The 54,364-nt window shown below is 39.3% G+C and overlaps 1 protein-coding gene across 1 annotated transcript; it reads right to left on the bottom strand.

Annotated features, from left to right (window-relative positions):
- Positions 1–22,294: 22,294 nt before the first annotated feature.
- Positions 22,295–42,771, bottom strand: LOC110678164. Its single transcript, XM_021850788.1, has 6 exons — positions 42,624–42,771; positions 24,082–24,150; positions 23,557–24,024; positions 23,176–23,493; positions 22,683–23,120; positions 22,295–22,624 (listed from the first exon to the last, which is right to left on the bottom strand). Exons 2-6 carry the CDS (start codon positions 24,146–24,148, stop codon positions 22,473–22,475), a joined length of 1,443 nt encoding a protein of 480 aa, XP_021706480.1. The 5' UTR covers positions 24,149–24,150; positions 42,624–42,771; the 3' UTR covers positions 22,295–22,472.
- Positions 42,772–54,364: the final 11,593 nt, after the last annotated feature.

Genomic DNA, 54,364 nt, shown 5'->3' with positions numbered 1-54,364 from the left:
TTATGTGTAGGGACAATAGATGTTTTTATACACACTTCACAATTTTTTACAAATGATTCGATGTCACTATTTATCCCAAACCAATAGAGGCTTCTTCTAGCTTGTTGCTTCATTTTCACTATTCCTAAGTGGTTTGAATGAAGTAATTGTAAACATTTTCTTTGTAGTGCAACTGGAATAATCACTCTGTCTTGGAAAAGGAGGCATCCTTCGATTTCCTCTAAATTTTGATGTTGTGAGTAGATATTTTTGAAACATTGATCAATTCTTTCTGGCCATCCATTTTTCATAAAGGCAACAATTTGTTGCAAAAAGAAATCCTTTTTTGATTCTTTAGCAATCGTTACATAATCCAATGGCAGCTCGCTAGAAAAATTTAGATGTTTTATATATTGCTTTTCCAAGCTTTTGGGGACTTCTATTTTCAAAGGAAAACGCGAGCAGAAATCAGCGTTAGCCATTTTGTTGGCTGGTCTGTATTCTATATTGTAATCATAAATAGCCAATTCCATAACGTAACGCTGAATTCTAGTCACTGAAATTGAATTTCGTCCTTCTTTTCCAAAAATTCCCAAAAGGGGTTTGTGATCCGTAAAAATAGTGAACTTTTGGCCAAACAAAAATTTGTGGAATTTTTTAACTGTTGATACCACTGCCAAAGCTTCCAAATGAAGTATGGGGTAGTTCCTTTGAGCATGATTGAGTGAGAATGACGTAAACCAAATTGGTTTTTCTACCCCTTCGATGACATGTGAAATGACTCCTCCGAGTCCATATGAGGACGCATCTGTACTAACCACAATTGGCTTTTTGGGATCATAAAACGTCAAAATATTTGCTTTCAGCAGTTTTTCTTTACAACCCTCAAATGCTTCATCGCATTTAAAATCCCAAAGAAATTTTACCTCTTTTTTCAATAACATATACAGTGGACTTAACGTTGAGGATAAATTTTGTAAAAATTTTCCGTAATAATTTACGAGTCCCAAAAATGCTTTCAATTCTGTTGTGTTCTTCGGTTTGTCAGCTGCTATGATTGTCGATACTTTTTCTGGATTAGGTAAAAGTCCATTGTCGGTTATAATGTGTCCTAGATATGGCAATTGAGTTACAAAAAACTTACATTTTTTTAAATTAACTTTGATATTTGCTTTAACTAATCTGTCTAATACCAATGTCAAACGTTTGTAGCAGTCTTCAAAATCCTTTCCTGCTATGAGGACATCGTCAAGATAAACATACACGTATTCGATATCTTGCAAAATAGTCTCCATCACCTGTTGAAAGATGGCTGCGCTAGAAGATGCGCCTTGTGGGAGCCTATTGTAAGTGAAGAGACCCTTAATTGTGTTAATGACAACAATTTTTCTTGAGTTTTCTGATAACTGCAACTGAGTATACGCCGTGGTTAAATCCAAAGAACAGAAAATCTTGCAACCAGCTAGTGATGCGAATAAATCTTGGGCAGTTGGCAATGGATACGTATTTGCAATCAAAACTTTATTTATAGATACCTTGCAATCTATTACTAATCTAATATCACCATCTTTTTTAATAATGACTACTGTTGGAGATGCCCACAAGCTAGTTTTAATAGGTGTTATAATATTGTCTTTCTCTAGTAAACCTAAATGATCCAATACTTTATCCTTCAGTCGATAAGGAACATCGTAGGGTTTACGAAAAATTGGGCGGTCTTCTTTTAATACCAATTCCGCTTCAAAGCCAACAATAGGAGATGAAAAATCTCTGTTGAAAATTTCACTATAGCGGCTTTTCATAACGCTTAATGCATTATCTATATTGTCCTGTACGCTGTGCACTGCTCCAAAACTGGTAGATTTGTCCATTTGCAAAAATTTTTCTCGCCAACCATTGTAAAATACATCCAACCAATCTCTTCCAATGAGAGCCGTAAACTTATGGTCTCCATCCAGAACAACTAATTCCAAATTAGAAGAATTACCGTTTAAACATACCGATATTAAAGCTTTTCCATAAATTTTCAAATTTGATCCGTTGATCACAATCAATTTTTTATGACTCTTTCTCACATTAATGCCACTAAATTTTTCCAAAAATTCTGTTTTACTAATGACAGACACTGCCGAACCACTATCTACTTCCATTAAACATACTCTTCCTTCTATTTTGACTTCGAGTAGACAAGGTTTGCTTACTTTTCTAATAGAAGAAATCATTAAACATGGATAGTCACCTTCTTCCTCACTTTCCGAATCATAATCTACACGAAGCCTTTTGAAATAGTCGTGGACTTCCTTAGGATTGGTTTCTGCTTTCACTGAGTTCACCGATTCGCCCTGATTATCTCTGTATTGGTAACAATTCTTTTGGATATGACCCCGCTTCCTACAAAAATGACAGACAAAATTGGCGTATCTACCTCGGCTCGAATTTCGTTGGCCCGACCTTGACCGTCCTTCAAACTTTCTAAAATTAGTTCGTAAATTTCTATTTCTGCTGAAATTTCTTTCTCTAGATCGACTACGATCCATTCTGTCTATCCTGGACTGTCTACCTCCGAGGCGGTGCTTGACAGAATTAACCCCTATTCCTGCTCCTGTCTCAGCAAAATAGAGAGTATTATTGTTCGCCATTTCAAAACCTTTAATAATCCTTTCAGCCGACCTTAAATTTAAATCTTCTTCGTTTAGTAAACGCTTTTGTAATTCCCTATTGTATACTCCGAACACTAATTGGTCTCGAATGGCGGAATCTCGAAATGCGCCAAAATCACAGGATTCTGCTAAATGCTTTACTGCTAATATATAATTCTCTCCACTCTCGCTTGGACTCTGTCTTCTACAACGAAACTTGTACCTCAACATTATCTCCGAGTCAATTTTGTCTAACCTTTCCTTTAATTTTTTTTGTGATTTCGGCGTAAGACAATGTTTTAAGGTCTGTAGCTGGGTACAGAAGCTTCAACTCCTCAAATACCGCCAATCCTGCACAACTCATAAATATATCTTTTTTACGATCTTCAGCAATGTTGTTTGACGAAAAAAAATATTCTATTAATTCCACATAATTTGAAAAACTAGTGCCGGGCACATACGGATCGATTGTGCCGATCAACGCCATTTTTGACTGCACCGAATCAATTGATAAAACTGTGCGCACCTGAATTAATAATAGAAAGTAAACCACGTACCTGTTTGATACTGCTAACGTCCTCAATCTTCGATGTTGTCCTCAGATGTTTCTTCCACCTCCAGATTAGTTTTACTTCAAGGCTCCCGCTATTCCCAACACTTCAACTCCGCCGTTCTTATTCCACTCACGAACCGTTTTTTCAGCAAGTAAAATCTGGCGTCGCTTTTCCGACCGGCTAGAAACCACAAATTAATGAAATTGTAATGGCCGCTTCAAAATTATTACACTCGGCGCTTTCTACCACTGTATTCGCCAGACAAGTATCCTCCTTGTGCGAATCACCACAGCTTGCAGGAGTTCGATTTGCACCTGGTCAAACAATATGTTCTCCGTATAGCAATTTTCCCCTTCACCGTTCCAACAGCCACCAAACAACAGCAACTTCACCAACTACCACTGAACTTTACTCCAGCCTTACGACACAACACTGCCAACTAATGCACACGAATCAATATCTCAACTTTTGCTTTCCCTCGTCGCCAACTGATATGTTCGGATTTCACCACTAAACAACACTAAAGTTATTAGCTTCTGGGATTCAACTGACTTCCACTGTCTTTATTGCTGAGCCTATTTATAGCTATCAAAACAATAACAAGTTACATAGATCAATGCCCTCTTTGTTTACTTATGTACCAGCATTACAAATGATGCATAAACTATAGACCGGCGCAATCGTCGGCTGTATTCACTTCCTTCAACAAACCCTGACGTTACAGCTACAAAGATGACTAGAGTCGGTTAAGACCAAATCGATCGTAGATGGATTTCTAGAAGAGGAAAAACATGTGGGGCTATCAGGGTATTTAATTGAGAAATATCCTGAAGAGCACTCATCAAATAAAATCCTGCCGTTGGAATTACTTTGAGAATTATTCCATGACCGATGTTTGGCATTAAAGTCACCAATGACAAAAATTTTGACTTATTGCGAGTCAATTTACGCAAGTCAGTTTGGAGCAAATTAACTTGCTGTCCAGAGCATTGAAAAGGCAAATAGGCAGCTATGAAAGTATACTTACCAAACTGTGTTTCAACAGAAACACCTAAAGTTTCAAAAACTTTAGTTTCAAATGACGAAAACAGTTGATGTTTGATACGCCTATGAATGATGATTGCAACTCCCCCACATGCCCCATCAAGTCGATCGTTACGATACACAAAAAAGTTAGGATCTCTTTTGAGTTTAGATCCAGGTTTTAAATACGTTTCGGTAATAACTGCTATATGCACGTTATTAACCGTAAGAAAATTAAACAGCTCATCCTCTTTACCATTCAGAGAACGAGCATTCCAATTTAAAATATTTAAATTATTATTTGGATCCATTAGAAAAACGTAATCCAATAACAATTTGATTTGTAAATTTTACACCTACTTGGACTGCTTCAGTCATAGTGGTGGCTTTGAACATTGCATCAATCATTAGAGTCAATTGTTCAGTTAGAAAATTAAAATCAGAGGCAGACATGTCATGTGATTTCCCATTAGAATTTCCGGTAGACGAAGATGCGGAGTTACCTGTGGCGGTAGGGTTTTTTTCCATTTGATTTGAAACAAGTAGAATGGGTACCCATGGATCGAACGGGGGAGGAGTTCGAATTTCCTGCTACGATATCGGCAAAGGATTTACCGTGGGTAGATACATTCGAAATTGAAAGATTCGAACGGCTACCCGACGGATTAAAATTTGTTTGTGAATGAGCATGATTATGATCTTCCTGGTGGGTATGATTCATGATCAAGCGATCGTTAACTGAAAAATGAGCATTGTTCGATACTCTCACAGGCAAATTCCGGAAACGACCGTTATCGTAACGGATATTATCTTTCATCTGCCTGGTACGAGCCTCAATGACCCTTTTGCGTGAAGGACAATTCCAAAAATTGGACTTATGGTTAGCCCCGCAATTACAGCATATGAATTTGGTGGTATTGTGCTCTGCAAGATAAATCCACGTAATGCGATTACCTGAAAATGTCGATATACCGTCGCAGTGATAATGAAAATCACCAAATGTTTCAGATTTAGCAAATTTGAAACATTTGTGTCCTTGAAGGACGAAAAACTCCAAGCCTACTTGAATTTTGACGTTGCGTTTGAATTGCGCGCATATCTTCTGCGCGTTACCGCCGCCGCTGGATGTGGATTTAATATAAGCGCCGCAATATCTTCCTTCACTGGACAGACGTCTTTGGCGTGAGAAGAACCTCCGCAAATCATGCATTTAGCATCCGTGCGACAATTTTTTGTACCATGACCCCACTTTTGGCACCGACGGCACTGAGTGCGGTTCTGGTAATTTCCTCCAGGTTTCTGGAAATGTTCCCATGTCACACGGACATCAAACAAAAGTTTTGCTTTTTCTAAAGCTTTAATATTATTTAGTTCTTTTTTGTTAAAGTGAACTAAATAAAATTCTTGAGAAAGCCCTTTCCGAACAATGCCAGATTGGGTTCTCTTTTTCATAATGATTACTTGAACTGGGGAAAATCCAAGTAAATCATTTATTCCATTTTTGATCTCTTCAGGTGACTTATAGTCACTTGAGAGACCTTTCAAGACAACTTTGAACAAACGTTCAGTTTTGTCGTCATAAGTAAAAAAAATGTGCTTCTTCTCTTCAAGATGTTTGAGAAGAAGTTCGCGATCTTTAAGAGTTTCCGGCAAAACGCGACAGTCTCCTTTCTTTGCGATTTGGAAGGAAACCTTGATTCACCTAATGGAGTTCAAGATCTCCTGCCTAAATCCCGCAAATTCGGAACAACTGACAACGATAGGCGGCACTCTTTGCTTCCTCACTTGAATCAAAGAGCCTGGGCTAGAGGCTGCTTCGATTTGGTGTTCGGAAAATTTGTCTAGTGCATCGAACTGATTGCTCATTTCAATACAATTATTCATTTCACCCTTGGAAGAAAGTTCGCATTCCGGAGAAACGTCCTTTCTTCCATTCTTGCCACGTTTAGTGACAGTTTTAAATCCCACTTTTTTGGAAGGAAGTTGTGAATTCAGAGATTCACCCTTCCTTTTATTTGTTGTTGCAACCATGTTTAGTGAATAAGAAGACGTGACCTTCGAGAGGTTTTTTCCCAAGACGGTGTCCAAGAAGGATTACCACCGTTAGCTTTCGCCAACGGGTCCAACGAAAAATCGAAGGCACGGGTCCAAACAAGGATCGTAAAGGGATCAATAGTAGAAAAATAGTACTGAAAAGTACTGTTTTAGTAGCACTGAAAAGTACTGTTTTGAATTTTAGCACTGAAAAGTACTGTTTTTGTAGCACTGAAAAGTACTGTTTTATTGCTTTAGGTAGTTTTTGAGAAAACTTCCAAGAGCAGAGAGAATTCGTGTACGCACAGCACGAAGGTACGATGCGCACTGCCGTTTGCCTTCTAAACGATCCAAACAGTCATCGATTAGGGAGATGGGGTAGCTATCACGGACGGTTATCTTATTTAACGATCGATAGTCCACGCACATACGTTTTTCTCCAGATTGTTTAGTTCTCAGGACAATGGGAAACGAGTACGGTGAACAACTTGGCCTTATTATATTCTCTGATAACAGTTGCTCGACAATACGATCAACTTCCTTTTTATCAGAATATGAAAGCCTACGCGGAGCAAAACTAACAGGTGTGTCTGATGTCAATTTTAGCTTCATTTCGTAATTATGCTCTTTAGCAGGGATATTCGAAATGTTTAAATAATCCTCATTGATTATAGCACGGATGGCGTTTTGGGTTTCTTTTCCCAAACAAGGGTTTATGTCGTAGCATTCAGGAGATTCACATTCAATAGCATAAACGTACCTGAACGGACTGGTCAGCAAGTTCGACAAATTCAGGGCCATTCTCAACAAACTGACTCAACTCATCATGGCAGCACTGAACATAGGAGGATGTACAATCAACATATTCTGCTTGGTAAGATCGAAACAAACAATGCAGTTCTTCTCCTGAAATTTTAATTTTATTTTTATCGGTGATTTAAATTGTTGGTTTTGTAACCATAGGTGAATCGGAAACATGAGTGTCAAACAAAATTATTCCAAACTTCTTCAAAAATTCGCGTCCAAGCAACAAAGGAAGAGAAATAAAATGATCAGGAACAACATATGTTTTCAATATGTGTGATCGATTACGGTACATTATTAGCACTGAAACAATGGGTGATATGAATAAAAAACTTTGAACTTTACTACATGTAACATCTACTCAAAAACAAAATCCACAAAGTTTACTACACTTTTGGTATGAATAAAAAACTTTTCGAACATGTAGTACTTACTACTTTCGAACATGAGCAGTGACTGAAGCTGCACGTTAAGAAATTTCCATTCAGAGTGCAGAGTGATTCTGCACGTAAAGAACAATCTATTCAGAGTGACGCCTAAAATTAATACAATCATGCATATGAAGAAAATGCATGGAATCTAATCGATTACGCGACAATTTGCACAAATCATGAAGGTGCTGTTATTTAACAAAATTTGTAGTGTAATTTTGCGATTAGTCTGGTATTCTCTTTATGTCTATGATTTTATGATGATGGTACATCAAAGAATTTTCTGGGTGGTTTTCGGCTTTCGCCAACGCCAGTGATTGATGATTTTTTAAATACTAGCTTAACATCTATGAAGAGATCTTGAGATTACAGCTATCAAATTTGGAACCACATATTTTCTAGCACCAGTACTGAGATTCTGGTGAAATTGCGGTAGAATTTTGATGCTCCCCGTGTGTTTTCTTAACAGCATTTTGAATTCCGGAAGTTCTCAGTGTTTCTGCGATATTCTCGTTATTTTGGTGGGGTTCCTTATAGTATCCTTGGTTGGAATGTCTAGAACTTAGAATGTCGAGATTTTTATGGGAATTGTAGTGATTCCATTGGTAGTCGTTAGAATTCAATGAGGATCTCCCCTAAAACACCAGGGTTCCCTTTGAAATTATCAAAATTCTTGTCGATTTCACAAAAAATCCCATTGAAATCTATAAAATATTTACCGACATTCAAATCGTTTATATTAAAGCTTTGCTTTGAAATTCCAACGGAACTGGAGATCAACGGAATCTTAAAGGTTTTTAAAATAATTACGGAGATTGATTTTCAGAATTACAAATATTCACACAATAATTCGCAGGAATCCCACCGCAATCTCATAGATTCTTACAGAAATACCGTCTCAAAGATACCCACAGAATTCCAAGAGATTAATATTCGGAATCCCATTCCCACCCCAATTCTAGAGTTTTTACCAGATTCCTAATATTTCCGCAATATTCCTAGAATGGTATTTAAACTTCCAGAATTATCATAAAAATCCGACATCCCTATCGGAATCCCAAAGTTCCTACAGGAATTCCGGAATTCAAAAGGAAATCTGAGATGTCAGAGTTTACAAGTAAAATTCCAAATTACATTATAAATATCTGAATTCCTACCGACATCCTAAAATTCCTAGAAAATAACATAATTATCGTAATGCCAGAATTAACACGGATATTACAAATTGCTACTGCCGGTAATCTTACCGGAATCTCAGCATTGGCGGGGCGAATGTTTTCGTAACCTCAGAATTCCTAAGCAAAACTCAAAATACCTTCCGAAATATCAAAACTCATATCGTTTTCCCATGATTTTTACTCAAAAGTAAATTATTCCATTCAATTCCGCAATCTCAAAGCATGTGTAGCAACCTCTGAAGCTAACTACCAGTAGCTTTGTAGTAAATGCTACCTTTATTCATAGCAATGCGTTGTTTGTAGTATGTTCGAAAGGTGTAGAAAGGAAAATGACACAAACATGTTCCACTCGTGTTCCACATATAGCGTTTACTACCGAGAATGTAGTAAACTCAACTTTACTACATTTTATTCATACGGCCCAATGCCATAAGAACATAACGGAAAGCCGCCCACACTCCTGTATCCAGAAAAAACTTCTTTCGTCGGAATCAAATTTTCGGGAACCGACGATCTTTGAATCAAATTAATCGGACTGCCCGTATCTAAAATATAAAGAAGAGTATCAAAGGGCTGCACATTTTCGTTAGATAAGAATGCAACACTTACCATGTTAATTTTCATAAAGAGCGACAGCCACATCATCTTCGGCAATGGATTCTTTTGGCTGACGGCGTACGAAATCAACCAGCGCTACTCGATCCTGGTTACGGGGTGCTGGCTTCGGACAATCCTTAAATTTGTGCTGCATGGAGCCGCATCGGAAGCACGAACCAATTTCACGACGTGGTTTGAGGCATTCAGCGGAAAGATGCCCTGTTCCGGAACAATTGTAGCATCGTTGAACGGAATCGGATGTTTTTGCCGGGGTTGTTGTAGTCTTGATGTTCTTCGCTCTGGCACTTGTTGGTGATGAAGACTAGGGTTGTCGCAAAATCCCAATTAATCGATTAGTTGGTAATCGATTACAGTCCAAGAGTGCCGATTATTGATAACGATTAATCGACTAGTATTTTTCGATTAATCGAATTAATCGAATTTTTTTCTGTAAATGTGAGTTCTTACTGCTATAAGGTACACCGGAGTAGGCTAAAACGGGTCGGGCAAAATGAAATAATATGTTTTAATCATGATGACAATAAGTGTAAGCAGGTTTTCCGTTCCTTAATGTTTGTTTTATTAGTAAGCACAATGTATCTGTAGTGAAATTTTACATTATTACGAAATTTTACATTTCATGTAACCCCAACCGTTTTAACTTGCCCGAAATTTATTGAGAATGACTCCCAATAGATAAATCCTTGTAAATACGGATCGACGTACACGATGAAATTCTTCTAAAATTTAATAAAACTAATCCATTTTTCGAAGCATGAAGCTGAGGTTCATGGCTTAGTAAATTATTTAAGTTATTTTTTAAAGTCAAGATGAATTCAGTGTGTTATTGAACCAATGGCCTACATTTATAATTCTGAATCTAATCCCTCCCTCTCCCATTTTTCATGATTTCTATTACATAAATGAAAAAAAACACATAAAACTGACCCATTTATGCAGAACATACATGAACGAGCTTTGTAGATTTTTTTTTTGTTTTGCTTCCCTTATTCCTGGAGAATATATTTTGTGTTATAATTTATTGTAATTTGGATGGAATAAGTTAAAGAATTTGTAAAACAATTCGTATTTATCAGAACCACTTGAACTTCTTTTAGAGTATTTTGAAGATTTTTTTTGCATTTCTTGTGGCATTACCACAAGTTTGACTTTTCGTATCACTGTATGCATTTTGTCATGATTTTCACTAGAAATTTCATATGAATATAAAAATAATTCCCAGTCATTTTTCTAAGGATGCCTCCAGAGAAACATCAAGGATTTTTTTCAGAAATTATTAGTAAATGAAAAACCAAATATAGTACAATACAATTTGATTCCACTAGAATTTGTATCCTTTGACAGGTACGCGTATTTCGACCTCAACTGTAAAGCCGTTATCAGTGTCGTGTACTAGGTTCGACTTGGAAATTATTAGATAATTTTTTAAAATAAATCTGGGGGTAAATTCTAAAGAAATTTTAAATGACGAAAACTAGACGTACGGTAATTAGGCACATAGAAGGGTACGAGGCAATCTTAACATGACATTTGTAAACACAGTTTTTGAGTAACTTTTTGTTATGCATAACAAATTTTAAATTTTTCCCTGCGTGCGACGCTTCGTGTTGGTATACTAGTTCGCTTTGAATTATTTGGAAAAAATATGCAATTATTTGAAGTGCATTTTTTTTTATACACGGGAAATGGTAGCTTGACAGTAGTTTAAAAATAAATTTCTTGATATGTTCAGGCAAAACAGCTGGAGAAATCTTCAAAGAAAATCCCTGAGGAAATGTTGGATGAATTTCTAGAATTCAGTTCTTTATGAATTCATTTGAAAAATTTCAATAATAAAATAAGGGTATAATAAATAATAAATAATAAAATAAACTTCAGGCAAAATTCACCAGAATTCAATTCTTGGAGTAAGACCTTGATATTTCCCCTTTTCCTCAGGAAACCTGGATATTTTTGTATGGTCCATTGTTAAGGTTAAAATTTCACATCATGCATTGAGGGCGAAATTGGCCAATGACTTTGAAACAATTGCAGCAGGAATTTTACCAGGGACTTTTTTAGGGATTCCACCAGGGATGCTACCGACAGGAATTCTTTTAGGGATTTCTCCCATACTATCACCATTATTCATGCTTCCAAAGATTCCAAACATATTTTTAAATTATTTCTAGATCACTTTCAAAGATTCCTCCATACATTCTACAAGGATTTGTTCCAAATATTTCTCCCAGGCTCCTTCAGGATTTTTACAGAAATTCCTCCCAGAATTTATCTCAAGATTTTTTAACAGAATTCCTTTGAAAAAAATCTTACAAGAATTCTTTCAGGGAGTTCTCTAGAAATTCTCATGAGATTCCTCCAGCAAAACTTCCAAAGAGCCCTCATTAAACCCCTCCAGAGATGCCTCCATGAATTCTTCAAGAAATTTCTTTTGGAAATATTACAGGGAATTATTCCAGATTTTACTTCCTTTTTCTCAGTAGATTTTTTCAGTTTTTTCCTTCGTGATTTTTTTTTTCAGAGAGTCCCCTAGGCATATTGTGTCAGCAGTTTCAAATTTTTGCCATAAAGAAATATTCAAATCGCTATAACTTTTTTGTTTCTCAAAATATTTGCACCACCACAAGTTTTCAAAAATCTCATCTATTTTAATAATCTGTATTTGTTTTGTTTTTAGGGGCCAGATAGCCGTAGCGGTAAACGCGCAGCTATTCAGCAAGACCCAGCTGAGGGTCGTGGGTTCGAATCCCACCGGTCGAGGAAATTTTCTCGACATCCCAGGGCATAGAGTATCTTCGTACCTGCCACACGATACACACATGCAAAAATGGTCAATTGGCATAGAAAGCTCTCAGTTAATAACTGTGGAAGTGCTTATAAGAACACTAAGCTGAGAAGCAGGCCTTGTCCCAGTTGGGACGTAACGCCAGAAAGAAGAAGATTTGTTTTGATCATTGGTCATCTGGATCCGGAGATATTTCAAAATTCATTGAGGGACCGACCCGTAACCATGATCCACGTTAATATCTCGTTACAGTTTTTTTCTCATGTTCGGTAATTGTCTTTTCATAACTATACTTTAACGAGAGTCTGTTGTGAAAAAATGAAACTAATCAGTGCAACCGTTTTTTGAATAATAAGCTTTTATGTTAATGGTATCACTCCGGCCGTTACAAGATCTTGAAAACTTGAAAAACATCGTATTGTAGTTTTTGGATTTCTCGAAGGGAACTCAACCGATTCGAATGATTTTTTCAGAGGAGCTCCTCATTACCTGACATTGTATAGCCCGCATTCAATTTTTTTTTATAAATGAACTAAAAACAAAATGGCAGCCTAAGAAATTTTATCTGTCGGACCCTCAAGGAATACCGGAATATATTCAAAACTAGATGGCCAATAGTCAATACTGAAACAGAATCCAAAAATAGTTTTTTTTTTTAGAACTTGTGAAAAAGAGGTGCAAAAATATTGAGAGACAAAAATGTTATCGCGATTTGAATATTGCTTTGTGGTGAAAAAATAAAACTGCCGGTAGAGGGCTTGAGAATTATGTTTGGAATTATTCGAGTCGTTTCTGTTATGATGCTACAGATTTTCTTGTTCAGATTTTACTATGAATTTCTTTTGGGATTCCTCTTAAAATTCCTGCAAGTTTTTAAATAATTCCATCTCCTTCTGAAATTTCTTCAGGGATGGCTCCAAGTATTTTGTTTGAAATTCCTCTAGGGTTTCGAGAATTCTTTTAGATTTTTTTTAGGGATTTCTCCAACCATTGCTTCAAAAATATCACTTGGCTTCTCCAAAGCATTTCCTGTGGTTCTATCAAGAGTTCCTCCAGGAATTTCTTCAAGAGTTAAAAAATACAGAGATTTTTCAAGAATTCCTCCAAAAAAATCCCACGATTTTCCTTTATAAATTTATCCAGCGCCTCTACGCCTTATTCTAGAAATTGTTTCAGATTTTTTCATGGGATTCTATCTTTCTTTACAGTCATTCCTCCTAAAATCGGACCCAACTTGTTTTTCAGGAATCCCTAATTTGTTCTTGAAAGATTTCCATGAAGTCTACTGATAATATTCCTCAACAAATCCGCCTAAGTGAAGAAAAGCCTGGATGAATCACGAAATAATTAAGGAAGGAATCCATGAAGGAATTTCTGAAGCAATCCCTGAAAAATATGAAGTAATCTCACATTTGAGCTTCATATTGAATTCCTACAGACATCTACAGGGATTACACAGCTATAAATATTCCTAGAGATTTGTATGGAAAAGTCGCCGCAGTGTGATTCCTGGAGCAATTTTTGGTTTTATCTATGGAAAGATCCATACAAGTTTATTAATCTAGGAATCCTGGATGAATTGCCGGAAGAATCACTCTGGAAATTTTTAATGCAATATTTGTTAAACATTCTGAAGAAATTTCTTTAGTCCTATCTGTACCGATTCCATGATCTTACAAGGGAAAGTCACGATGGTGTTACACGGGGTTTTCAACCAGACTATTTTTGTTAGATTCTACATGTCGAAATATGAAAAACCCCAAAGCCTTTCGGGTGATGGACCAGTGGTGTAGCCAGGAGGGGCTCTGAAAGGGTCTATTTTGTACGAATATAATATTATTGAATCAATTGAAAATTTGTCAAAAAGATTTTTCTCAGTATTTAGTACGATAGTAATGAACAGAATTGACATTTATAAATGTATATAATGTATTTTTATGCTATTGGCATAACTAACATGGAATATGAATACCAAAACAAATTTGGTTTTATTAGAATAGTAAACCAAGAGGAAACCCATCCTGATTGCGCCTATGGTATGGAAAAAATACATTTTAAACATACATTAATGTCAATTCTGTTCTCTATCATCACAATAAATACTAAAAAAATATTTTTGTCAAATTTACAATTAGCCTAATAATATAACGACGTACAAAATTGCACCTTTTAAAGCCCCTCCTGGCTACACCACTGGTCCATCACCCGAAAGGCTTTGGGGTTTTTCATATTTCTACATGTAGAATTTTACAAAAATAGTCCGGTTGAAAACCCCGTGTAACACCATCGTGACCTTCCCTTGTTAGTTATTGGTCACAGAATCTACGTTTTATTTTTACTTTTGTATAAAAAAATATAAACTAATCGTCGATGACTTGATGCTCTTATGAATCAAAACAAAAATGTGAGCCATACACGCTTATGACATTTTGACCATAGGTGTATGCCACTTCCTTGTGTACATGATCAATTTTACAAAAACTGTTCAGAACTCTATTCTAGGGTCTCATACCTTTTCATTAGAGTGAAAAAAAAACTAAATTTGGTTCAAAAATGGTATTTTGAGAGCGTTAAGAAATATTGTAGCTCCGCTCCCCGAGGTCACTGAAAGATTTTTGCAGCATGGATATGTTCGGTTTCAAAAGTTAGTTTCCTTAAGTAAGAAAAATTCATAACTATCTCTTTTCAGTGCCAATGTCCAAAAATTACCCCGATATACAAAAAAAGCAAAAAAATCTTTGAGAATTTTTGATAAATTAATTGTAAACAAAAATGTGGGAGAATCTCAAGAGATACGTTCGGCAGACCAAGAAAACGCTGAAAGTGGAGGAAGGAATCTTTCCAAAAGTGAATGAAGAAAATAAGCAAAATATTTTACGCTTCCCGTTGTAGCGTGGGCAACGACAAAATGATCCATGGCCAATTAATTGATAGACAATATACTGCTGTGAATCGCAAGTGAGTCCCATCCATCCCTCCAAACGAATACTAAAATAAATTCAGGAGATTGAAACATGTTTGGATATCAATGAAACTTTCACAATTTGCTTACCATTCTGATACCTTTTGAGATAAATGTTAAGATGCTCAAAACACCGTTAACTTTTGTATAAAACGTTACAAAACTATGTATAAACTGTAATGAGGTTACATTTCATTATGAGACAATTAGATTTGGTGTTTTTTTTTACAAATTTTACCGAAAAAATTATGTAGTCTCGTTAGTGTAGCTAAATGATCATAGGAATATATGTTGAAAAATTGTATAAACTAAAACAGGACAAAAATGCAGATGGGACCGCCTTGTTAATCACAGCAGTATAGGACTAAAGGACTGTGTTTATCGAAAACAATTCTCGCACCGATGATCTTGGAAAACGACAATTTGGAGTTAATGCACAGAAAATATCAAAATGAATAACTGCTAGACTGCCCATAACTGCAAAACAGTCACATTCGACATTTTTGACAAATTGGAGTTATTACCATGGAGAGTCATCAAATGACAAATACTTTCGATCAACTTACTGATTGATTGACTGATTGATTGATGTCTAAGTTGATCGAAAGTATTTGTCATTCGATGACTCTCTATGGTATTAACTCCAATTTGTCAAAAATGTCGAATGTGACTGTTTTGCAGTTATGGACAGTAGATAATTCGTGGTTTTATGATTGTCTGTGCGAAAAATTTCTCACACAACTGTACACAACACAGTGTTTTACAGGAAAACATCACCGTAGTTTGAATTTGCTAATTTATTTTGGAAAAATCGACAAATAATCGACGTCAGTTAATCGATTATTTCGATTATTGAGTGAGCTAGGTATCGATGAAAAATTAATCGATTAGTGAGTCGATTAATCGATTAATCGAAATAATCGATTAATTTGCGACAACCCTAATGAAGACGGAACGGAATTCATTTCACGAAGATGTGAGTAGCGTCGAGCCAGTTGCTTGAGTTGAGCGATGTTGTTGGCTGTATACAGCACAGCAATGTTAGCGGAATGGTCACGGAATCCATCGATGATTATCTGCACTGTCTGCGCTTCATCGATATTTGCTCTGGAAGCAATCTCCTGCATTTGCAGTATGTAGCCCATGACTGAAGTTTTCCCGGCTACAAACGTTGTCTTCCTCAACTTATCAATAACTTCGGCAACCGAAAATACGTGGCCGAAATTCTCCAAAAAGTGATCACGAAACTGCTTATACGTCTCCGATTTATCGATCCGCAAGTACCACTCGGCCTCGGTCCCCGGTTCCATCATTCGACGAATACACTTCAGCTTGAATAAGTCGTCTCCATTGATTGCGTCGCAAGCTCGCTCGAAATCTGTAATCCACTTGCTTGCATCGTAGGAATCACTGTTAGCGAACTTGGGCACGGAATGTTTGATGTCCTGGAAATCGGGTTGCTTGCTCATCGCTGCATCGGTTGCAGCCAGCTCTCGACGAAGTTCTGCAATTCTCTTCCGCTTTTCCAGAACACGGATTTCGGCGTCCAATTCTTCTTCCTCGTCGCTCGTAGTGGAATCCTCATCAATAGAATTATCTGGAATCTTTCCTTCACGTGGTTGACTTTCGTAGTTCGCAAATGGCGCACTGTTGCAGATGGAGGAAACTCAACATTGCGTTGTTTCAGCCATGCCATCAACTCGGATTAATTCATTCGATCAGCCATTTTCCGCTTACCGTTAAGATGATTATAGAACGAAGCCACACCTCAAATTTTCAAGAGCACAAGTCTTGAGAACCAAACAGCGCTTCCCATTGAAAATGTATGCCATTGGTCACCACCAGAAAGCAAGCAAGTTGATTTGATTTTCCACGCGATCTGTTGCCAGATTCTCCAGTCTTGTGCACTTGAAAATTCCAAGTTTGGCTTTGTTTTATAATCACCTTAAGTCACCAGTCACCGTGCGGCCTCCATTCACCGTGCACATGTACAAATTCTTACAGAATATTCATACAATTTTCACAAATTATTCTTTTATCAGCAAAATAAGATAAAACTGATGAAATGAAGTAGTTTTTGTCACAAAGCATGTAGCCAAAATCATGTGAGTTCTGTTTGATAATGAGATTTTCCAACACTCTTAGTAGAAACGCCAAAAAATCACGTTAGAGTACGTAATTTTTCAAAATTTCAACTAGTTTTTGCTGTGGATACTATTAGTAAGATGTATTTCATCGTATGAGCAATGAGATTTTATGCAAATTAGATTTTTTTTATTGTGTCTTAGTCGAAATCCAAATGCACGGTGAATGGACCCTCTTCAATATATATGGATCCTATTACCGTGCATTAGTGTAAAAGGCATGAAATTATTCGGTAATATTAGATTTATTGTTATATCGTGAGTAAACTACTTCATATTTAGTTTTTTAGTGAATATGGAATGGCTTTGACAATACAGTCAAACCTCCTATAACTATTTTGATGAAAAAATAATTATTTAGCCATTTTTTAAACTTTTTAAGGTTTTTATTGTAAATGTAGATTTGAATACTCTTAAAAATGAGTGCGCACACTACTAGCAACATAGTTGCTCCATCAACAACGTTTTTTTTTCAAGATATGAAATAAAATCACGACGAAAACTATTCGCACGGTGAATGGTGCACTAGTGTGTACGGTAAATGGTGACTTAGAACGGTACGAGGCGACCTTAGCATGACATTTTCAAACATAATTTTTGAGTAATTTTTTGTTATGCATCACTAGTTTTAGATTTTTCCCTGAATTATGATATAATTGAACGCTACGTAGTGGTATTCTAGTACGCTCCAAATAATTTGGAAAAGTTATATAATTTTTTGAAGTTCATTTTTTTCTTAAATGCACGGTGAATGGTAGCTTGACGGTACACACTTTTATGAAAATCGCGGTCGCTATCCCACTTCTGATGCTGTAGAAAAACTTCACAATGGACTGATTTTCGGCTTTTATTTTCTAAATCGACTGTTTGCCGCGCCGGTTAACGTTAAACTGCCTCGAGTGGCACATTTTCGTGCAATATATCCGTTCATTCGTTCTCATACACCCTCACACACACATATGTAGCATCGATTCAATAGCGGAAAAGGAACAGGAACCACATCAACGCAACGGTAGGAGATTTGATTTCGAGAATAGACTATGCGTTCGAACAGTGTGGCCGTTCTTCTGGAAATTCTGGTACAGATACTACAGAATAAATGTGTTCTATTCTCAAAGAAGCAGTTAAGGCGAAGTAGCCCGTCATTCGGTTTGTCAGCGTTAATGACTTTGCAGCGTGCAAATTCAAAGTGATAAAACTCATTCTTGATAGTTTATATTGACTTGAAAAAGTATCACTGTACACGCCAACATACATAAAGTATGCTGATACTTTTTCAGCTGTGTTAATGCAAAACCAACTGATTTTCTTTGATTCAAAATCGTGAGATGAATTAGCAGCAATCATCAACGACGCGTACAAATTTCAATGACGGCCTACTTTGCCTTAAAGCAGATCAGTAGTGAAAATTTCAACCTGGAAAATACACTGAAAAGGCAGGCTGTTCCGAAAGGCATCACGAAAGATCGGAAGGAAGCTTTACTCAAAGTTATCTTGTCACTTGTCAGTAATACCAGTAAATCCTACTGGATTGATTTGCCACTACAATAATCGTTTATAGAAATGCTTCGAAAATACTTCAAAATATATGAAATCATTTTAGTTTTAGAATAAATCCGTTTAAAAGTATACCGGGTACCCCCGTTGGTTTGACCACTTTTAATCTGAACACTTTTTAATCTGTACCCCGCTAATTTGCACATCGTTCAGCACAGTTAGAAAATTCCATGTAATTTTCCGCCAAATCTAATGCACATGAAGAGAATGCGAAGAATAGCGTAAATTTACACGATGTTAAAAATTCATTTAAATACTTTTTCCATCCATGTACATTTCAAACATCGCGCAACGCTTTGATTGTTTTGATTTGGTTCTCCCTACTGAAGTGAGAAGAAGAAAGGCAAAATGAGGAAACTTAAGCAACGAAGTGACGATATGTTTTCAGATGCACAAATAACGAGACGTTTTCCTCGAGAATATTGTTTTATTTCTGAATTGTTACACATAGATCAAGAAAAACGTAGAACATCAAACAGTACTGGATCCAAATCATTGGCTGTCAAAATCGGGCAAACATCAACGAGGACATGGATTGCTGGCTCCTGTCGAATAATTGAAGGTTGCAGAAATCACATAAACAGCAGTTCCACTCAAAGTAATCCTGATTCCGAACAACTAGCTATCCTTTCGATTGATATCAGCACTGTAGTTTGAATTATTTTCACACCAATTTCAATTTTAACACAGATTGTTAGCCGTCTAGCAGTCAATATGGCGGAGACTGCTGCTTCCAACTTGTACTGCCGAAGCTGCGTCAACCTCAGTCAGTACGTAAAGTGTAATTTTGTGCTATTTATGCTAGAATAGTAATGCGGTGAGTGCGATTTCAATTCGTTTCTACGGTACCATGCATGTGCATTATGCATAGCACAAATTCACAATAGAATCAAGAAAACGCGTCGCAACATAACACGATTGATCAAATTACGCTTCTGTTAATATTCAAAACTTTTTTCTGTGAGATTAAAAATGGTTCAAACGTCATTTAGTGAGATGGAACGCTGTGGAACGGAACGCAGAATCAAAACAAAACAGTGAAAGAGGTAACCAGAAACACGTTTCAAGGGTGACTAGATGTTCATTTGGTAGTACATTTGTTTTAGTATTTTTTTTTCTATGTAATTATTAAATAATTCGTTATTGGGACTGACTTGCGATTACTTTTGATTATGGGACAATTTGACTTGGTGTCGTTTTTATTTTATCAGAACAAATTTTTTTTTTGATTGCTGCTGCTAATAATATATAGAAAAATAAGGCGAAAAGTGGTTGTAACTCAAAAATGACAAAAATGCAGATGGGACTGACTTGCGATTCACGGCAGCATAGGACACGTATTTGTATAAATATATTGGAAGTTCGATCGTTCACTTATTCGTACTGTAGAAGTATGTCGAACCGAGCACTGTTTTCTTTCATGGTTAGAATGCATTAAATTTCTTCTTGTTTCTTTTGTCTGGCTAACACCTCTGCTAGAACATAGCCTGCTTCCCAGCTTAAAGTTCGTCGAGTACTTAATTATTAATTGAGAGTTTTCTTTGACAATCAACCGTATTTCCATAAATTACTGTTCGTATTGGTTTATTATGAGGTTCATAAAAAGTAGAGTCAATCAACATTACAACAGCCTGCGAAAGGAAACGGAATATGCTTAAACGTTCTACACCCCAAGCCTTAGCAATAAGCTTAAAAAAATGTTATTGAGGCACCCCGGAGTAAGTGACAATCCAAAGACTTTTTTAATAGTATTGAGATTATTTTGATGTTTTTAACATAGAATTTCAAAATTTAACAAGAATATAGTGGAAGATATTTGATTTTTCAATCAAACCTTAAAAAAAATCACCGTAAAAGTGGTTTTCTGACAAGCATAACAACAATAACAAAAATTTTACAATTACTGCAGTAATTTAAACACGTAAGCAAGCTTATTCTTTTTTAGATTGATACCATATTCAAGTAATATTTTTTTTAATTTTTTTTTCTTTCTCTATTATTGAGACTTTCAGCCCTAGGCTGGTTCATCTCATAAGTAATATATGTTTTCAACGGTTAATACGGTTAATTATGTGATTTTTGGCAACGGTAAGTATTGTGAGGTAGACTAACAAGTTAAAGACTTTCTTCTAAGGGTTTCAATATCTCGAAAAGATACCTTTCTATTCGTGCGCACATCAGCAAATACAGGGTGCGCAATCTCTTACGTAGACCAATTTCTATAAATGAGGTATTTGTATTTAATTTAAACCTTTGCAATTTATTTGGGCTATTTCATTAAAACATCAATCAAGTCTCGCATAACTTCTGATCTCGCCCTAAAAGCCATTGATAACCATATGTGTAGCTCGTTGTTTCTATGAATTTGAATGGAGTTACACGTTGTTCAACAACACAACGCAATGGTGAAGAAAGGATCATTCTCTACCTGCCAGTGGTGTTGATTTGGATATTTGATGGATATTTGTTCATTTATTTTCTCAGAAACAACGAGCTGCACACGTGGTTACCAATGGCTTTTAGGGCGTTATCCCATTTGTAGGTTGTAGCAAAGTGAGCTCCTTTTGCAGCATTTTTCGTTAACTTTTGGAGCTTTTTGGGGGGTTTTGCGATGATATCGGCACAAGGGTCTGCCTTGAAGTCAATAGCCCAAGATTTTCTAGCATATGTTAACGTATTCATTTAAAATTATATCTTTATCGTTTACCAAAACAAATCCTTTCCCATATCCAAACTCCCAGTGTTTTCTTGTGGAAGTGCAGGGGACTCCTTGGCTTCCATAAAGCAAGTAACACGTCAACATTTCCCTCCCATTTCCAAATTGACCTGCATTCGGACGCAACTAGCGCCGGTATTGTTTGTTATAATAATGAGAGCACCAGTACTTACACATTGACATGCTACTGATCTTGAGTAGCATCTGTTGGTTCCCTGTGTAAGTACAGCTGTTGTTGCAATAACGGAGTAGCAACTCTTGCACATTAGCTTGGGACACAATTGTATGAAAATTTAGATTCTCGCTCCACTCCACTTTTTGGATTGCATTTAGGACCCATACCAACTATGCAAAATTTCAGCTTGATCGGTGAAACTATATTTAGGCGCCAGCCGTTCAAAGTTTGTATGGGATTTACTATGGGAAAACTTACTTTTGCAAAGAATAATCGCCAGACGTCGCCCATTGACCTCTATAAAAATTCTGAACACAGATCTCGATAGGCATTCTACGATGAACAACATTGCCGAAGGCCGCAAAGCAATCCGATGCTTGTAAAAAAGTATGTTTTTCTGTGTCCACATCTCTGTGATTACACATCCAATTGAAACTCTCTGGCGCATTGGAAAGGTAATGAATTACTCCTACTTCATAGGTATTTTTTCAAAAACATTGTTTGAATTTTGTACACTAAATTTTTACTTAACCTAAACTTTTGCATAATTTGCATCATACTAAGGGGTGAACCCAAACTTTTGCATGATGACTTGAATAACTGTTTCATTGATTTTAAATACTTTTCAGATTTTTCCGCCAAAATTTAGAGAGAGGTTTTCATAGTTTCTCGTGTTAATGATAATAAAATAGTACGATTTAAAAATATGTATTTTCATCTCAATAAATAACTACAATAAATTAAAATAAATTAAATAAATAAATTAAATAAATAATATTGACGGTCTCGTTTTGAACAGATTTACAGAGTCTTCTTAAATTACGTTTGTAGTCATAAGATTTATCTCACTCTGCAGTGATTCATAGAAATTTTCTATGAAATTATTCGAAACAATCTTGTTAAGTTATTCCAACTGAAACCGTAGTTTGGCTTCTTTGTTTGTGCTGTATCAGTACTTTCTTCATGGTTGTTCACATCATTCTCTTCTCCGCTTTCTTCGTAATCATCTTCGTCATTGGTGGTTTCTGCAAGAAAATGTTAATTGACAAAAGTTTCACCTACTTATAACCCAGGCATTAATACCTTCGGTCACTCCTTTAGTTTCTTTGGAATCTTCGTCATCTTCATCATCGTCGTCGTCATCGTCATCATCGTTTTCTGCACTATCGTCGTCCCCTCCAGTAACAATAGACTCCACAATATCCGTTATTTCATCGGAACCATCATCGTCCTTATCTTTTGTTTTCGTAACTGTAATATTGGCCGATTCAACTACTGGTACAGTAGCTTTTTTCGCTGGTTTTGGAATTGCTGCGTTTTTGGTAAGTGGCTGAGTGGTATCTATTTTGTTCGTGTTGGCTTTCTTCTTTTTTTGTCCAGTTGTACCAAGTAAGTCCCCTAGAAAATCTCCTTCCAAAAGACTGAATCCTGTATATCCTGGTTCAGAAGATTGAACTTCAGGTTCTTCCAGCTCAGCTCCCTCTTCTTCATCATCTTCCTCATCATCATCATCATCGTCATCTAAAATAGTAATATACCAATCACATGTCCAAATGTTAGTTATTTTGAACATTACCATCCGCAATGCCCAATGTTCCTAGCAGATCATCTCCTTCGTCGTCATCGTCGTCATCATCTTCGTCATCTTCATCTTCATCTCCATCAACATCAACAACTGGTGGAAGTGGTTCGGCCTCGATTACGGACAGACCACGTGGTCCAAACTTGAAGCAAGATACACGCAAAACCGCTTCAATTTCATTGTCTGCACGTAGCTCCAGACCAAGACAGGCCTTGAAATGATCATCTGCCCTTCTGTTAATACCATATACGCGGCCACAGAAACGGTTGTAGCCTCCTGGTAGGGTAATGCATACAGGAGTTGCCTTGCGTCCTATTAAAAATAAATACAAATTTATCTTTATCTACATAACTCAAATAAGCAAGCGTTACTGACCTGAAATTACTCGACTTGCCAATACCCGATCTCCGAATTTTACTCCTATAGACATGCGATTACCTTCTAGGTACTGAACTGAAGCGCATCCTGGACCTTTTACAGGAACAAGAGGTAACGCAAAATCGCGACAACAGTTACATTCAAAAGTTGTACACTTGCAATACCGATTTATTGGGTTAGCATCGTCAGTGTTCACCACTGGTGCTTCACTAACAGGTTCCTGAGGAACTTGATTAATTTCTTGTAAAACTTCATTATTTTCAGAATTGGTTTCCTCATCAGCATTTACATTGCTAGCTTCGTTGCAATTGACTTCGTAGCAGTTCACAATTTCACTTGCGTCTGCCTCATCTACAGCATTGGATTCAGAAATATTACCATCTACGGCATTCTCGCTATCACTGTATTCTTCAACATCTTGCCTTAGGACAATGGGGGATTTATTTGTCAGTTTGATTGCTTTTTCTGAAAGTACGAATCAATTGCAATATTTGTAAGAGTGGTTAAATAATTCATACATACTTTCCAAAACTCTTGCGTGTGAAAGCGACACTAACGCCAGTATGACAACGATGATGTGGAGCCTCATGTCTGTATCGAAAAAATAAAATAAAAAGAATATCAAAATAGGTCTATGCTATGATATTTTGCCTTTTATTGTGTTAGTATGCCAGCAGTCGGGGTTCATATGAAATACCCTGAGCGTCCTTTAAACCTTTTAAAGTAGGGTAGAAGCACCGGTTTCGGCCATACTCCAGTCGTAGCCATAGTGGATTATACTCCGTTTTACATATTTAGCCAATCAGCATGGAACCAGTAGATCACATTCACATAATAAAGCGACATTATTTCGATGCATCTTCACTCTAACACTTCAGTCGTCGCGCTGTTGTATTTTGTACAACACAAAACCTCGCTTTTTTACAACAGCAGCGTGGTGGTCAACCACGCGACGACTGGAAGGTTAAACAACTTCCGTAATTTTACTTGAAATGTTCTTCTAAATATAATAATACGTTCATGGGTGCAAATACCGAACAAATATTAGAAATTGTTTCCTTTTGAATTGAGTAAAACACGTATAAATAACGACTCATTCTCATCACGTCGACCGCTGCTCAAGTTTCCAACCCAATTCCGAATTCCATCGGTCGTATAGTATCTTTAAGGTTCAAGACAGTACTCAGTCATCACAAAATAAAAATATTTTTATTCGTTTTTATTTTTACTTAATAAATCTATATGAAACTCACTTCACGGCATTCCAAGTGGAAATTACAGTGTATTGATAGATTGCCAAGACCATTGATTTTCGTCGAAAAAGCTGGTTTGTAAAATATGTAAAACAATGACGGTTATTTTCCTTTTAAGCTTGCGATATTCAAATGCAAAAATGATGATTAATTGACAGAGAAAGATCTCAGTTTATATCTGCTTATAGAACAGAAAAAGAAGCAAGCTCTATTCCAGTTAGAACCCAACGACAGTAAGAAGAAGAAAAATCAAATTTCCTACTTCTCACAAATTTAGGACCCTATTATACTGCTTCGCGACTAAAAATGGATGAACCAACGTGCGAAGTTCGATTTTTGACCATCTTCGCCGCGTCGCGAGTCACTTCGCTATAGTGCGCATCTATGCCCTCCGCCGTGAGCATTATGCGCACTATTGAGAATCGAGTTGCGACGCGACGAAGTTGGTCAAAAATCAAACTTTGCACGTTGGTTAACCCATTTTCTAACGCGAAGCAGTATACAATCTATATTAGTACTTCCGACAGAACGAACTTTGAACCTCAAAATCTTACTCATATCAGTTCCATGTAAATTTAAGGTGAAGATGAATCAAAGCCAAACCTCAAATTTTCAAGAGCACGAATATGGAGAACCGGGCACCCGTTTAAGCCGAAAACCTTATCGATTGGTCACCACCAGCAAGTGATCAGTCGATTAAATTTTCAACTCAAATGGGTGTTTGATTCTCCAGATTTGTGCTCCTGAAAATTTGAGGTTTGGCTTAGATTTATCTTCACCTTAAATTATTTTTCTACAAAATCATCGGTGGAAATTGATTATTATTATTGCAATTTTTGGGAAAACTTTCCGTTTTACGGTTCAACAAATAGCTACCGCAGCTGTCACATCAATGATTTGCACTGGTAAATTATCAGTAGGCTTCAATGATAGCTTGGATACCGTCTTGATGATTGTTGTTTGTTGCTATTTTTCATAGCGTTTTCTCTTTCAAGCATACTATGATTGAATTTTTGCTTCAATGATAGTATGATTTCGAAGCCTGCGGTAGAACTTTGACAGCTGCGGTAGAACTCTGCGGCTACCGCAAACTGGAAAATTTTCTTAACAACCGTAATATACCTGGTAAATTGTAACTATAAAATAACTTTCATTTTTTTCATCATATTTTTCAGCAGGCTTCTGATTGATGAAGCTTTCGAAGAACAAGCGTTTTTTGAAAATAAATAATATAAATTGTCAAATTTTCCAGAAAATGTCTAAAAATCATTGATTTTGACAACCTCAAAAATAAACCGTTCTAAACGTTGTGCTTTTTCGTGTGAAATTGAATTATTTTGGTGGCTTTTCTATTATCAGAATATTGTACAACATTAGTTAAACGATGTACAGAAAACTGATTACTATTACATTGATAAATTAAAAAGATATTGCATGTACAGGGTGTTCACTTTATAAAATGACCAGTCTTCATTCTGCAGCACAAAAACGTGTTACAAAAAAATGAATCAGTTTTCTGCAATTATCCAAAGAGCACAACAATTAATAGAAATCGACCAATGCGACCTTTATGAAGAATTAATTCCGAAATATCTTTTCCTTGCTGCTCTGCCCATGACTGCATATTTGACACATTCGACGTTTTTGACAATTTTGAGTTAATACCGTGCAGGGTCATCATTTGATAAACACATATGATCGACTTACTTAAATCTATACTCACAGATTCTGTGTTCTGGAAAATACCAAGTTGTTTTGTCACATTGGCAATTGTAACCGCTTAACAGTCAGATTGAGATTATACATGAGCCTCGTAATGTAGTTGCAATGAAATTTCTATCAGAATTATTTTCTGACTTTTCACTCAATATGCGATGCGGAATTTCAGCCTCAAATATGCACTTTTGATTTCTTGATCATTTTTAGAAATTTTTTGAGGTCGCAGTAGGCAGAGCGCGCGAATGGATGTGTTGAAAATTGATCTGTCACGTTTTTATCGTCTCCGCAAATTTTTAGATTCGGCGGGTGAAATGGCTGGAACTGATATGTGATTTTTTGAACTGAGGTTGCATGGATCGCATCACTTACCGAAGTGAATCCTGATCATGCAGCTATGATCCCTCTCCACTAACAAAACTCTTTCCCATGACAACCATGGAGATGCAGAGGTGATCTCGGGCTCTAGTAACAATGGATGTCACACTAATATTCGTTCCTTTCCCCGATGACGGTAAGGACGTGGCCGGCGCTGTTAATGAATATCTTGTGGAAAGTGCGATATCTTTCCCTCGCATCTGTGATGCGGCGAAGAGCAAAAACAGAAATGAGCATACCTTTATGAATTCGATGTACTTTGTTTTTATTTCCATTCCCCAAGTTACTCTCGTGAATATAAGATGCAAAACGTGTTTGCTCGTTCCATCGTTAAACGCGGAATCCGAAAAGTCCCCGGTCGATCTGGTTCTTGTGCCGTCGGAGTGTTGTCCACCTTGTAACCGGTCCGGGATTGCTGTTTTACGTTCTACAGGTCATGGACCCAGTTTCGGTGGTTGAAAAACGAGTGTGGTGAACTTTGCATGCGGGAACGCTTAAGTGCATTTTGAGCGAAGCCATTTTGTTTTTCATTCGATTTGGCTGATTGAATGCTGCCAGCAGCTGCAGGGCTCGGACGACTGTCAGTGTGTTAGTGCGACAGTGTTTCGTCCGGTGTGTGAGCGGTTGCTCGAATAACGGTTTCTTCTCAAGAGTCGGTGTGGCACCGACGAGTGTGTGCGTATCCATTCGATTGATTGTGTGTTTCGACGCGATCGACCCAGCAGCGGTCGGAGATCAGTGAAAGTGTTTTTCAAATCGCGGTTCGGTGAATAGGAAACGATGACTGAGAAGTACTTATTCGCCCGATTGAATAATCAAAATTATTCAATATGGAAGACGAGAATGGAGATGCTTTTGAGGCGAGAAGAGCGGTGGTATGTTGTTGAAAGTGCGAAACCAGAGCCGGTCACGGACCCGTGGGAGAAAGATGATTCGAAATGTCATGCGATAATAGTGCTCTATGTGGAAGACAGCCAGCTCAATTTGGTGAAGGGTTGCAAATCTGCTAAAGAAGTGTGGGACTGTTTGAAACAATACCATGAAAAAACGACCATGACATCGCGCGTGTCCTTGCTCAAAAAGATTTGTAGCTTGAATTTGGCCGACGGTGAAGATTTGGAAAATCACATTTTTGATATGGAAGAGTTTTTCATTCGTCTCGCGTGTGCGGGCCAAGCGCTCGAAGAATCGTTGCAGATCGCAATGATATTGCGGAGCCTACCGGATTCATACGGTGGTCTGGTCACGGCTTTGGAAAGCCGGCCGGAGGCTGATCTGACGATGTCGCTCGTCAAGCAAAAGTTGTTGGACGAGCATCAGCGGCGATTGGAGCGGAATACCAATTCAGGAGATAGGGCTCTGAAACTACAACAGAGAGAGCAGAAGAAGCGATTGTGTTTTCATTGCCAAAAGCCCGGCCACTTCCGAAAGGATTGCCGGCAGTGGCTGCACCAGCAGCAGAAGAAAAGTGATGGGGAATCAGTGAGCGAAAAAGCAACAAAACAAAATCAGAAGAAGAAGAGTGATGTGAAGGCCAAGCTTTCGGCTGAAAAGGACGTTCCGATTTGTTTTACGGTTGGGAATGGTCGTCGTAAAGGTTGTTGGTATATCGATAGTGGCTGCTCTAGCCATATGACCAACGATCGGTCATTCTTCTTCGACTTGGACGAAAGTAAACAAGTGCAAGTAGTGCTCGCTGATGGCTCCGTGTCGAAGTCGCATGGAATCGGGGAAGGTTTCGTGAAGTGTATCGACGCAGATGGCAATGTACTGGAAGTGAAATTGACGGAAGTGCTTTACATATCGGCGCTAGACAGTGGGCTGATTTCCGTACGGAAGCTGACGAAGAAAGGTTTTCGGGTGAACTTTGTCGGGTCAGCATGTTCGGTAGTGAGCGCCGCCGGTAAGACTGTTGCGTTGGGCGAACTGAACGGAAACTTGTTTGTGTTGAAAACAGTGGAATATGCAAACCTGAGTAAAGAGTGACAGCATCTGCCGAACTGCCAACATATGTGGCATCGGCGGTTTGGACACCGAGATCCGGCCGTGTTGGAGAAGCTGAAAGCAGGTAACCTCAGTGTAGGCTTCGAGATGGCGGATTGCGGTTTACGGCAGGTATGCGAAGACTGCCTGAAAGGTAAGCTCCCACGCACTTCTTTCCCTAAATCTTCCGATAACAGAGCCAGTAGAATACTCGACTTGGTGCATACTGACGTATGCGGACCTATGGCTAACGTGACCCCAGGCGGCTGTAGATATTTGATGACGCTCATCGATGATTTCAGTCGCTACACCGTTGTATGCTTGCTGCGACAAAAATCCGATGTAGCCGATTGCATTAAACGATATGTGGCTCACGTTAAGACGCGCTTTGGAAGGGCACCATGTGTGATTAGGTCCGACGGGGGAGGAGAGTACGTCAACGGCGTGCTTAAAGCGTTCTACGAGAAGGAAGGTATTCAAGCTCAGTACACCGCTGCTTATAGCCCCCAGCAGAACGGTGTAGCTGAGCGGAAAAACCGAACGTTGCAGGAGATGGCAACTTGTATGTTGCTTGATGCAGGACTGGGAAAGCAATACTGGGGCGAAGCGATCATGACCGCCGCTTACGTTCAGAACCGTCTCCCTTCTCGTGTAGTTGATAAGACCCCTTTCGAAAAATGGTTTGGTAAGGCTCCAAAATTGAACCACCTACGCGTGTTTGGTTGTCCGGCATACGTGCATACCCCGGACGTGAAGAGAACGAAATTTGACTGCAAATCACAAAAACTGATTTTCGTCGGATATTGCGAGGATCGCAAGGCATTCAGATTTTTGGATCCAAAGACCAATGGTATCACGATCAGTCGTGATGCACGCTTTATTGAGCAGTTAAGCATTCCCCACATGGCTAAGCCAGAAACGCAAACATCAGAAGAGATCGAAATTGAACTCGATTGGGCTGAATCTGGAGCATCTCAGGAGGAGGCAGGTGCTCAGAGAGAACAGTGCGTTCAGGAGGAGCAACAAGCTGCCGAGGAGTCCGCTCAAGATTCGGATGAAGAATTCTACGATGGTGAAATGCAAGACCAGGCAGATGATCGAGTTGCAGATCCAGCGGATGGTGCACCTGGTGAACAGCAGAACAGTGGTAAGCGGTCAACCAGAGGAATGCTTCCGAGCAGACTACGGGACTATGTAGTTGACGTGGCCCTAGTAGTTGAAGATGATCCAGTTTCGTACGAAGAGGCTGTCCAAGGACCGGAGCAAGACTTATGGCTAGCAGCAATGAAGGAGGAGTACGACAACTTGATGCAGAATGAGACGTGGACGTTGGTCGAATTGCCTGCCGGCCGAAAACCGATAGGCAGTAAGTGGGTTTTCAAAAAGAAGCAAGATAGTGCTGGAAATGTAACCAAGTATAAAGCCCGCTTAGTTGCGCAGGGCTTCTCGCAACAGTTTGGAGTAGACTATGACTCCGTCTTCGCACCAGTAGCTGCTCATACTACGTTGAAGGTTTTGCTTACTGTTGCCGGCCATAAGCAGATGAAGGTTCGTCACCTGGACGTTAAAGGTGCATATTTACACGGTCGATTGAAAGAGGAGCTGTATATGCAGCAGCCTAAGGGTTTCCAGCAGCGTGGTCAAGAGAAGCTAGTGTGCAGACTACAACGCAGCCTTTACGGGCTGAAGCAAGGAGCTCGTGTATGGAATGAAACGATCCGTGGTATCCTTGAAGCGATGCATTTCAAACAATCATCAGCAGACCCTTGTTTGTTCACGAAGCGTACTCCTGTAGGTTGGATTTATATTTTGATATATGTGGACGACATTATCGTTGCTTGTACTTCGGAGGAGGAGATAGCAAGAGTCGAACGTTCTTTGAAGGAGAATCTGACCCTGTCATCTTTGGGTGACGTTAGTTGTTTCCTGGGTATCCGTATAAGGAAGGACGTTAACGGCTTCTATTCGATGGACCAGCAAGGCTATATCTTGAGGATTGCGAACCGATTTAACCTGGACCGTGCTAGGGGATCGAAGATCCCATTGGATACCGGCTACTACCGCATCAGAGAAGGCAGTAAGGCGATGCCCGATAACAAGCAATACCAGTGCTTAATCGGAGCGTTACTTTACTTGGCTGTGAATACGCGGCCAGATGTTGCAGCTAGCGTTGCAATTCTCAGCCGCAGAGTTAGCGCTCCAACAGAAGCCGACTGGGTGGAGTTGAAACGGGTGGTCCGATATCTTGTAAAAACCAACTATTACGAACTCAAGCTGACCAGCAAAAGAGAAGAACCACTGAAGCTAATCGGGTACAGCGACGCCGATTGGAGTGCCGATACGGATGATCGCAAGTCCAATTCCGGATTCTTATTTAAACTTGGACAAGCGACAATTGGATGGGTCAGCCGCAAGCAGACTTGCGTATCTCTGTCAACTATGGAGGCAGAGTATATAGCCTTATCCGAGGCTTGTAGAGAAGTACTGTGGCTACGGAAGTTGCTTCAAGATTTCAACGAAAGGCAGGATGGACCGACAACTGTATTGGAGGATAACATCAGCTGTATCGACTTTGTCGCCATTGACCGTTCTTCTAGACGATCCAAACATATAGATACGCGGTGCATTTTGCAAAGGATTTGTCGGAGAAGGGTATTGTGACTATCGAATATTGTCCGTCGGCATCGATGATTGCCGATATCCTCACCAAGCCATTGGGAAGTCAGAAACAGCTGCAGTTCTCGGAGATGTTGGGCTTAACCAAGTCCGTAGGCCGCTAAAGATATCGAGGAGGAGTGTGGAAAGTGCGATATCTTTCCCTCGCATCTGTGATGCGGCGAAGAGCAGAAATGAGCATACCTTTATGAATTCGATGTACTTTGTTTTTATTTCCATTCCCCAAGTTACTCTCGTGAATATAAGATGCAAAACGTGTTTGCTCGTTCCATCGTTAAACGCGGAATCCGAAAAGTCCCCGGTCGATCTGGTTCTTGTGCCGTCGGAGTGTTGTCCACCTTGTAACCGGTCCGGGATTGCTGTTTTACGTTCTACATATTTAATGTTTGGAGTTCTCGAAAGTGTACAAGTTCCATCTCTTGGCTCCTTGTGCAACTTCGATTATTCTGGTCAATCACGGAGTATCAACTGTGAATCGTACGGTCATCAATGCTTATGCTTATGCATTGTTTGCTATATCTTTTTGATTTATTTATACAATCGTAATCGGTTTTCTGTGCATCGTTCAACTATTATCCTACAATGTTGGGAAAATATAAAATCTTACAAAATGCTTTTGGTTGAAGAACTGAATAGCTTTTCAAAATACTCCCAAGAAAAACTCTTCGTCAAAGTTAAGCATTATTTTTCACATAATAAAAATCCTCATTTTTATTAACAAATTGTATGTTGGTATCCTTTATCATTCTACTAAGGGTAGTGCTCTAAAACAGTCGATAATATTCCACCGTTCTCCGACACAAGGTCATTCTAGTGAAGGATAAACTTTATGGCAAAATGCATTTATGCATTTCAAACAATCATCAAAGTGGGAATTCGGATGGACCACTTGAATAAAGCGAATAAACTCGATTTAGTTAGAGAAAAGGAAAACACGTTTAATCATGTTGGTTGTTTTGATTTACACTGATGAAAAAGATATTACACTTCAGGACATAAAAATGTAGACACCTGGTCGAACAGTAGAGTCCATAAGTATTGGGACAGTAGGTGCAGGGATTGCATCCTCAATACTCCCCTTCAATCGCTGCAATTTACCAGTCCAAGACCGGTACGATGCCGACGAAAAGCTCCTGCTGGTAGCCCCTTCGTCATAATGTCGGCCACTTGGTCTTCAGATCGTAGATACTGCAAACGAATCTTCTTCTGCTTCACGAGATCGCGTAGGAAATGTAGCTTGACGTCAACATGTTTTAGACGACCAAAATCCTTCGACTCTTCCGCAATCCGTATTGTCGATTGGTTGTCCTCGTGAAACGTGATCGGTAGTTCGATGTTGCACCCAATATCCTTCAGCAGCCGTACCAACCACATCTCGTGGCACGCAGCATTGCACAAAGCATTCAGCTCTGCCTCCGTGGAAGATAACGATACTGTGTTCTGCTTCCGGGTAGTCCAGCCAACCGTACATCCAAACACCTTGAATACTGCCCCGCTAATCGATCTTCTGTCCGTAACGTCGTTCGCCCAATCAGCATCCGTGAAGACTTCAAGTGTTGGTGCTTTCTCGTTGACTCTGTACACCAGACACATATCCAGCGAACCTCTGACGTAGCGTAAAACTCTCTTCAAATGCGCCCAATGTTCAGAATTCGGGCAGCTCTGGAATTGGCTGAGGAAGTTGACTGCCGCTGCTAAATCCGGCCGAGTGGTGACGGAAGCGTAGGTTAGGCAACCCACCAGCTCCCGGTACGGATCCGAAATGCGCTTCTCTTCTTCGCCCTTTGCTAGCTTCAGTCTGCATTCCAGGGGCGTCGATACAGGCTTACAGTCGTCCATTCGAAACCGCCGCAACATATCCTCGAAGTATTGCCGCTGGCTTATGCGCATCACACCTTCCTTCATGTCACGATCGATGTTCATTCCAAGGAAACACTGTACTTCACCTGCGTCTGTCATTTCGAACTCCTTAGGGTGCTGCCATAGTAAACGCGTCTTGCGATGCGTCCGCGTGTGCGAGCCCGCAAAGCAGAATATCAACAACAGGAAATCCTTTGATCGCATCGCGTTCGCGGACGCAGACGCGTTACTATGGCCGCACCGTTAGAAAGGCAATTTTTAACAGCTTCCACAGCGCGCATCGACGAACTGATCACCAACACGTCATCAACGTAGAGAACAATGATCACCACCTCGTCGCCAAATCGTCGGATATACAGGCACTGATCGTTCGTACTCCTGGTGAACTTCAGCCGCCCTTGAACAAACTCATCAAAGCGAGCGTTCCAGGCGCGTGATGCTTGCTTCAGTCCGTATATTGACTTGTTCAACCGGCAGACCAAATCTCCAGTCTCGAAGCCCTCCGGTTGGACCATAAATATCTGCTCGGTCAGCACGCCATTCAGAAAAGCTGTACGGACGTCCATTTGGTGAACGAACATCCTTTTCTGATTCGCCAACGCTAGCACAGCTCGGAGAGTGTCAAGCTTGGCCACAGGGGAGTAAGTCTCACTATAGTCTAGCCCGTACCTCTGGCTGAACCCTCTTGCGACCAGACGCGCCTTGTAGCGATCCGGCTTACCATTGATTCCCCGCTTAATCTTGAACACCCATTTGTTCGTTATCGGCGTTCGTCCCTCTGGTAGTTTCGCCAGCGTCCACGTTTGGTTCTTTCGTAGCGAATACAATTCCTCGTTAATGGCCTCTTCCCATTTTGGCCAGTCACTACGCTTACGAGCTTCGGAGATGGAGTTGGGAAGGTTCTCGACGTAACTTGTGGCGTTCAAAGCGTAGGCGGCGTATTCTACCTCGTAATCCTTGTGCCAAGCCGGAGCATTTCGCACACGCTCTGGTCGCCCCGAACCACCGTCGCCACCGTCAGTTTTCCCAGCTGTCTCTCCTTCAAGCTCACCGCTACGCTCGTGCTCGTTCACGCCATCATTGAAACTTGCAAACTCTTCATCAGACGCCGGGTCCGACGCTTCGGAAGACGCATCTTCTACCTCCTCGTCGATCACACTCGCATTTGATTCATCATCACTCAAGGGAACCATAACAACATCTAACAAAGGTTTATCAGACTCACCTTTTGTCGACGCCTTACCGCCTGTCTCCACAAAGTCAACATCTCGTGCATGAACAATCCGCTTCTCCTCGGGATGCCACACACGATATCCGTTGCACGCGTAGCCAAGGAACACACCTTTCCACGCCTTTGCGTCCAGCTTCTTCCGCAATTCCTTCGGGACGTGGACATAGACAGGACAACCGAACGCTCGCAGCTTGGAGACGTTCGGCTTCTTCCCCTCCCAGAGCTCGAACGGTGTGACATTCGACGCGATCGCATTTGATGGGCTTCGATTAGACAGGAAAGCTGCAGTTTGGATGGCCTGACCCCAGAAGCGCTTGTCCACTCCGGAGTCGGTCAGCATCGAACGGGTCTTCTCGACGAGCGTTCGATTTAGCCGCTCGCTGACCCCATTCTGCTCCGGGGTATATGGTACGGTCCACTCGACTTGGATACCACGCTTCTTGCAGAACTGATCAAACCGCTTACTCCGGTACTCGCCGCCGTTGTCGCAACGCAGACGGCTTATCTTCTGGCCAAACTTGGCAGTCACCAACGCTTCGTACTGTTCGAAACACTCAAACACATCGTCCTTGCTCTCCATTAGGAAAACCATAGCGAAATGGCTCCAATCGTCCGTAAATGTTACGAAATACTTCATGCCGTTCAAACCGACGGGCGTAATCGGTCCACATACGTCCGAATGGACTAACTCTAGCACTCGCGACGACCTTCTCTCTTCACGGGTAACGAACGGCTTCCGACTTTGCTTCCCGATGACGCACGATTCACAGATCACGACACTTTTGTCCGGTTCACCGTTCTTCACGCTCATTCCGACAACCATGTCACTTCGGATCATCTTCGCCAAACTCTTGGCATTCAAATGGCCGAAACGGCGATGCCACAGCTCTAAGTTCTTCGGGATACGCCCACACGTTAACAGAGCTTTGTCCGCGCCGCGCTTGTTCGAAAACAAGTTCAAACGGTAAAGTTTTCCAACCCGGGAACCACTCGCGACTGTGTCCGACCCGCGTTGTATGATCACTTTTCCGTTTTCGTACGAAACTTTCATACCCGCCTCGTCAACCCTCAGTACCGAGAAAAGGTTGCACCGTAGCTCCGGAACTAGCAACACATTCTCGACCGAACAGTCAATCAACTTCCCGTTAACGTTAGACACAAGCTTAACTGTTCCCGAATATTCGGCGGTAATCGATTCTCCGTCTTTCGCGACAGCTATTTCGATCGGGTTGTCGAGTGGCTTCAAACTGTCGAACAGGGATTCATCGTTCACCAAGTGGTCAGAGCATCCAGAATCGATGAACCATTCCACTCGCTTCAGATCCCGTTTATTTCCTCCACTCACACCGACGAAGCAAACGCCTTTCTGCTCCGCTACATTCGCTTTGGATTTCTTCTCACTTTTCACTTTCTCCCTTTCATTCTTCTTCTTCTTGTTCGGGCACTCGGCCAACTTATGGCCCTCCTTTTTACAACCGAAGCACTTAAACACTTTCTTCGTTTGTTGCGATCCCGTGAACGCAGCAGTGTCCTTGCTCACAGTGCCGGATTCGACATCTAGTCCCTTCTTCTTCGTCTCTTCATCCAGCAAACGACACTTCACGAACTCCATGCTCAGGTTTTCTTCCGGCATCGTTTCCAGAGCCGTGACGACCGTCGAATACGCCGGACCAAGCGTCAGCAACAAGTGACATACGACATCCAACTCGTCCATGTCCGCTCCGGTGCCACGATACTCTCGAATGAGCCGGTCGAATCGCAGGAAATGATCCCGCAGTGAACCACCTTCGAAGCGCATGCTCAGCATTTGCCGTTTTAGGTGCATTCTACTGGCGATGCTCTTGCGCTCGAACACCCTGCTCAAGGCGTCCCAGATCTCTTTTGGTGATTGCTTTTCTTGGACATACTCCAGCTGGGAGTCATGAATCCGCGAAATCAGAAGTGATTTGCATCTCCGGTCCTTCTTCACACGCTTTTCCTTCTTATTCGCCTTCTGCTGCCGGACGTCCGGGGAATCATCGACTTCCACCTTTAGCGCCTGCACGTCATCAACCTCCGTCTCTATGCATTCCAGCAACTCGTGCTCCTCCAGAAGCACTTGCATACGGAACTTCCATGCATTGAAGTTTGATCCGTCAAACAGCGCCAGGTGGTAACGCTCTCCGCGCAGGTCCTCCTCCATCACGACACTTTTCGCGAAACCGTAACTTTCGGAACACGACCGGGCCCACAACCTAAAGTGGGAATTCGGATGGACCACTTGAATAAAGCGAATAAACTCGATTTAGTTAGAGAAAAGGAAAACACGTTTAATCATGTTGGTTGTTTTGATTTACACTGATGAAAAAGATATTACACTTCAGGACATAAAAATGTAGACACCTGGTCGAACAGTAGAGTCCATAAGCATTGGGACAGTAGGTGCAGGGATTGCATCCTCAATAGGTTTTGCTTACTGTTGCCGGCCATAAGCAGATGAAGGTTCGTCACCTGGACGTTAAAGGTGCATATTTACACGGTCGATTGAAAGAGGAGCTGTATATGCAGCAGCCTAAGGGTTTCCAGCAGCGTGGTCAAGAGAAGCTAGTGTGCAGACTACAACGCAGCCTTTACGGGCTGAAGCAAGGAGCTCGTGTATGGAATGAAACGATCCGTGGTATCCTTGAAGCGATGCATTTCAAACAATCATCAGCAGACCCTTGTTTGTTCACGAAGCGTACTCCTGTAGGTTGGATTTATATTTTGATATATGTGGACGACATTATCGTTGCTTGTACTTCGGAGGAGGAGATAGCAAGAGTCGAACGTTCTTTGAAGGAGAATCTGACCCTGTCATCTTTGGGTGACGTTAGTTGTTTCCTGGGTATCCGTATAAGGAAGGACGTTAACGGCTTCTATTCGATGGACCAGCAAGGCTATATCTTGAGGATTGCGAACCGATTTAACCTGGACCGTGCTAGGGGATCGAAGATCCCATTGGATACCGGCTACTACCGCATCAGAGAAGGCAGTAAGGCGATGCCCGATAACAAGCAATACCAGTGCTTAATCGGAGCGTTACTTTACTTGGCTGTGAATACGCGGCCAGATGTTGCAGCTAGCGTTGCAATTCTCAGCCGCAGAGTTAGCGCTCCAACAGAAGCCGACTGGGTGGAGTTAAAACGGGTGGTCCGATATCTTGTAAAAACCAACTATTACGAACTCAAGCTGACCAGCAAAAGAGAAGAACCACTGAAGCTAATCGGGTACAGCGACGCCGATTGGAGTGCCGATACGGATGATCGCAAGTCCAATTCCGGATTCTTATTTAAACTTGGACAAGCGACAATTGGATGGGTCAGCCGCAAGCAGACTTGCGTATCTCTGTCAACTATGGAGGCAGAGTATATAGCCTTATCCGAGGCTTGTAGAGAAGTACTGTGGCTACGGAAGTTGCTTCAAGATTTCAACGAAAGGCAGGATGGACCGACAACTGTATTGGAGGATAACATCAGCTGTATCGACTTTGTCGCCATTGACCGTTCTTCTAGACGATCCAAACATATAGATACGCGTGTGCATTTTGCAAAGGATTTGTCGGAGAAGGGTATTGTGACTATCGAATATTGTCCGTCGGCATCGATGATTGCCGATATCCTCACCAAGCCATTGGGAAGTCAGAAACAGCTGCAGTTCTCGGAGATGTTGGGCTTAACCAAGTCCGTAGGCCGCTAAAGATATCGAGGAGGAGTGTGGAAAGTGCGATATCTTTCCCTCGCATCTGTGATGCGGCGAAGAGCAGAAATGAGCATACCTTTATGAATTCGATGTACTTTGTTTTTATTTCCATTCCCCAAGTTACTCTCGTGAATATAAGATGCAAAACGTGTTTGCTCGTTCCATCGTTAAACGCGGAATCCGAAAAGTCCCCGGTCGATCTGGTTCTTGTGCCGTCGGAGTGTTGTCCACCTTGTAACCGGTCCGGGATTGCTGTTTTACGTTCTACATATTTAATGTTTGGAGTTCTCGAAAGTGTACAAGTTCCATCTCTTGGCTCCTTGTGCAACTTCGATTATTCTGGTCAATCACGGAGTATCAACTGTGAATCGTACGGTCATCAATGCTTATGCTTATGCATTGTTTGCTATATCTTTTTGATTTATTTATACAATCGTAATCGGTTTTCTGTGCATCGTTCAACTATTATCCTACAATGTTGGGAAAATATAAAATCTTACAAAATGCTTTTGGTTGAAGAACTGAATAGCTTTTCAAAATACTCCCAAGAAAAACTCTTCGTCAAAGTTAAGCATTATTTTTCACATAATAAAAATCCTCATTTTTATTAACAAATTGTATGTTGGTATCCTTTATCATTCTACTAAGGGTAGTGCTCTAAAACAGTCGATAATATTCCACCGTTCTCCGACACAAGGTCATTCTAGTGAAGGATAAACTTTATGGCAAAATTTGTTAAAACACCATTTTTTTACTCCCAGCAAAATAGTGAAGTAAGAAAAAATCATGTAAAAAAATGGTTTAGATTATTAAAAAAACTATATTTGTATAAAAGAGAGCCAAATCGCGAGTCTCAACCGCATTCTTAGGCAAACATTTTTCTCTTTGTGGTCGTTTTATTTAAAAAATCTCATACTTTTAAAATCTTGCACGCATACTCATCGATCTACAGCAAATTGTAAGCATTTTTCTCCAATTATTTTGATGGGTAATCTCAGAATAACACATTATGTAAACAATACATGGAAAATAAATTATTTATAAAGTATTTCCAACTTTGATGGTTGTCATTGAGTTTTGGAAGGTCTTCTGGAAATAAAGCATTTGTTTTTTTTTGTGCTTTAAATGTGACGTGGGGACCAAATAAGCAACTCTATGAAGGCGTAGGTTATTTTCCATATTATTACTATATTAGTACTTCTGTCAGGACGTACTTAAAACCTTAAAATTCTACTCATATCAGTTTCATTTAAATTTCAAATGTTTTTCTCTAAAAAAATCGATGATAAATGATGTTATGATATCTGGAAAATTGTTGCTCTAAAAATAACTTGATATATTTTTCGGCAGGCTACTGATTGATGATGCTTTTGAAGACAAACCATTTTTTTTAATAAAAATATATAGATTGTTGAATTTTCCAGCCACTTTCTAATTATTATTGTTTTAACTGTTCTAAACGATGTGCCTTCTTCTTCTTCTTCTCCTTCTTCTTCTTCTTCTTCTTCTTGGCATTAACGTCCTCACTGGGACAGAGCTTAGTGTTCTTATGAGCACTTCCACAGTTATTAACTGAGAGCTTTCTTTGCCAAATTTGCTATTTTTGCATTCGTATATCGTGTGACAGGTACAATTCATACTCTATGCCCACGGAAGTCAAGAAAATTTCCATTACGAAAAGATCCTGGACCGACCGGGAATCGAACCCAGACACCTTCAGCATGGCTTTGCTTAGTAGCCGCGGACTCTAACCACTCGGCTAAGGAAGGCCCCAACGATTAAAAAGATGTTACATGTACAAGGTGTCCACTTTATAATATGAACAGTCCTTATGCTTGGTAATTTTAAGAAATTTTAGTTTCTTCCCATAATGCCATAAAATGTACGCTTGGTATTCAATTTACTCAATGCTTATTTTGGTCGAATGTTACAAATATGCAGTTATTTGTGTTCGATTTGTGTGCAGCTGATTGTATTCGAGAAGCTGACCCAGCCTTAAATATCATTGTCATCAGCTCACTGCAGTTTTTCTGAAAAAGTTTCCAATAAGTGACCATTTTTCTGTTGCAAATAAGGCCGAAAAAAGTGACCAAGTCACTAAAAACTAACTCGCTACCAACCCTGTATTCATCTATCAAGAAGTGAGTTTTTATACAACCTAAAAATGATAATTCGCAAGATTTTTTACAATGTTTATTGAAAATAAACTACTAGCTCTCGAGACCATTTATTATTAAAGCTGTTGATAATTGCAAGGAATATTTCATAAAAATTCAATAAAATTTCATCTAAATTTGAATTTATTATTATTTTATATTATTGCACTAAAATTATCAAGAGGCTAGGGAGCAACAAGGGCTAAAGCATAATTTGGAATATCTCAGCAATATTTTTGAATTTCTGAGATATTTCAAATTATGCTTTAGCTCATTTTGCGTCTTATCATCTAGATAATTTTAGTGCAAAAACAAATATTTTTCAAAATAAGATTAAAGTTTTAGAATCAGAAACTGCCTGTAGAATTTTGATAATCGACATTGGCAATGCATAAACATTTCTAACAATTATAGTACTGAAATACCAGCAATTACTTATCATGGCATGTTAAAATCCGTTTTTAATTGCTTGCTTCAATTGTCTCAACACACTAATATATCACGCATTTTCCTTATTCATCAAAAATTTTCTCTACACTACATTATCGCTGGTCACAACTGTCGATAGAGGTGCTATAATTTTTCCATATAGCCGCTCCGCATCGTCCCGGACAGGAGTGAAAGTGAATATCAAACAAAACGATCCGATGTGATACTGAAATCGTTGACCGAAATGGCTTTGACCCGATGATTCACCTCATGCGGATGTGTATATATGAATCACGTGCGTGCAATTTTGATGAAACGAAATGTTGCCTACAGTTTTCATTTAAATGAAATCAATTCGATTTGACCCATTTTAATTACGCATACATAGAGTTTTGAAGTGGGAAATTATATCCAGGTCCATATTGGCCTAGTCTCAGGTGCATCACTCAACAACCTTGAAATATGATGTGGTGGTCACCTATTTTCGTCAAGACACTAAACCACTAAAGCGTTTAATTGAGTTAATCAGCAACGGTTGATGCGCACATTTGCCTACCGAAATAATTTCAAGATTTCGATTGGTTAATTATGTCAAGAACCTATGTAGCTTTTCATGAACACAACCTCTTACACTGAAGTGTATGCATATACGCCTATTGATGGTTAACGGTACAATGAAGAATAAACATTTGGGTGTGTACCATTTATTTATTACCTTTAATGGAAAACGCGAATATAAGAAAACAAGAGGTAAGCTCGCAGATTCGAAAAAATGCGCTATTATTTTTCAATTAACTCTTTTCAAAGTGATGTTCATCTGATAACAAAAAAAACATCGGTTTTTGATGAGCTCATTACCGTTAGAAACATAATTTATTTAGCTATTCGCAAAATAGAAAGTGGTTTTTGGGCAATTTATCAAATAAATTTCGAAACCGATTGATTCGGTCATCAAGTGGGAAAGTAAAAGCTATGGCTTATTAACGCTTTGAATCTGGAATTTAAATGGACTTTTGCGAAGATTTTTTTCTTTCGTCTTTACCTTCGCCCAGTCTTTTCCGGAACAATATGATAATTTTGTGCTACATTCAACGCTAGGCACATTTTGATGTCACGTTGACTCTACGCCAATTCATTTCGGGATCTTAATTCATGCATACCTCTGTAAACACGAGTCGATTGTGGGAAAGCGTCTCCATTTCGCTCTTTTCAAAATCGATAAGTCGTGAATGAAAAGTAAAAAAAATGTACGCACGGCCACAAAAGAAAACCGTACTTTACAGAAGTAACGGTTTCTTTTCGCGAAGCTACCGTTTTTGTGTTGCCTATATTCAATTGGCTTAAGTGTGATGCACCGAACGTATGCATGCTAGTATCCACTGCTTTTCTCTATATGATCATAGTGCTAGAAAATCCAGACAAAGCAACCAATGAAACTAATCAGTTTGTCCCATTTTCGCGCGCCAACCATTCAAATTAATTCTAATTATTACACGATTCCTAGATATTGAAGTCATTCAAAGAATTGAAAATACTTCTGTTCTACTTCCTCACTTTTTATATAAACTGGAAATACACAATCAAACCATGACACAATTCGCATATTAGCCATAACGGTTTTCCCATCCGTATCACTTTTTTTTTAACAATTCACAGTTATCTAACCTTCAGCATGAGCGATGATCACTCCGTTTAAAATTTCTTCCGCAACACTTTCCTTATCGAATTCTTCGTGTATAATCGAATACTCTATTGGCCTTGAGAATCCAAGCAACCTTCTTCGGTGGCTTTCCGTTCACGACTGGATAACTTGATCGTGCCAGGTGTAAGCTAAGGTCTCTAGATGAAAGAATAATGAACAGAGAGGCACCCACTGAGGTGTGTTGAATACAAGGCACTCTCAGCGAAAGAAGCGTTTTAACTACTTAACGTGGCGCGCAAGTCCCGCTGCATTTGGTTTTGTGGGTATCGATTATCTGATCTACTCCGACGAAAATGATACACAGCATTTAAATTAGGAGCATGTCGATGGTTGAACAATGTACTCTAAGAACTTTGCTTTATTTAACCCAGGTTGATGTTCAAGGCAATTATTACCCAACAGGACTTTTTAGTTCTCAGTGTTGACGATTCATATTTTTGAGAAATATTGATTAGCACCTAAAAATGTACACAGTTAGTGGGTGGGTGCACTGGTTTCCGCTTTTACATATTATTTCTTAATGGTTTACTAATTTGGTCACATTCTTATGGGGACTTCCATAAACCATGTGATCATTAAAGGGTGAGACGGGTGTTGGTCAAATGACCTCGAAAAGCCGCCATGCGGGGATGGATTTGTAAGATCGTTCAGTTGTTTTCATGGAAATTCCAGAAAATGTTGGTTTGGCACATAATTATGGTTTGGATGTACTAATAATGAGTTCACACTTCGGTTTTCTGGACATCGTTATTATTCTTCTATGTCAGTTGAAGAACTAGGAAAACTGTGATTCCATACTTCTAAAAAGAAAACAATACAATTTTAAACCATTTTTGCACTATTTTTCTATACGATGAAATACATTCGATTGTTATGTCTGTTTGTATATGGTAGAGCTTCAAAATTATCAATAATACCACCAATCTCTTACGCCATTAGTTTATTATATGGTGCTTTGTCAATTCATAGCGAGATTTTTTAAAACAACAATTCTTTTGCGTCCAGGAGAAAACAAAAAAAGTCAGGAGCGTGTGCAAAATTGACTTCCAATTAGGCTTGCCAGCTGGTATCTGTATGGAGGGCATGGTCTCCTTTTTGATCATCTCGTCCTTGAACCCGTCCTCCATTGTACTAAAAATATCCTCCTTTTTCAATTTGATTAAATATTCAATTCCATATTCTGAATACTAATACGTTAAAATCTCTATCTATTTATTAGTCTTTAAAAAGGATAAAGGATTTTTAATTTTAAACTCAATGGCAAGTTTGATGAAATTTCACTAAGGTACCGCGGGCTAGTGGGTAAGTGGGCTAAGTAAAAATAACTTGTATATTTTAGTGAATACATGAATTTACGATCCAAATTCATGCGTAAACCCATTATAGCATCATAAAGTGAATAATTGTTTACCTTTCAAATATGACTTCGTAATAAGTTGACGACGTGCAATCCTATTTTGATATTTCAAGTGTACCGGTAGCCTCAATGTTAGGAGCTTCATGTCCATCCCGGTGTGATAAAAACAGTATAAAACCTTTTTTATTTCATTCCTGTCATTTTCTAAAAATAGACTTACACATTTAAAAACATTTATTCAAAAAATGAGATAACATGTATAGTTTTTACCCTAATTATATTTTACCCAGAGCTGTTTTCGTAACAGAATATGTTACAATTTTGATATGCTGTGATGAAAAGTTTTAGTTATTTTAACAACATCCGGAATATAATTTGTAACAACCGGTGCTACAAAAAATATTGCAACTAAATAACGCATCAAGTTATAATTTTGATAGTTTCAGCTAGTCGGGTGGCCTGAAAATTTTTTTTGAAGATCAAAAGCTTGTTCTTAAGACAAAGTTTCGATTTTCTGTTAATAAGTATACAGACATTTTATATATTTGTTACATTTGGCTTGAATGCCCTCAAAATGATTTTTGAAAGTTAAATTTCTATCTAGCATGAGCCCTAGATAGCTACTTAACTTCATCTGACCAATTTATTGGAGAACCTCTCTCATCGTAACAACATGTCTACTTGAAAGTTTCTAATCTAATCTAAGTGCTTGCACAGCCAATATTGAAAAGCATCCTGGAAGCACCAGAATTTCTTCTAGTGTTTTATTGTCAGCATTAATAATTGCAGCATATCGAAAATATGATACAAGTATTGAAATGGCCAGGCCCACTGTGCAGAATTGGGTGGTGCAGATAATTGCGAAATTCTTCTTCTTCTTCTCCTTTCAGGCATTACGTCCCCACTGGGACAAAGCCTGCTTCTCAGCTTAGTGTTCTTATGAGCACTTCCACAGTTATTAACTGAGAGCTTACTGTGCCAATGACCATTTTTGCATTTGTATATCGTGTGGCAGGTACGAAGATACTCTATGCCCTGGGAAGTCGAGAAAATTTCCAACCCGAAAAGATCCTCGACCGGTGGGAGTCGAACCCACGACCCTCAGCTTGGTCTTGCTGAATAGCTGCGCGTTTACCGCTACGGCTATCCGGGCCCCAAAATTGCGAAATTCACGGCGATCAAATTATCCACGAATGAATAACGTGATAGACGAAAATTTTTCAATTTTACGATGGAAGAAACGGGGACAACCGTACCAACCGTTTCATCACAGACAAACAGACGTCACACTCTCACTGTTGTCCATCGACCAACTTTTAAAGTTCGATTCAAATATATGGTAGGTGGTCAATCGACCACCCGCAGCGCTCGCGTCGTTTGTGTTCGTGTTTGACGTTTACACACTACCGCCACCTGCTGGTCCATCGGCCACCTACAATGTTTTTAGCATTGGGCGTACATGTTTTCGCGACTATGATTTTGATCGCAATTTGTTCTAAGTGTTACGTCTGTTTCTCTGTGGTTTTATTTAGGGAGAGATAGTTCAAATCGTTGGAAGTGACGTTGCTAAGAAAGTTAATGCACACTCCATTGTTGAGATCGGTTTCCTGGGATGGGACAAAGGTATTTCTTCCTTAAGTCCTGGCATCATAGCCTCGGCTAAAGCGCCATTACTCGCTTATTATTCTCTCGTACGATCACTGCCCATAAAAGCATAAATGTCCCATATTGATTTTCGAACCAACACCTTTTTCCATTACAACATAAAACATGAATGTATACTTTATCATGCATGTAAAATAAACACACTTTGTTTGAAAATATTTTTATTATTTTTTATTTACTTGGTCAGGGGCCAAGTGTCCAGCATAATTTTGAAAACTCATGCCGTTCATAATACACCGGGGGATTCTGAGTTTGGGAAGTAGGCAAGGCAACATCTTTGACCAGAAGGTTCTTTAAGTTTTGCTTTTACTCTAGACTTTCCCTACACGTATGAATGATGCAAGGTCGAAAGAACATGAATCAGTCATACATATAGCGGTAGTGAAGTGTTTTGCCTAAGGATATGGGAAAGGAGGGATTATGTGTGGTGTTTTGTAAATAGCTCTGTGGAACAAATTTGTTATTAGTTAAATCTTATTTACCTTTCAATTAGTAATAGCAATGATTATAGAAACGTTATACTCATCGTTTTCTCGGCTATTAAGCTGCAAAGCAAACCATCTACTTATGTAGCTAAACAAGTAATCTGTTATTTCGTAACTAGTCATCTGAACTGCGTGTGTAAAAAAATGTTATGTTAAACGTCGTTGCTCTACCAATATTTTGTTTTATCATGTCATTTGTATGATATTTCCAATTTAAGATTTGTCGTTTCAGTAACTAGAATCCACATTGTTATCCAAACTTCTACAATCAAAGTCAAGTATATGGACATTTACCAGGCGGACACGCACGAACGAACGGAATCGGACGAAATATCGAGAATCGGACTACGGAACAAAACACTTACAACGCACTACTTTTAGGACACGTTTATTCTTCTCGAGTTTTCTTTTGGTTATGCGACAGGAAGTAGATCGAGCGGTAATAGAACAAAATACACTGTAAAGTGGTATGGGTAGTTTTTACTCTTAAATTACCAAAACAACTGATGCCGTGTTGCCAGTACTTCTACACTCCTCCTCAACACCGGCTTTCTAATCCTCTAGGCCGCTCAAACGTCGAAGTTGTTCAACACGAATACGTGCCACCGGCTTGGTGAGCAGATCAGCTACCATCACTTCTGACGGGCAATAAACGTACTTGATAACGCCGGTTTGATACAAGTCCTTGGCAAAATTGTACCTCGTGTCAATATGCTTTGTCCTGTTGCTAAACTTCTCCGACTGCAGCATTTTCAAACAAGACTGATTGTCCTCATTTAGTTGCACTGTTGGAACGTTCTCACCCAGATCGCGCAGTAGCCGCTGAAGCCAGATTGCTTCCTGAGAAGCTTCCGACAAGGCGACAAACTCGGCCTCCGCAGTTGACAAGGAAACGCAGGACTGTTTGCGGCAGGCCCATGATATGGTGCCACCACAATACTTGAACAGAAATCCGCTATTAGATTTGCGATCCACGCGGCATTCCGCCCAATCAGCATCTGCATGACCCACCAATCCAGATTTATCTCCATCACTGCTCAGCCGAAGCTTCAGGTTGACTGAACCTTTCAAATAACGCACAATCCTTCGCAGTTCATTCCAATCACGCTGTGTAGGGTTCGAAAGTTTTCGGCTAAGTATCGAGACTGGAGCTGCGATATCCGGCCGACTGTTTACAGCTACGAATAACAGCTTTCCCACTAGCTTTTGATACTCCGCGTTATCCGAGAGAGGCTTGTCTTCTGCATCCGGCTTGAAATAACCAACGTCAATAGGGATCGGCGATGATTTGGCATCCTGCAATCCGGCCGACTTTACGATATCCGCAATGTATCTGCGCTGCGCAATGTGGAAGTCACCAGCACTGTCACGTTCCACTTCAATGCCGACGTAATTCCGCACTTCTCCGAGACTAACGATTTCAAAGTTACGAGCTAGCGTTCGACTAATCGACTCGATGATTCCTTCTTCCTCACTGGCGATAATAAGATCATCGACGTACACTAAAACATAGCAGCGCTTTCCGTTGACCACCTTACAATAAAGACACGGATCGGCAGTACTCCTCTTGAAACCGTCACCTTCTAGCACCTGATGAAGCTTCAAGTTCCACGAGCGAGCACTCTGCTTTAACCCGTATAAGCTACGTTTTAAACGACAGACCTTGCCTTCAGCGCCCTTGACGACGAATCCCGGAGGCTGGCGCATGAACAACTCCTCCTCAAGGTCACCGTTTAGAAACGCTGTCTTAATGTCATACTGCCGTACTGTCATCCTCCGCTTCGCCGCAACAGACATGAGCGCTCTGAAAGTAGTCTGACGAACGAACTCACTGTCAACAGCAACCAATTTTCCGGACCCTCTTCCGACGGATCCCACTTTCACGCCGTTCGCGACGCTCACATCTTCTCTGACACTGCTGTCAAACGACTCGAAGAAATCACGGCTGTTCGCAATATGGCATGTTGCACCCGAGTCAAGAATCCAAATACTCGGCACTAGATCACCGGCTGCGAACGCCCAGTCGATCACTTTGACGTCATCATGCACTACACTGTGCGCCTTATTGCCAGATTTTTCTTCTTTCGATTCACTTTTCTTCTTATTTTCCTTCCACTTCTTCCACTTGTCACAGCTCGCTTTCTTATGGCCCGGCTTTTTACAAAAATAGCACTTAACCTCTTCTCTGCCGGCCGCAGCATGCAAAGCTGTTTCACCACTTTTACCACTGTCCGCGCGATTTGCCTTTTTCTGCCACTCATCGATCAATTTACCTTTGACGAGATCCAAGGTCAAATCCGCATCAGGCCTCGCTTCCAAGGCAGTCACTAGAGTCTCGTACTCTTCCGGGAGACTACTAAACAAAATCGCCACCAGCCACTGATCGTCCAAAACGGCGTTTTGCTGTAACCCGTTCAACTTTTCCACCAGATCTGTCAGCGTCGCGATGTGCGCCTCCATGTCGCCGTTGTGCTCCAAACGAATGCGACAAATTTTTCGCATCAGGGAGACCTTCGTACTGAGCGTTCTTTTCACATACACTTTTTCTAGATTCTCCCACGCTTCCTTAGCAGATGTGGCTTTCCGGATATGAATCAACTGGCTGTCCTCGACCGATAATCCGACAGTTGCCATTGCCTGCTGATTTTTCGTTTCCCACGCCGGCGTGACGGGCTCCGGCTTCGCCTCACTGATAGCCTCCCAACAGCCTTCCTTAATCAGGAGCAGTTTCACTTTGAAGCTCCAATTTTCATAGTTGGAAGCATTCAATTTGGTGAACGTCGCCATTTTGTCACTCATGTCGGACTGCCGAAAAAATCAACCGCACAAAAAAAACTGACCGAAAAAACAATTCCCGAATAATCACTCGCGACTCCGGTGCACTGGGGCCATAACCTATGGACATTTACCAGGCGGACACGCACGAACGAACGGAATCGGACGAAATATCGAGAATCGGACTACGGAACAAAACACTTACAACGCACTACTTTTAGGACACGTTTATTCTTCTCGAGTTTTCTTTTGGTTATGCGACAGGAAGTAGATCGAGCGGTAATAGAACAAAATACACTGTAAAGTGGTATGGGTAGTTTTTACTCTTAAATTACCAAAACAACTGATGCCGTGTTGCCAGTACTTCTACAAAGTAAACTACCAGTGTAACTATTTATTTAATCTGAAATAGTTTGTTTTACCCTCAAAGTCTTATTTAACTCATATCCCCTTGCTTTTACAAAAAGGATACATTGTGAAAATAAGCCATCCCGAATTTGTTTGGAAAAATAGTGTTATACAGTAACCCCACGCAGTTGAATCACCCACAATTTATGAATCAGCTGATTTCAAAAGACAAAATTATTATCAAACTTGTCACAAAACATCACAGAATTATTTTTACACATAGTTTCTTATCAGTAAAAATAATTCTGTGATGTTTTCTGACATGTTCTGCGATGTTTTCTGACAATCCGAAAGAGCGAAAATCTTAATGTTTCAATGTAGGACAATCCAGCTTTATTGCATGTGAGAAGTTCTTGATGATATTCTCACAACGGCCATTCAGAATGGTTCGACGGATGTAGATAAAAGATCATTATGGTAAAATTAACGCGACGACATGTTAGTAAGCTCAAAAAGATAATTGTTTTTGCAACTGTTAATTTAAATAGTTAAGCTACCCAACTAAGGGTACATAACAAAATTATATCAGCATATGTTATTATGTTATAAGTTTTTTTCGAACATAGGTTGTTACAAACTTGATGCAGGATGTTGTTAAAATAACTAAAATTATAACAAAAAGTGTATGAAAAGTAACATAAACATAACGAAATGTGTTTTATTTCTATCAAAAACATATCAAACAAAGTTATAATGTTTGATACAAAGTATCAAAAATATAATACTGTTCGATATACGATAATATTGTATATTATTGAAATGCATAACTATCTATTTATTTTGTTATAAAGTTGTTAAAAATGAACAAAAAAATATCTTAAAGGGAAATAAAACACATTCTGTTATATTTCTGTTTTATTATGTTCTATGGATAACGGAGCCTGACAAAATTATTTCATAATATGATATGCATATCATATTCTGATAAAATTTTATTATATTTTTGTTACAAGCCTCTAGTCGGGTAAGGATGGGTTATTGTATATAACTTTATAGATAAGGAGAAGTATAGCACGAACGCGAAGTAATGACCAGGGTTGGGAATGGTAATAGTAGTAGGATTGAATTTCGCGAAAATCACGTGGCTCTCTCACTACAGTAGTTTAAAATCGTGAATCTCATCAAGTAGCCTATGTTGGGTGCATGCATTTCTCTAAATCAGTAGTATCATTGAAGGCTGTGAATGCGGGAAATGCAACGGAAAATAGAACATTTTTCTACAGTAGTTGTGGGTTGCCCTTAGCAACGAGTGTTTTGCTATTTTCAAGGCATTTTGCATACAGCAGCGATAGCAGTGAGTTTCACTGGCTTTGCTGACTGTGATTTGTTACGCTTGCCTACTGTAGTTTGAATCTCATAACTTTTCCCAACCCTAATAATGACCTTCCATCCCATCTTCAAGTGCTCCCCACAAGCACAAAACTTCATTCTGGCACTTTAGAACGTCCATATTGTAACTTGTTCACACAAGAAATCTGCCTCTGTTCTGCCGAGTTGGCAGAATGCGCCCGTACCACATTCTGAACCAAAGGACAGGGTTCAACAAATACCATGGTACCTTAACTACAAATACAAAAGCTACTTCAATGTTATTTCCACGACTACGCTCACGATAATTATGTTATGATCGTTAGAATAAAAACGATAGAGGTTACTACTACATAAAAGAAATACTACCCAAAGAACGCTAATGTCGCCAGTGTTGGTGTGAATGCAATGTAGTGCAAAAATGTTTAGAGAATTAAATAAGTTATAAATTACAGCATTCTGTTCAAAAATATTAGGGGTATTCACTTATCGGCGTAAATTCTCGCGTATATCGTGATAAACTGTGTATCTTAAATATTTCACAAATTTTTATAAACTGTGTAAGAAACATTTCAATTTGTGGAGATTCCACAGTCGATCAATCCAAGAATGCGTTAGTCGCTATAACAACGATCAGCAAATTTGTTATTTGTAAACAAACATAATATTGATTTCAAAAATGAGTTGAACGAAAAGCTTGCTAATAACATCAATTCAAGAACGAATAGTGATTTTGCATGAAAGTCCAGTGCTCAGACACAACAGGAAAACGATTGACCGTTGATTTGAGAGAGCTATGAAGAAAACGATTGAAGGGATGTTATTTATGCGACTGATGAGGGTGGTAGAACGAGTCAGAAAAGTACTGCTCTCTCCGGGTACTATCGTCATATTCAAATAAGATTTTGTTACTACGAGAGGTTACCATTTAATAGCATAATGTAGTGTGTCTAAGCCAATTTAAACGTAACGCGTAGCGATTCTTTTCATTTGTCTTCAAATCAGGCATCAGACAGTAAAGGCATTAGATTTGACTAGATTTGACAAAACACTGGGATCACTCGTGAAAAACTATCCGAACCAAGATACAGACACGGTCTCATCAATCAAAATGTCCAAAGTTTATTGCGACGACCAAAGACAGGCGACCTGGAAAAGATTTCGGGAACCGTGAAAAAATCATTAGACCTCGTCACTAAAATGAATTCTCGACTGACACAAATCGTATAAAACGTTATAAACATTGTGAGTAATATTTAAATAGCCTGACATTTCTGTTGTGTAGGATACTAGATTATTTTTTCTCACTTTTCATCCCCTAAAGACAGAATAGGAATATTTCATTTGAAATATTTCTTCACTGTTATCCCAGTTTACGCAACTTTAAGTGAATACCCCTATTATATTATTTTATGAAAGAAAAAAATCAAATCAAAGACAGTAAAAAATGAAACATTTCATTAACAACAGCGTCATTAGTTTTCTAATTATTATACATATATCAGTAATCCTTCTAAACTATCTCTAATACCGCTACAACCTTTCTAGATAACGCAATACCGTAAAATGCCATAAATCAGCCCCTTTTTAATATTTCTCATAAATTGGAAATTATTGGTAATGATGTTTTTAATTGCAATTATGAATATACAAAAACAAATAGCGGTATGGGCATCGGATTTAGGCGATGCGCTGAATTAGGGCAACCCACGGTATTGGTCTTATACCAAGGTAAGGGATGGTACACAAATTATGTCACGCTAAATTTCAACTTTTTTGACCACCTCCCCCACCTTTGTCACGTTTTTGTATGAGTCCTTCGAAATTTGTGTAAGGCTTGTCACGCTTGGGTTGATCCCCTCCCCCCTCGGAGCGTGACGTAATTTGTGCATGACCCCTAAGTATTACTACATTGTTAGCTGAGAGAGAGGAGACAGCTCACTGACAACTGGCTTGTTTTCTTGCCTTCTTTGATTTCTTCTTCTCATGTTTGGGTGTGAACAATGGTCCGGAGAGTACAAACTGGGTCAAAACTATTTTTACATCCCATTTGTTATCGAAAAGATCACAAATTTGAAAATTTTCAACAGCAATTTGAGTCCAATCGAAAATAATTAAATAATCAACGATTTTATATGCGAGAGCACAGGAAAACAACTTGAATTTTCTAATCACATCCAGTTTTAGTTTGCCCAAATTTTGACGGTTTTTCACGCTCTGCGCTTCGAATGTGCGGTTTTCCATTGACAGTTGATGACAGGTTCCCTTGACTTTTGGGAGCTCGCAATCTAAGCCAGCTGTCTCCTCTCTCTCAGATTGTTAGTAAACCTAATATAAAAGTCTATTTTCAATGTGTGAGATGCAGAGACCACCCGCACCCACTCTTGCGCCTCGTGGTCTATTGAAATTGTGTATGTAGATAACCCAAAACACATCTCCATTTAGTGGTACACAGAATAACAGTGACGTTTATTATCTCCATCTTAGTGACCCTTATTTCTTAGCCTACTACATCTCTCTTTGTCTTTAATAAAAAATAATTAATAATTAGCTGACCTAAATCATCTCGAATGGAATGAAACAACATGATAATTACTAAAATATGTAAAAATAATTATCTTAACATGAAATATTTTGGTAAGACTTTGCTGCTATGTAATGTGTTTTAAATAAATTGACATGTTTCTTCAATTCCAGAACCACGTAGCGTTCTTGCTGTGCATCGAGCTTCAGTATAACTTTTAGATATCCTGCCATGTTCTTTGGTTCAATCACCGTATTCCTGTACGTCACAAACTTCGAAGTTGACAGTTGCGCTTTCCGTCTTTTTCATTTTTTAATAATTTATATGAAAAATGTGTTGATACTTATGCTTTTCAGTGGAAATCTCGTGCATCCGTGTTTTCTTCAGTTTCATTCTTTATGAATATTTCACTCTTCAAAACGCCTTTCCAATGTTAGTGAACATTTTGCTTAATTTTTTTTCCTGAAATTGTACCTAAAGTTGCATCTAACATATCAAATATGTTAATATATGCTTATTATATATTATATTGCATATTCAATGAGAAACTTCATTATAGAACAAAGTACAGAATAAACAAATATATTATTTTCTGGGGACTATTCGCGTAATTTAATGTATCATAACGCATATGGTTTAAATTATTGCATGATTCTAAGATTTCACTTTTTTCAACCGCTGCTGAGCTGAAAGCTTATACACTGAGTACACTAACTTTTTAAAAAGATCAATTATACACACTTAGTTTTTTTCTCGTTGTTCGGTAATTTTTTTTTTACCGGAAACGTACTGTAAAAAAATATTTAACTGAAGTTTCGGTATTACAAACGAGATTCGTAAATCGTTTAGATTCACCGTAGACTGTAATTTTTTATCGTACTTCAGTTCATAGTGCCACAACGGTTTACCGAACAAATTGTGATTTGATATTTTTGAGGCTGCCATATTTGTTTTGATGTGCTAGTCAACATGATAGTATCGCATCCAATACCATTTGATATTCTGTGTTGTGGTCATGGACACTGTTTTTTGAAAAAAGTAAAACTACAACAGCAGGATGAGCGCCTGGAACTACTTTTCCGTAAGTATGAGCTGAGGGATTGAATTAAAAAACCTATTTTTAAGGTCGAATAAAATATTTTCGTTGTAGCATTCACAGCCCACTTACGGTTCCGGATAAAA

Source organism: Aedes aegypti, chromosome 1, assembly GCF_002204515.2.
Source record: "Aedes aegypti strain LVP_AGWG chromosome 1, AaegL5.0 Primary Assembly, whole genome shotgun sequence".
Classification (NCBI taxonomy): domain Eukaryota; kingdom Metazoa; phylum Arthropoda; class Insecta; order Diptera; family Culicidae; genus Aedes; species Aedes aegypti.
This window is presented reverse-complemented; position numbering and strand designations above follow the sequence as displayed.

Bases quoted from the DNA above. Each gene is read 5' to 3' on its own strand.
- LOC110678164 (XM_021850788.1), bottom strand. From the start codon at position 24,148: ATGAGGCTCCACATCATCGTTGTCATACTGGCGTTAGTGTCGCTTTCA. The intron at 23,121-23,175 runs GTAATGTTCAAA...TTACTATTTTAG, and splicing joins AACATTGGGCATTGCGGATG to ATGACGATGATGATGATGAT. The intron at 22,625-22,682 runs GTATTAATGCCT...ATTTTCTTGCAG, and splicing joins AACTAAAGGAGTGACCGAAG to AAACCACCAATGACGAAGAT.